The following is a 72,089-nucleotide window of genomic DNA, read 5'->3' on the forward strand; positions in this document are numbered from 1 at the left end:
ATACACACACACACACACACACACACACACTCTATACAAACAAAGCATACACAAGAGGTGGAGAGATGGTCTAGCTGGGATGCCACTCCAGGAGTATGAGTTGCCTTAGACACACATACATGTATTCTTTTTTATTGGTGCTATGCTGACCTTTGGGAAAATACATCTCTGTGTATATTTTTGTCACTTTTTAATTTCTGTGCTATTTAATCAAATGTCATTTGATATGAAATTAGTGTATCATCTGGTTGATATGATAACATAAATACATTGGTGGGGGCTTGCAAGCTTTGGTTTTGATCAAATGCTGACCTACAATGTACTTCTAATTTGATTAACTTTCAGAGGACTCACATATAAGGGGTGGGAGTGGGTGCTATACTAGTGCTATTTAGATGGTTTCTAAATCTGGAGAAAGATTATTAGCTACCCAATTCCTTTTATAAGGTAAATATGATTTTGATCTGGGAAAAGATGTCTGAGAAAGATTGTAGGCCAGTGCCATAAATGTATATCAATCTATAGGGTACCACCCTCAACTTTGAAACTCATTGATATCTCAGTTCAACGTGGACCATTATGGGTAATCATAAATGTGCAAATGTGCCTTGAATCACCATCCATTAAATTCTCAAGGAACAGGTAAGTCAGGAACTTTAAATCAAGGAGCAATTACTGCCTTATAATATAGTTTAAGATCTGGTACTACTAACCGTCCTTCCTTTACATATTTTTTATAAGTTCCTTTGATATTCTTGACCTTTTGTTCCTCCAAATGAATTTTATCATTTTTTCTAACTCAGTAAAAAAAGTTGGTAGTTTAATTAGCTTAGGTAAAGTTGTTATTTTATTATATTGACTCTGCCTCCCCATGAACAATCAATATTTCTCCCATTATTTAAATCTGACTTTATTGGTATAAATTTTTTTAAATAATTTGTTCATATAGTTCCTGGGTTTGTTTTGGCAGGTGTATTCCTAGGTATTTGATACTGTATGGAGTTATTTTAAATGGGATACCTCTTACTATCTCTTCTTGCAGGTTTTTGTTTGTGATATGTAGGAATGCTGATGATTTATGTGGATTTACTTTATATCCTGCTACTTTTATTGTTTCAACTAATGTTTTAGTTGAGTCTTTGGGATTTTCCAAGAGTTATTATTAAATAAGTACCAAAACTATCTGGTACTGGCTAAGAATTAGAAACGTAGATCAGTGGAATAGAGTAGACATGCAATTTACAGTAGCAAATGACTATAGTAACCTTGTGTTTGACAAGTATAAAGACATAAGTTTAAGAGATAATTCATTATTTGGTAAAAAAAAAATCTTGGGAAAACTGGAAAGCAGTCTGGTAGCAATTGGATGTAGACCAATGTTTTACACCATTTACCAAGATAAGGTCAAAATGGATTCATGACCTAGACATCAAGAGAGATATAAAGAAAATTTGAAGAACATGCAACATATTATGTATCAGACTAACGGATAAGTGAACATTTATGAATGAACAAGAGATAAAGAGCAATGCAAGGTGTAAAATGGATAATTTTGACTACATCAAATTAAAAAGGTTTTGTACAAATAAAACAAATGTAGTCAAGATCAGAAGGAAAGCAGAAAATTGGGGAAATTTTTATAGACAGTTTCTCAGATAAAGGCCTCACATCTCAAATATATAAAGAATTTTATCAAATCTATTAGAATGCAAGTCATTCCTCAATTGATAAATGGTCAAAGGATATAACAGGGAGTTTTCTGATGAAGAAATCAAAATGATTTGTAGTCAAATAAAAATACTCTGAATCATTATTGATTAGAGGAATACAAATTAAAACAGTCTTGAGATATCATTTCATACCTATCATATTGGCTAAAATGATTGAAGGGGAAAGTGACAAATGTTGGAGGAGATGTGGGAAAATTGGGACACTAGTTTGCTGTTGATTGAACTGTGAACTGATCCAACCATTTTGGAGATCAATCTGGAATTATGCCCAAAGAGTTATTAAACTGCCTATAACCTTTGGCCCAACAATACTACCAGGTCTGTTTCCAGATTAGGGAAAAGGGAAAAGAATCTACATGTTCTAAAATATTTATAGCCACTCTCTTTATAGTGGCAAAGAACTGGAAATTGCAGGGATGCCTGTCAATTGAGGAATGGCTGAACATTCCTGATGGAATACTATTGTGATATAAGAATTAATGAGCTCAATGATCTTAGAAAAACATGGATATACTTGCACAAAATAATGAAGAGTGAAATGATCAGAACCAAGAGAACGCTGTATACAGTAACAGCAACATTGTTTTAAGAATGACTTTGAGTGAATAAATAATTTTGATTATTATAAATGCCCAAATTAACTACAAAGGACCTATGAAGGAAGATGCTATCTGCATCCAGAGAAAGAACTGATAAATAAGAAGTATGTATAGAATTGTTTTACAAAAATATACGTGTTTGTGTCTAATGGTAGCCATCTCTATGGTGGTGGTGAGGTGGGAGGGAAGAAGAAAAAAAAGGAAAAAAAGTTACATTATAACGTTTATATATAAATATATTTTAAGATTTAATATAAATATATAAATATGATAAATAAATAAAGAAAAATATGCAGAATATAAACATATAAATACATTTCATAATTTTATATAAATTTAAGTACATTTATATGTAAAATAAGTTTATATATAATTTATATTTATATATTTATAAATAGAAATACATTTATTTATAAAAAGTTTAAATAAATTTACACATTAAAAAAATTTATATAAATATATATTTAAAAGGAGTAGCAACTTGTACGTAATAGATTTGCAGTTTCATGTGCAATCATCTTTTTTCCCCCCTATTCTGCTATGTTATGGAAATGTTTATTTTATTTCTTAAGTTCAGAATAAAATACCTTTTAAAAACTACTTTTTTTCCAATTTAAAAAAAAACAATGCACTGAATTGAGATAGAATAACAAGGCAAATAATAAAGGGGATAAAAATCAAACCTTGGAAACATTTTCAGCCTTTCTATGCGAAACAGAGACAGACTTCTCTGATTGTAGGGGAGAAAACAGTACTTTGGTAACTCACACTTCAGAATAGGACAGAAACGATGCCAGCGTTATGATTACATCTCCCAGCAAACAAATATTAATTCTTACTTCTTGGCTCTGCCTCTCACAGTTCCTTTCTCTCCTGGAGTTCCCCTTGTTGCTCCTGTTCCAGTTTACCTCTGTAGCTGTCATCTGAAGCTGCAGTTTTTCTCCCTTGAGTATAGAGTTATCACCGTTCCATGAGACTGCCCTGCAGGTCAGGGCAGATGGGGATGGTGATAATTGGTGAGGAAGAGAATATGGCTACCTGAACTCAATCAGGCAGCCAGTAGGTCAATATACATTTATTAAGTGCAGTCTCTGAGCCAGGTACTGAGCTAAGCACTGGGGATACAAAGAAAATCAAAGGATAGTTCCTGCCCCTCAGAAATGATTAGATTAATTTGTATTTTGCTTCTGTTTTCTCTGCTAAGGAAATAATCTTGGAATGCATAGATGTGGATGGGAATGGGGACTTGACCCGTGATTTCATGGACATAGGGAGCTTCATTGTTGAGGGATTTGTTCTACAAACAGGCCAGTACCTTTTCTGCAACTTGCAGAGAGGTTAAATGATTTGCCCAGGGTCAAAGAGACAAAAATAGACCAAAACTAACTAATAGGAAGTTGATTTCTTTCTTTTTTCAATATAAAAAATTTTTATTATGAACTGAATATCAACAAATACGAACATTTCAATATACAAAAAGAACAAACGGGAGAATTATTTATAAAACTGTAAACAGTTACACGGTTCGTTTTCTTAAAAGTACCTATTAAATTTAGCACAATAGTAACAAAACCACCCTGTTTGGGTACCCTTTTGAACTTCCTTTTGTTTTCTTCTGTGTACTTTTTAAAAAAGACATTTTGTTGATATCCTTTGTTCTTCTACATCACCAAAAATGCCCCCAGGATCCCTTCCCTTTCCTTTCCAGGGTGTCATCTTATATAACAAATAAGAGTTTTTAAAGAAAAAATGAAGCAAAAAATGAGCAAAACTGATCAATACATTGGAAAAGTATGAAAGTATGGACGATGTACTACATCCATGGACCTCCCATCTCTGCAAACAGATGGGCTGAGGGTGTCTTTGCATATCTCTCCTTTCTAGCTGTTATTTGTTCTTTGTAATGTTGAAACATTCATTTTTGATTTTTTTTTGAGGTTATCATTTTCTACTTACATTGTTGTAGTCAATGTGTTTGTTCTTTTCTTTACTCCATTTATTTGACTCTCCATCAGTTCATTTGGATATTTCCACGCTTCTTTGATTTCATCACATTCATTATTTCTTACAGCATAGTAATATTCCATTACATTTATGTATCACAATTAGTTGAACCATCCCCAAATTGATAGGCATTTGTTTTATTTACAATTCCTTGCTATAAAAAAATTGCTGCTATAAATATTTTGGTATAAATGGGGACTTTCTTTTTCTTATCAATGTCCTCCTAATATATAGGATATAGGACTAATAGTGCAATCTCTGAGTCAAAGGGTATGACAGTTTAGTCACTTGATTTGTATAATTCCAAATAGTTTCTCCAAATGGTTATACTGAGTCAAAGTTCAACCAACAATGTGCTGATGTGTCCATCTCCCTATAAGCCTTCCAACATAGTTTTTTAAAAAATATATTTATTTATTTATAGTTTTCAACATTCACTTTTATAAGATTTTGAATTCTAAATTTTCCCCCTTCCCTCTCCTTTCCCCTCCCTGAGATGGCATGCAATCTGATATAGGCTGCACATATAATGTCATATTAAACATATTTCTACATTAGTCATATTCAACATAGATTATTCCCATCTTTTGTCATCTTTGCCAATTTGCAGCATGTGAGGTAAAACCCCAGAGTTGTTTTGGTTTACATTTCTCTTATTACTAGCGATTTGTAACATTCTTTCATGTGGTTAATAATTTGTAATTTATTTTTCAGAGTTGATGGCTGTAATACTTTAGAACTTAATCAAAATTTCCTCTTAAACTATGATGTCTTTAGAATCCAACCAAAAAGAGGAAGTTATTGCTATTACAAATTTTGCTTCAAATCTTACTTCCTCTTTTGAGGATTTATTTTCTTATTTGAAAATTTTATCAAAAGTTAGTGCATACAATTTTAAGGAAACAATTTCAAGGCTTTGCTGTCAACTTCCTTCTCTATATAAGGTGCCACAGGGATTTCCCCACCTACAGGAGAGATTGGTCTGCTAGCACAGGGTTTCTTTTAGATGACAGAAGTAATTCTCCTTCCTCTGCTCTAATACTTCCTTGGGGGTCCCTGTCCAAGAAATCATGTGGTTCTGTTGAGTCTCTTGGCCCTTGCTTTCTACTGTGACTTAGATTGGCCAAATAGTTGCAGCTGCCTTTGGGAGCCTAGTCATAGACCTGGTCCTTGACTTATGAGTCTAAATAAAGTCCAGGTGGCCTTAACAGGGAGTTCCTCCTAGTGGTCCACAGCATTCTACTTGATAGCTCTTTCTATCAAGACTGCTATTCCAGCACCATGCTCAAGACAAGCTTGTCAGGGAGGAGCTGCTACCAGTCATAGTGCCAAGATGGGCTGCCAGCTTATTCTTAAGTAAGGGATTCATAGTGTTGATGTAGGGAACATTATTTTACCTTTGACAAAAAAACCTCCCCTCCACAGGCTGACCCCATGCCTAGACTGAGCTCTCTCATCAGCTCTTCCCCCCACCTCCCTAGAACTCCTCCTCTGAGGCACAATTCAAATGCTATCTCCTATATGATGCCATTTCTGACCATTCTATTCCTCTTGCCCCAGAAATGACCTTGTTTCCACTGTGTACATGTTTTGTACTTAGGGCATAGGTTGTGTTCAGGGATCCTCTGGTGTGAAGGCTGAGAAGCCTTTTTTAGGGCTGCTTTCCACCTTTGGTGTCTACCTGATCCACCTAACTCTCACTAGTGGCTCCAAGAAGCTGTAGTATACATAGCAGCCACATCCTGGTAAACCTTTTTGGCACTTGGACCAAACCAAATTGAGGGTAACTGAGATATCACAAACCCATTAGTGAGTTGGGGAGGTGTCTACCCCAAGCATGTGAAGACTTCCTCTGGTGGAATGAGTGGATGAGAACAATTTGTTCCAACAGCCATGAAGGTGGCTGAAGCAGGCACTGTGGAGCAATCAGAGCTTGGTTAGACATTGAAGACACCAAGGTAATCGCCTGCATCCTCAGCCATCACCAGTCATCTTGACTCTGTCCTGCCACTGGACTGTGATGACTCTGCAAGAGAGAGTGAGTCCAACAACAGCATGCAGTTCTGCCTTACTTAAATCCAATTCATACACAAGTCAAAAGATATCGCCTATACCATTTTACCATTTTTACCTATCTCAAAGTCCTGTAGTGACAAGCAAGTGATGAAGCAAAAGGTGCAGATACACTGGGAGCTATAGTCATAACCCTGAACACAGGTGGTCCAGGCCATAGGGTTCTTCTCACTGGAAGCTGCAGTGGGATTTGTCAGCCTTCTGGGTGTCTGAGCAGCTGAGCAATCTTTTTTTTTTTTGGCAATTGGGGTTAAGTGACTTGCCCAGGGTCACACAGCTAGTAAGTGTTAAGTGTTTGGTCTGAGGCTGGATTTGAACTCAGGTCCTCCTGACTTCAGGGCTGGGGCTCTATCCACTGCATCACCTAGTTGCCCCTTGAGCAGTCTTTTAAAGACTTTGCTGCTCACCTCTGGGCGTAAGGAAGGTGCTAGAAAAAATGCCCTAAAAATTGTCTGCTTTACCCAAGCCTGGCTTATTTACCACAGCAGATGAGGATCCCACCCTACAGTTGAAACACAAAAAAAGTGTGCAAAAACTTCTACAAAGATTTTCCACTCACCATCAATACATGGAATGTGTGCACACTTATGAACAACATGAAATCCAGTAGATTTGAAAGATGAACAGCTCTTATTGTGAGAGAACTCAGCAGGTAATGCATCCAAATAGCAGCCTTGAGTGAAACAAAGCTGGCAAATGAAGGCCAGCTTATCTAATTTGGAAGTGGATACATGCTTTTCTGGAGTGACCACAGTAAAGGGTAGTGCCTTGAAGCTGGAGTAAGTTTTACAATCAAAACTAATCTAGTCAACAAGCTTGTATGCCTATCAAAAGGAATGATAGGCTTATTACAATGTGATTGCCATTTACAGGAAAGCACCACACCACCATTATCAGTGCCTATGCTCCCACCATGATGAACCCTGATGAGGTCAAAGAAAAATTTTATGAAGATCTGGAGACTTTCATCTTCAATGTGCCGAGGATAAGCTTATAATTCTAGATGACTTTAATATTAGAGTAGACATAGACTATCAGACATGGTAGGGAGTCCTTGGGAAGAATGAAGTCAGAAACAGTAACAGCAATGGTCACATTACTGAAAACTTGTGCATATCATGACCTTCTCATCACCAACATTATTTTCTATTTATCTAAATTCAATAAAACTTTGTGGATGCATTCTCACAGCAAACATTGGCATTTAATAAACCAACTCATTATAAGGAGAAGAGACAGACAGGATGTGAGAGTGACAAAGGTAATGTGTGGCACAGAGTGCTGGACTGATCATAGACTTATCTTCTCCAAGCTAAATATTTGCCTTCAACAAGAGTGATGGGCCCAAGGCAAGATGACTACCAGAAGACTTAATGTAAATGGATTAGAATGCTTCTCTGAGTGGGAACAGTTCATTGATAACTTGGAGGGAAACTTGAGCCAACACATGGTTGGCAACAGTAAAGTAGAAAAGGAGTGTGTAGCTTTCAGAGATTTCGTGTATAGCACTGCATTTACTCATCTGGGTCAGAATACTTGCAAACATCAAGACTGGTTTGACAAAAATGATGGGGAAATTCAGAAGCTGCCAAATGAAAAACAAGAACTCCACAGGGTTTACTAGCAGGATAGTCTACCCATCTCTAAGAAAGCAGCATTTAACTCCATCAAGAGTAAAGTACAAGCAAAGCTTAGAAAAATACAGGATTCTTGGCTCAGTAAGAAGGCAGATGAAATTCAGTTTCATGCTGGTAGTAACAATCCAAAGCACTTTCATGATGCCCTGAAGGCTATTTATGGGCCAAAGACCTATAGTGCATCTCAACTCGTCAGTGGTGAGGGAGCCACATTGATTAGTGACAAGGATACAATCCTGAAGAGATGGGCTGAATGCTTCCAAAGTGTTATCAATAAACCATCATCAATCAATGCTGAATCTATTGACAATTTAGCTGAGGTTGAAGTCAATCCCTCTCTAGCAAAATTTCCAACTGAAGAAGAGCTTTTGAATACCATAAGGTTCCTTTCCTATGGCAAAGCACCTGGGGCTAATTCTGTTCCAACTGGGGGCTCCATAGCTCATATAAAAGCTGACTGAAATTTTCTGGGTTATATGGCAAGAGGATGTTATCTCCCAGGAGCTTAAGGATGCTCCATTGTCCATCTCTATAAAGTAAAGGAAATAGATTGTCCTGTGACAAATACAGGGGGTCTCTCAGTCATTGTTGGCAAAATTGTTGGCAGACTCTCCTTAATAGGCTGATCCTTCACCTGGAAGATGGTCATCTACCTGAGAGCCACTGTGGCTTTAGAAAGGGCCAAGGAACAGTTGATATGGTGTTTATTGCCCAAAAACTCCAGGAGAAATGCCAGGAACAGAACAGAAGTCTGTATACAACATTCATTGATTTGACCAAGGTCTTTGATACTGTCAGTTGTAAGGGCTTATGGAAAATTATGTCAAAATTTGGTTGCCTGGAGAAATTTACCAGTATTCTAAGTCAATTTCATGATGGCATGCTTGCCTGGGTTCTAGATAATGGACGATGCTCTTGAGCTTTCCCAGTCACCAATGGAGTGAAGCAGGGCTGCATGCTTGCTCCATGCTTTTTAGCATGATGCTTTCAGCAATGTTGTCAGATGCTTTCAATAAGGACAAACATGGCATCAAGGTCAGCTACTGTACTGTTGGTAAATTATTTAACTCGAAAGGCTATAAGCCAAGACTAAAGTGGAGGGAGAGTTGGTGCATGATTTTTTTTGTTCACAGATGATTATGCACTCAGTGCAACTTCTGAAGCTGAGATGCAACAAAGTATGGATCGATTCTCCACTGCTTGTGCTAATTTTGACCTAACAACTAGCACCAAGAAAACAGAGTCTCCACCAGCCAGCACCACACATTCATACATGTAACCACTGGGTAGAGTAAATGGAGAACTTTTGAATGCTGTGGATAAGTTCATTTACCTTGGCAGTATACTTTCCAGTGATGTACATATTGATAATGAGGTTGATGCATATGTTGCCAGAGCTAGCTCAGTGTTTGGGAGGCTCCGAAGGAAAAGTGTGGGAGAAAAGAGGTATTAGACTGACCACCAAACTGAAGGTCTACAGAGCCATTGTGCTGACTTCATTATTCTGTGAATGTGAAACTGGACAGTATACCAGTGCCATGCCAGGAAACTGAATCGCTTCCATTTAAATTGTCTTAGGAAGATTCTGAAGATCACCTGGCAGGATAAGGAACCTGACACCGAGGTCCTCTCTTGAGCTGAAATGCCAAGCACTCAAGTCTACTGCAGAGAACACAACTCTGATGGGCTGGCCGTGTTGTCCAAATGCCAAGTATTCACTTGCCTAAAAGACTTTTATGGAAAACTCATGCAAGGAAGACACTCACATGGTAGCCAGAAGAAGTGATACAAAGACACTCTAAAGGGCTCTCTGAAGAACTTTGGAATTGATTATGTGACATGGGAGACACTGCACAGGACTGCCCAGCATAGCATGCCCTCATCAGAGAAGGTGCTGTGCTCTATGAGCAAAACAGAATGGAAGTAGCTCAAAAGAAACATGAGATGCACAAATTTAGAGACATCTCCACCCCAAATGTTTATGTGGACTATTTGTGCCTGACCTGTGGTAGGGCCTTCCAAGCTTGGATTGGTCTGATCACCACAGTCAGACACACTGTAACCTGACTCTAACATAGAGATGTCAACAACCAACCATTTTGTACATGTGTATATGTATATGTATGTATGTATGTATGTATGTATGTATGTATGTATGTGTTTCCCCTGTTAGAATATTATTTATATGAGGGCAGAACTGGTTTCAGTTTTGTCCTTATATCACTCCCCACCACATGCCTGGTACATAGTAGGTGCTTAATAAATGCTTGTTGATTAAAGTCAGTGATACTTTTAAACCAGTTTGTATTTTATTGATCATACCAGCAGCTATATACATTTAAAAAAAAACAGAGCACAGGTATGCAAGAAATATGATTTATTCAGTCCCCAGAAGATATGTTTGCTTATTTATTATATCATGTCATTTAATGAGAGGAGGGCAGCATTTCTGCTAGAGAGATGAAGTGAATGGCCAGATAAACTTAGATCCCATGCCTGTCATTGCTCCCCATAGCAAAGAACTGTTACAATCTCTTACCCTTGTCTCTCTACCCTGAGGCCACCCAAAGTAGCTGGAGGCCATTCAGAGGGCTTCTTGGCCAGGTAGCTCTCAGCCCATGGCTATTAGGCAGGATAGGTCCTAGGAAAGATGCTTGCCCCTAAGCTGTGGGCCTGCTGTCACAGCCACATTTCAAACATTTGCTTTCAGGACCCCTGGGAGAGGTCTTATTGATCCACCCACTCCTCCCACCCAGCTCCTTTATCCCTGAATTATGCAAGAGTCAAGCTTTTGCTCTGTCCTGTCCTCAAACAGAGGCCCTCAACAAGAAGCCAAGCCCTTGATTCTCTTGGGAGAAACAAGAGGGACTTTTTTTTGGGGGGGGTGAGGTATGGGTCAGACGAGACAGCCTCTGAGGTTACTTTCGGTTATTCTGATTCTGTGATTAAACTCTAATGCTTGATTTCTTCGTACCCAGCATTGTCCATGGTAATGGTCAATTTGCCTATAAACTTATAGGCAAATTGCCCATAAATACTGATTTACCTGGATTTATTTTCTTTGTATGCCAGTCCCTACGTTATGCTGATGGGCGCCTATCTCACCTACTTCCCACCTCTCCTTTCTCCCTCCTTCCGCCCTCCACCTCTCAAAGTTCACTCTGTGAAGAACAGGCCTTTTGGAACTTTCCTTTGACCCCCTGAAAGAAAGATGGTCCCTCATTCAAAGCCACATGTGCATGGTAGTCAGTATCATAGTCGTCAGTATCACGGTTGGTATCATAGACAGTGGCAGCAGCATCAATGGCTGCCTGTAGGTTTCGGGCTGCCCGGAGCCCAGATTTGATTGCTGTATCTATCCAGGCATGAGGCTGGCAAGTGTGCTCACCAGCAAAGTAGATGTTGCCCTCGGGCTGGAAGAGTCTTTCTGAATAGTCAACAAACTGGTAAGGGGTGAACTCTGCGAATGCACCTAGGGAGAACGGATCCAGGGACCAATGTTTCACCACGGATGTCTGACATAGTCTCTGTAGCTCCTCCTTGGGCCTCTGGTGGATGATTGCCAAGTCACCCAGCACCATGTCCACCACCTTGTCATGTTTAAGGCCCAGGAAAAAAGTGGAGTCATCACCCACGGTATAGGAGGCCAAAAGGACACCTACATTGCTCATGTAATTATGGCTGGGGTAGTAGATAAATCTCGTGGGCAGGTCTGTGATGGATGCCCCACCTTTGATGCCATCCTGTTCCCAGAAGCGTTCCTTGCAGGCCAGGACCACTTTGGTGGCACTGGAATAGTGAATGGAGCGGAGGGCATCTTGCTTGGCCTGGGAGAGTGGCGGCTGAAACTGGATGAGGCGTGTGGCCTTGGCAGATGATGAGATTATGGCGAAGTCACCTGTGATGACAGACTGGCCTGAGTCGAGGCTTCCACTCTGGTAGGTAATCTTGATCTGAGGCCCAGCTGTCTCTACCTTCCTCACTGTGGCCCCCAATAAGACAGTGTTAGGCTTCAAGGTGTGGTACAGGGCCTCGGGGAGCTGATCAAAGCCACCAGTGATTTCATCAAAGCTGTCCCAAGAAGAAAAGGAGAAGAAAGCAGCGTAGTGAGATTCTCAGCCCTCTAGAGAGAAAAAGGACGTGGCCACCTATGGGGTATTACCCAATTTGCCTTTCATAGAGCCTAAAATGCTACCATCATCAGTATGTTTCTTGGTGTGAAGCATTTCTCTAGGCAGGTTTGACTTTTAAAATGTAAATACTCCCAAGGAAGGGAAAATCTGTTTAACTAATTAAGTAGGTGTTCTTAACCTGGGGTCCACACACTTTATATAAAAACATTTTGATAGCCGTATTTCAATATAATTGATTTCCTTTGCAATCCTATGTCTTTCATGCAAAAAAAAATATTGTTCTGAGAAGGGATCCATAAGCCTCACTAGACTGCCACATGATGTAGAAAAGGCCAAGGACCCCTAGATTAGAGGCTTTCCTGTGACAGGAGAGGAGGTAGTCAGCTCTGGCACTGGCGAGGTGGGTGGGGGTGGGAAGAACTGAAAGGAGAACCTTGCTCATTTCCCTGCCCTAATTCTGCAATATTGGACAGAGTACTGACTCTGGAGCCAAAGGTTTATGTTCAAATCCCAGCTCTGCTAACTGCAATCCATGTGACCTTGGGAAGGTTACTTGACCGCTGGGCCCCAATTTCTTCGTCTAAAAGATTGGGAGGTTTGACTCTTGGTGTCTGAGGTCCCTTCAGTTCTAGATCTTATGAACCTAGTATCTCTGACCTCAGAAGTCTTAAAGGCAAGCCAGTGTGGAAAAGCTCTGTGACAATTTTTATATATATATATATATATATATATATAGTATATGCACATATATTTTATATATATACATATCCCTCCTTTTTGCTATCACTATAGTTAAAATGGGCCCACATCACCATCTGCCTGAACTGTATCAATAGCTTCTTAAATTTGTTCCATTGTCTAGTCTTTCCAGCTAAGTGGCACAGTGGATAGAGTGCTGAGCCTGGAGTTGGGAAGACTCCTCTTCATGAGTTCAAGTCCAGCCTCAGATACATACTAGCTATGTGACCCTGGGTAAGTCACTTCACCCTGTCTGCCTCAGTTTCCTCACCTGTAAAATGAGCAGGAGAAGGAAATGGTAAACCCCCTCAATATCTCTGCCAAAAAAACCCCAAATGGGGTCATGAAGAGTTGGATACAACTGAACAACAACAACTACTCCCCTTTCTCTCTGCAGGCCATTTTTCATACCACTGACGGAATAGATTTTTTTGTGTGTGTGCCTAGACATGGACATGCCATTCTTCTGTTTATTTCAGGGCTCCCAACTATCAGTGCTTATCTTGGCATTCAAGGCTGGCCACAACCTGGCACCATTTTAATTGTCAGGTCCTCTAGCCACACATCAGCCATCTTCTTATAGAAGGGGGAGTGATTGCCCACCATGTAGGAGGCCATCAGGACACACTCCTGGTACTTTCCAGACTTATCTCAGTGCTTTACAGCTAATCTATTCCCCTCCTCCTTTACATACATATTTCATGCTCTACATAAACAGGACAACTCTCTGCTTTCAAATATGCCCTCCTCTTTTCTACTACATTTTTGCTCTGCTGTCCCCGTGCCTGGAATTTTCTCCCTCTCTTCCCTTCTCCTATTTATTCCTTAAATTAAAATGCCACCTCCTCCATGAAGCTTCCCACGTTTCCCCCATTCTATAATGACCTCTCCTCCTGGGACGTCCTATTCTGCTTTGTTTAAACTTCTCTGATGCCCTTATGCATAATTTTCTATTATTGCTGGTGCCCCCCTCAAGATCCCTCAGCTCCTTTGAAGGATCTGTACTGGATAGAGGGGAGAGAAAGCTTCCTGTTCTCTACTGCCAGGATTGCTATGAGAACCAAGTGGGATAATACTTATAAAGCACTTAGGGCAGTTCAGGTGCATAGTAGGCATTTCCAGGCTGGGGAGCTCCTGCTATTGCAGCAATGGTGCCCCACCCCTCACTTTTCCACATGGGCTTTATGTTCATGTTCTGCTCACCCAGATGAATTGGAGAAGATGATGTCACTCCTTAGGGACTCCAAGAGAGACTTGTAGTAGCCTGCATCTTCATTTAAGATAGCCCAATCATCCGGACAGCTTCCCGGCTCAGCTTCCCTTCCTTTAGCAGGTAGGCCTAGGCAAGAAACACAGTGGGTAGAGGGGATCCAGGGGGTGGGAGAAAGGAGGCACAGGAAGGGAAGGGATGTGGAAACAGGGCAGAACCAGGTGGCGAATTCTCCATCCCTTCTCCCATTTCCCACAACTCTTACCTTGGTGGAGAAGGAATCATATATAGATAACAGGTGGCTGCAGTTGGTAAGCTTCAGTTTTTCTACCACCTAGAGGGAAGGGGTGTCATGGGTTAATGAGAGAGCAGCCAAGGTACCTGGGGTTTATTGTTACCATTGACCTGAATACCTCCCCTCTGCACTCGTCTTCCTGAAGAGGAGAGGGCACGGCAGGGTTGGATGGGGAGAAGGAGGTGGCAGATGGAGGAAATAGTCTGAAGGCCTGAATTAGGGTCAAGGAAGAGGAGAAGGGATGGGACAGGGTTGGACCAGTTCTATCAATACTTCGTGACAGAGAGTGAGGTGGTCACAATTCTGGGGTATACCAATTTGCTATATGACCTGAAATTTTAGCCAAAGTCTTCCTTAAGGGCCTTCTGGAAACACATGCCCTTTGGCTTGAGCCACTTATTCTTTGAGAGGGAACTGTCACAGGAAAAGATCAGGAGCTCTGGAGTGGAGATACTGATAAGGCATAGGACAAAAATGCCCCCAGGTACCCAGCTATCCCTCTATCCTATCCTGGAGATGAAGCCTGATGGGAAAACAGGAATAAGCAGAGGCTCCAGAGACCCAAGCTAGGTCTGCTTGATCAGACTCAGAGGGTAGCAGACTAAAGATTCTTCAGGGAGCTAGCATCTGATTGGCAAGGTGTGGGGGTTAGGAGGTAGCTAAATGAGTAGTCTGTTGGTCACCTTAGCTATCGCCTCTTTGAAGAGTTCACTGGGCATCTTGCCTGCCTCCTCAGGTCTCACACGGTAGCCCAGGATGTTGGGATTGTTCAACACATCTGAGGTCCTATGCCGGCGGCCATTGACATAAAACCAGGTGTTGTTACTAGACTGGACAAATGGGTTCAGTTTCAGACCCAGCTTCTCCACGTAGAATCGGACCAGTCTGGAACACAGAAAGAAGAGAGCCCCAGTAGGAACACCAGGCCTGGTCACCTCCTGTGGCTCAGCCATGGTAGAGATTTCCCCAGAAAGGAATTCCAAATCTACCACTCCTTCTCCCCACCTACTTCCCAGGGTTGTTGTGAGGATCAAATGAGATAATATTTGTAAAGTGCTTACTTAGCGCAAGCACCTGGAACAAAGCAAGTACTGTATAAATACTTATTCCCTTCTTTAATTGATAATTAGAAATTCTGAGGCCATTCAGAGGAATGAGGCCTTTTGATTGGAGTGAAAACAATGTGGTTCTAAATCATTTCTTTTCTCTTCTAACTGCCTGCTTTAAGGAAATGCACCATACACACATAGCTTTTTTGAGGTGGAAAGGGCCTTAGATATCACCTAGTCCAGCCCTTTTCATTGTACAGAGGAGGGAACTGAGGCCTAGAAAAAAGAAAGGTTGGCTCAAGGCCACACAACAAGCTAGTGGCAGAATTGGGACTTTGAATCCATGTCTCCTGTCTGTCCAGAGCTCTTTCCCTCTCCCTGGGTTACATATTGACAAATTTGCATTTGATTGGAATGGATTCACTGGGTGGGTAGAGTGGGGAAGACAAGAGGAGGCAAAGGGAAGTGGAGTAGGAAGCTGTGGTCTCTATTAGTTTATAGTTTGAGCAAAGAGGGAAAATAAAATACTTGGGGTTAGTTATATTAGAGAAGTGGGGTCAGAGATCATAGGACAATAACAGTAATAATAGGCAGCCATATGGCACTTTTAAGGTTTGCTAAGCGTCTTGCAAATATTATCTCTTTGGGTCATAGATTTAGAACTGGAAGAGATGGAAATTAGAGGCAGTTGAGTGCAACCCCTTCATGTTACAAATGAAGAAAACCTTAAGAAGAAGCAGATTTCCAACTCAGCTCATCTAATTATAACTCTCCATTATACTCTGTAGGTAGTAACTCTCCTTGGTCCTGAAAACTTCTGGACTGGATTTGTGCCCAGCCTTTTCCACTAATTTCCTGGGTAAACTTTAGCAAGTCACCTCCCTTCCAGAAATCTCAGTATCCTTACCTATAAAATGAGGGCAGAGTAGATCGGGCTGAATTAGCTCTAAACTTCTCCCTTCCAGCTCTAATGTTCAAGGATTCCAAGCATAACTCACATTTATGTATCACTTGGCAGTTTACCAAGGATTTTCCCCACAACACTCCTGTGAGATAGGTGGGATATTTTAATGAGGCAGGAAAGAAGGAAACAAGCATTCACTACGGACCTACTATGTGCCAGGCACTGTGCTAAATGTTTTATAAATATCATCTCATTGAATCCTTGCAACTACCCTGGGAGGTAGCTACTATTATTATTATTATTATTATTATTATTATTATTATTCCCATTTTATGGTTGAATAAACTGAGAGAGAGTGACTTGCCAAGGGTCACACAGGTAATAAGTGTCTGAGGCCAGAGTTGAACAAAAGTCTTCCTGTTGTTTCTAGAGCCAAGACTATCTACTGTGCCCCTAGCTGCCTAATGATCAGAATAACAGCTCAGAGAGGCCAAGTAACTTGTTCAAAGTCACACAGTGAGTAAAGTGGTTAAGTTGGGACTAGAACCCAGATCTGATTCTTTTCCCACTATACCAAGCTACTCACTAGAGTGAGTTTTCCTTTCTTGGTGCGGGTTTACAATCTGAAATCTCCTTCCGCTGCTTTCTCCACCAGCTTTCTATATCACCGCCATTCTGGTGGCTGCCCTCACTTCCTCTCTCTGACCTTTCTTCTCATCCCTCCTCCTTCTCCCTTCTTTCTCTTCTATTCCTCCTCCTTCATCCAGGACTGCCAGGTTTTCTCTGTCCTTCAGATGCCTTGCTCTACTCAAATTACTTCCAGATAAAATTTGGACTACCTGGTATAGCTTTGCCTTCTGGCCAGATCCTAGTGGCAACCCTGTGCAAGCAGGGAGAGCCTTGGTCTGGGATGAAGGAGACCACGGTATTTTGCAATGTCTCTGCATTAAATTAGCTGCGGGACTTTGGGTATCTTGACACCTCTGAACTTGTCTCTTCCTTCAACAAATAGGGATCATAATCTCTGTTTCACCTGTTTCCCAAGGGATATTTGATAGGACTCTGGAAAGTTCATTACTGAGGGCAACTGCCCAAGTTAGACTCTATCATTTCAGTTAGATTCAGTCCCTTCCCTAGTCCCTTGCCCTGGGTCTCACCTGTGGTTGGCTGGCAACCTCATAGCACCTAGTTCAATGTACCAGTTCTTCTCTGGGCTCCGGAACGTTACCACTCTTCCCCCAATTTTGTGCCTGGCTTCCAACACTGTCACCTAGGTTCAAGAAGAGTGCCTCATTAAGCCAAGACTTGACTTTGCCCACTGCATACCCTCTTATCCTTCCATTCTCCCTAGCTTGAATTGAAGGTAGTCACTCATGACTGAACAACAATGGTTCAGGGAGGGAGGAAGTCTTCTGTGTCCTGTAGTCCTCTTTGAAAGTACATAAGAGTAGAAAGAGAAAGCCCAGGGTGAGGGGTTATTTCCTTTGGCCCCCATTCCCTTAATGTCAGCATGAAATAATCTAATAAATTATCAGACAAACATTTATTAAGTGCCTACTATATGTGTTAATCACTGGAGAGAGAAGTACAAAAAAGTGAGATATTCTCTGCCCTTAAAGAATGTACATTCTACTAGAAAGATAGAACGTGGTGAGGTACGGTACAGGAGAAAGCATTATCCTGGGAATCAAGGACCTACGGCTCAAGTCCTGATTCTGCACTGATTTAGGCAAATTCTTTTCCCTTTAGGGGTATCAGTTTCCCCATGTTGGAAGGCAGGAAGATCCTGACCTTGCAAGATGGGACTGAAGATGAGAAGACTGACTAAGGAAAGACCTAAACAAACTTTGCTTTGCTAGCAGTAGTGTGGAGACCTCAAGGTGGTCATTGGTTGGGGGGGAAGGGAATGGTTGGTTTGTGGCAGGGGTAGGGAACCTGTGGCCTTCTAAATCCTTAGGTATGGCCTTTTGACTGATTTTTGATTCATTAAAAAGGCCATGGTGGGGGGGGGGTGGTTTGGGGCAAGGATTGGGGGAAGTCTCAGGGGATAGTGAGGAATGATCTGTGTTGGGAATTAAGGGAGAAAGTAGCTTCAAAACCTTTCCTTATAAGAAGTGGTCCCAGTCTTCATGTCTTTCTACTTACATCTTGCTCCTCTCCGCCTGTACAAATCCTACCTACCAACCACCTTCTCCAGGAAGTCTTCCTTGACCACTAAAGCCAAGCCACTGTGCTCCTCTGAACATAAGCTCAGAGTTGGAAGGGACCTCAGAGGCCATCCAGTCTAACCCCTGCCCAGGCCCTTACTGTCTGATAGTAATTCATATGTGCCCAAGAATTTACAGTTTACAAAGCATTTTCAAATCTACTACAGTGAGAGTGTTCAAGGGAGGCTGGGTAGAAAGTTTACCAAAAAAAAAAAAAAAGGAAGCTGGAGCCTTGTCTGTCTCCTGAGACTATGAGCTCCCTGAAGGTAGAACAGAGGTCTGCTCCTTTGCTTTCTCCCCCAGATCACGCTCCATGAAGAGAGGGTCTGGGTTTGCTTCTTGCTCTGTTTTCCTCAGACTGTTTCCTGAGAGCAGGGCCCATGTCTCCTCTGATTTTGTTCCTCTCACACAGGTGGGGATGCTCAGTCTCAGAGAGGTTAAGTGTCTTCCCTAAGGTCACACAGCTAGAGCTGGAAACAAAAACCCAGGTTTTTAAACTCCTTGACACTGGGCCTATGTTGGTTCTCTTCTCTTGTGAGCCCTGCCTCCACTGTGACTGTGCGTATGGGATTGGGGCAGGATGGGGGAGGGGGGCAGAGAGCTAGAGGCAGAGACAGACAGAGAAATGGAGAGAGAGAAAGAAATAGAGACACAAAAAGATGAAAAGAGAAGGAGCAAATCCAGGCCCTGATCTGGAGAGAAAATGGAAGAATACAAAGGGCATGCCTTTGGAGAGTAAGGGGAAGATCCTGGTCTTGCCCTCAGGGAGCTTACAGTTTGGAAGATGGAGCTAGACAAGGAAGAGTCTCTGTCCCTGCTCCCAAGCTAGGATTCCATTCTTTTTTTGGTTGTCATATCACATCATTGGAGCTCACCATTTGAGGGAGCCAGGGACCCATCCTTGGGAGGCTCCCAGTCTGGCCCAGAGTTTGTGATTAATAAATGTTTGTGGATTGATTGACTGATTCCTTACCTTGTGTCCAGCATCCTGAAGGGTCTTGGCTGCTATCAATCCTGACATCCCAGCTCCCACCACCAGGACGTGCCCCTTAAAGGCAGAGGTCCCAAGCCCCTCCTGGGCAGTTTTCAGAATAGCTTCATACTCAGGGTCCTGGAAGCACTTGGCAAGGAGGTCAGAGTAGCCATGGCAACTAGGAGTGGCCAGAAGGAAGGCCAAGGTCAGCACACCTGTGGACAAAGGGTTCATGTCCTGAAGATGGGGGGATGGAGAAAGAGGGCACTGGCCGGAGCCAGGGCATTCCCTTCCCCCAACTTAGCTTGCCCTGGGCTAAGCCTCTCATCCTTTTCATTGAGGTCAAAGTGAAAAGGAAAGAATTCTTGACTTTGAGCCAAGATTGGATTTGAATACTGCCTTTAAATCTCAGTTTCTCCATCTATAGAACGGGGATTACAATAACTGAAACTGATAAAGAGCTTTAAGGTTTGCAAATCCTTTTATATGTTATTGAATTTGATCCTGTGAGGTATGAGGTATTATTATCCCCATTTTACAGAAGAGCAAACTGGAGCTAAGAGAAGCTAAGTGCTTGGTCCAGAGTCACGCAGCCAATAAGTGTCTAAGGTAGGATTTGAACTCAGGTGTCCATGATTCTGAATCCTGCCCTCAGCATTACGCTACCCAGCTGTCTTAATGCACTAACACTTTGCAGACTCCTGGTATAGTGCCTTAAAGTTTATAAAGTGTTTCCTCATTTCAGACTCACAGCAACCCTTTGAAATAGGAGCTATTATTATCCCCATTTTAGGGATGAGGAAACCAAAGCTTAGAACAGTTAAGTGACTTGCTCAGGGTTCACATAGACCATATGTGTCAAGGGGAGGATTTGAACTCATCCCTCTGGCTCTTGGACCTACACTCTATCCACTGCCTCACAAGGCTTAATCTCTACTTCACAGGACTATTATGGGGACCAGATCATTGAATATCAGTGTCAACTATCATAATTAATTCAAGTCAACAAAGCCTATCATAAGTCCAGAGCATCCTTATCCAAATGCTCCCTACCTCTACCATGTCCCTTGGGCCCTTGTATGAGTGTGTCTACATGTGTATGATTGTGAGTATGCATCTGGATATATTACGGTAAGTGTCCCACAGAAAGACATGCCCATTCATGACATACCCAGTTTGAGTCACAGAGACTTATATGAATGGAGACACCTACAGATCAGTTTTGGCAGACATCCACTCAGACACACAAGGAAACAGATGCACAGAGATTTACTTATATACTCATATATGTGGAGACACATGGAAACCTCCCATATAAGTAGATACACAGACACACCTGTGTACAGATATATCCACATATACTCAGACATTTTTACACAGTCCCAGGTGCAGAAACAAACAAACAGCAGCCCAGATCCAACTTAGAAGTACAAATAGGAAAAAATAAGTATGCAAACATTACATAAAAGCAAACACTTCCTTTTATGCCCACAGCGGTGCCCTCTTCCTATGCCCCATCTGATTTGCTTGATTACTCACACCACCTGAATGTGATGGGAATTCCTTCTGCTGAGCTGGAGGAACCCCAGGTCCTACTATCTGCCCTGCCTGCTTCTATGTCCTCCAGACCCTGGGCACTGCCTCCTGATCAACTGATGCAACCTGAGGATCCTGGGGCCTTGCCAGCCACTCCAAGGACTTTGGGGTCTTTCTCTGAACCCAGAGAGTGACTTCCATGACAGCAAGCATCATCTTGTTTCATTTTGTTTTGTTTTCCTATTCTTATCGAACACAGTGCATGGCACATAATCAGTGCTTCCTAAATGTATGTGAATGAATGAACACATTCATTCATATGCTCCTATGAATATACATGTATAATGAATATATATACATATATATACATTATACATATATGTATATATATGTGTGTGTGTATATATATATATATATATATATATTCATTCATTTAGACACACTCACATAGATACCTAGACAGTACAACAGACGTAGACAGGCACAAATACATTCCCAAGACACTTGCAAAGCGGATGTCAGGAGCACAGGGAAATCTAGCTCTCAACGATGGTCACATTCCTGGACACCCTCTTACAAAGCTTGGGGTTTTTTGGAAGGGGCACCTCTTGGTCCTCACAAATCTCTGATGAAATCAGCAAACTATTTTTCCTCAGGCTGCTAGAGAGCAGCCTGGGCAATATAGTTTTTGCTATTCTCCAGGGCATGGCTGGGTTCCGGTCTTGGCTCTGAGTTGGGCTCACTGCTCTGTACTGTCAGCCTCAGTTTTCCCAGTTCTGAAATGGATGAAGGAATGCAGATCTGTATTGCTACTCCCTTTTTCTCTGTCCAGTTAATAAGTAACATCTAATAAGTCACAGGCAGCTTTTACAAGGTGACAATTAACTAGGGATCCTTAAGTCTAATGCAGAGGGAGACTGCAACATAGAGGTTCTCCAGGGTTAGCTAGCTTACTAGGGAGGGAGCAAGGAAGGAGAGCTGGCTTCCAGCCCTGGACATTAGATAATTTACATTACCAATGTTTCACCAATGTTTCATTTGGTTCACAGAGGTGAAACTGAGGCTTGTAGCATTAAAGGGAATGAATTCTTACGGGCTACCCACTGAGGTAGGGGCAGGAAACTGAAGTATCAAGTCTTCTGGTCCAGATAGAGATACCCCAAAGCAGGAAACTAAGAAAAGGGGGTCTTGCATCTTTGGGGAAATCCAGCCCCAAATTCTTATTAACAGACCTCCAGAGGGCAGAATATTAGAGCTGGATACCTTAGAGCTTAGAAAGTCTGACTCTTCTACTTCTATAGTTAGGGCAACTGAGGCCCAGAGGGTGGAATAGTCTTGTCCACTATCAGAGTGGGTCAGCAACAAAGCCAGAACTAGATCCCAGGGCTCAGCCCAGGTCTTATTCCATTCTACCACACCATCTTCTTTATCCTCCGTTGCTTCTTCTTCAATACTCTGACCTTATCCTTAAGTTCTATCTCCATGACCTCTATGTCCCACCAAGAACCACCCCACTCCACCATTTCCTGTGACCTTGTCTCTAGCTCCCCCAGCCAGGAACCCTAAGTTCCCTTTTTCATTCCTTATGGCCCACTCTCCTTGATTCCATTTTCTATAGCTCTATCATTATCCCCTTATGACCCTCCAACACAAATCCAGCCCCTAGCCCAAATTTCTGTGTCCTCTTGATCTATTCATTCCCTTGGTGCCCGATGTCCTGATCCATCCCCTTATTCCCCTTATCTCTGTCCTCAGCCCCTGGTAATCCCATTCTTTGCCAATACCCCCTCCCCAGTTACCCATTCTCTGCAATGCCATCTGAACCATCACTCACCCCACATCTCCATGACACCATAGGTATGCCAGGATGTGAGCTTTGCTGGCCTGTTCTTATGGAGATTCAGTCCCACCTCAGCCCTCCCTCCCCTTCCCACCCATCAGTGTCTCAGCCAACCCAGCCCTCAGGTCTTGCTTACCAAGGAGCCCCAGTGCTCCATTGGTCCCAGACAAGCAGCTCCACCCTCTTTCTAGCCCCCAAGGCTCTGTTTATGGGTGTGGTTGCCCCAGCTGATTCATTTACATCTCAAGCTTCCTCTTCCAGGCCACCTAGGAAAATGCCTGACTGGCATTGTGAAGTGTTTCTTTGTCCTCTTCTTCCTTCTAGGCCTTGGACTGACTATCCTGTAGATGACTCCAAGAGCCTGTGGGGCATGAAATAGGGCACCCAGAGCCTATTCCTAGAAGATGCTGAAGTAGCTAAGAGCCCTAGATCCAATGGTCTTGAACAAAGCCAGGGTAAACACCTCAGCCAGGGGCTCTCTGTCCTTATGGATTGTCATTGCTCCCTTCAGCTTAATCTACCTGTCTTACCTGGCATTCATAGCTCTGTTCAGAATGGTTATTGGTTTTTTGCGTGAGATCTCTCTTTTCCTCTCAGTTGATTTTGGGATCCTTCTCCCAGCACTGACATAGCCCACATGCTCTTCCTCCATTTTGCACCAGCTGAGAGTAGGCAGATAACAGGCTTTTTTCCCTTTCCTCCTTAATCCTAAGGGATCCCCTGTGGCATTCACACTTGTAGGTTACCTGGGCATAGGGCCACCCCAGCCCTGAGCCAAAGACCAGTCCTTCTTTATCTGGGCCCCAAGTGAGGCCTGAGGACAGGGAACTAGCGGAGTTCTGAAAAAGGATATGGACATAGAGGTTGGCAGGGATGAGGAGATCAGGCACATAAGAAGGTAGCAGGAAGTGGAGAATGGGCAAAGAGGTAGCACAGGGCATACCGTGTAAGCAGGAGGTATAGGAGAAAGCAGATGCCAGGTAGGTTAAGAAGAGTGATTAGTCAACAGTTGTTGGGGTTCAGGTTCCAAGAACTTATACACCATTCCCTAGAGGTAGTAGGTACCCAGTACTCATTTGGGGGATGAATGACTCCATAAATGATGTCCCTCTTGTTGCCTCACCCACACCCAAAACAATGAATTTTCCTCCCTACTTAACTTCCTGTAAGAGTACAGCCAGTCACAAGAAGGGGCTTCCTGGGAGGGGTCAGTAATAGCTATTCTCACACTTCCCAGGAGTTGCTGCCACTATTGGATAGGTCTAATTGTTAGGAAGTCATTCCTTAGAATCTGCCACCCATGGGTTGAAGTGGGGCTTTCTAGGACCAAGCAGAACAAAATAATGTCACAGACCTCTTCCATTTGAAAGCCCTTGGGATAGGTAAATCAGAGGGTATCATTCTCTCTTAGAGTAGGGTAGAGAGGCCCAGATTGAAATTTGAAAGACATGGGTTCTAGTCCTAACTTTAGAATGTTGGAACTTTGAGAGTAGTGAACAAATCACTTCCTCTTTGTGTATACTCCATTATCAATGAGATTATTTCAGTCTTTATACTTGTATTCCCAGCACCTGGAAAAATGCCTGGCACACAGTAGGTGTTTAATAAATGCTTATTTATCCATTGGACCAGAGGCCAGTTAGTCCAACCTATACTTGAACAAAAATTTCCCCTACAACGTAGCCAACAAGTCATTCAGCCTCTGCTTGCAGAGCTCCAGCAATGGGAAATCCACTGCTTCTTCAAGCAGACCATTCTACTTTGGGATAGGTCTAATTGTGAGGAGGGTACATGGTATAGTGGATAGAATGTGGAACTTGGAACCAGGAGGACCTGGATTTAAATCCTGCCTTTGACACTTATTAGCTCCATGATCCTGGCCTTGGTCTCCCTGGTGCTTCACTTTCCTCATTTGTAAAATGAAGGCTTGGACTGAATGACCTCTTCCTGATATCAAGCCTAAAGTGTGCCTCTTTGACACTTCCACTCGTGCCTCTTAGTTTTGTCTTCTGGGGCCAAGCACAACAAGTCCAAACACTCTTCCACATAACTTTAAATACTTAGACATAGCTACTAGGTCCATTGTCTCCTCCTCTCTTGCCTCCCTAAAATCTTTGCTTCTCCAGGCTAAACATTACCAGCACCTTCAGTTTTTCCTCATATAGAATAACAGCATCTTAAGGTTCACAAAGCACTTTACAAGTATTATGTCACTTTATCCTCTGGGAAGCTACCATTATCCCCATTTTATAGATGAGGAAACTGAGGCTGAGAAAGGTTAAACAATTTGCCTAGGGTCAATTATGTCATTTTTATCCTCACATTCTGTGATCTGGGAAGGTTTCATTATCCTCATTTCATAGATGAGGAAACAGGTTGAGTGACTTGCCCAAGGTCACATAGCTAATAAGTGTTTGAAACAAGGTCTTCCTGACTCCAGGTCCAGTGTGTTTCTATTCACCAAGTCACCCAGGTATCTTCATGAGACTCATTGGACAATCTCCAGTTTATCAATGCCCTTCCAAAAATGTAGTGTCAAGAACACACTATTCTAGATGCAGTATGACTGTCAATCAGTCTGTTTAGGAATTACCTCTCTGGGTGCTTAGTCCCTCCTAATATAGCTTGAAGTCATGTTACCTGGTTTTGTTTTGTTTTGTTTCCTGCTATCATATCACACTGTTGATTCATACTGAGTTTGTAGTCTGCGAAACTTCTAGATCTTTTTAAAGAAAAGCCATTTCAAACACACCTCCCCCATCTTACACTTGGGAAGTTGATTATTTGAACCAAAATGTAAGAGAACACATAAATTTTAGCTTATTATCCCAAGATCTTTTTGCATCATGACTCTGTCCTCCAATGGGTCAACTATCTCCCCAAAATCTCCAGCTTTATGCTATCTATGAATTTCATAAAGATGTCATCTGTGCTTTCATCTAAATCACTGACTGAAATGTGAAACACTGAGGCAGTTTTCTTGAGATCTCCTCCCAAGATGACATTGAACCATTAATGACTACTGGTCTTTAGATCTGCCCATTCAACCAGTTTCAAAACCACTTTACCTGTTCTACTGCCTAGACCACATCTCTCCCTTCCCCCCTACCCCCCCTCAAGAATAGCCCAAGAGATTTTGTCAACTGTTTGGTTAAAATCTAAGTTACATCAATTCTTTGATCTAGTAACTGTTTCCTTTTCTAGATGTTCACTGAGCATCCCTTTAATAACACAATTGAGAATTTTGCCAGGAATCCAAGTCAAGCTTACTTCCTTCATTGATAAAGTGGGGCTGGGAAAGGGAGGTTGGGCTGGATGACGTCCAAAGATTTCTCATCAGTTCTAGCATTCCACGATTCTTTGAAGGACCATGGCTAATCCCTTCAGCCATTGTTTCCATGTTGTGGTTTCAGGGAAGGAAGGGAACAAGTAGCAAGTGCCTCTTAAGTGCCAGGCACTGTGTTAAACAATATCCCAGGAGGTAGGTACTGTGATTATCCCCATTTTACAGTTGAGAAAACTGAGGCAGACAGAGATTGTGATTTGCTCAGTGTCACCCAGCTTGGAAGTGTCCAATGTCAGATTTGAATTTAGGTTTTCCTGACTCTAAGTCAGTGTGCCACCCAGCTGCAAGGGACCTTATATATGGTATGTGATAAATGAATATTTGATGAGTTCTAGTACCATTTCCATCCTGATCTCCTTCCTTTTCTGTACTCTTGATCTTGTTGTTGTCTTCCCTAACAACATGGTGTCCAGACCTGGTCCTCATATTCTAGACAGAGGATTATTCGAGACAGTGCTCTTCTCACAATGAAGGCAAGGACTGAAAATTAGGTTTTTTGTTTGCTCTCTAACACTATAGACTCATATTGAGCTTACAGTCCATCAGAATATTATTTTTTTCCCACGTGAACTGTTGTCTAGCCACACTTCTGCCATTTTATTCTTGCACAATTATGTTTTTGAATTCTATTTTTTTAGGGTTCCATATTTTCCTCTTAAATTCTGCTGTGTTGATTTGGACTCTTTGTTTTAAGTGATGCTATCTACTATCCTGGGTATTTTTGTCATCTGTTATTCAAATTGCTTATTAGACAGTTAGAACAGGGGCAAGGACAAAGCCCTGGGAATGCCATTGTAGAATTTCATTTAATTTGACCACCCTTGGTAGGGATAATCCTGTATTTCTCTTCCCCTTTCTTGATTAAAATCCTTGAGAAAGCCATCTACACTTAGGACCTCTACTTCTGTTCCTTCTACTTGATTCTAAACCTTTTGTGATATACCATCCTACCTGATCATTTCAACTGAAACTGCTCTCTCTAAAGCTGCTGATGGCCTCATAAATGCCACATCTCATAGAATAGAAGATGGGATTGGCCAGGAGAGTCTAATCCTTACGAGCATGTGATGCATGGTCTTCCAATGCAACTCCCAAGCGGACTTAGAGCACGTGCAGGTACTGTTTCTGCTTACCATGTGAAGAAAAGCTTTTGAATAACTTCTGAGTCAAAAACAGTATTTTTACAAAAGGCTGTAACTGGATAACTCCAACTTCCTACTTTCTGGCTACATTGTGCTGAGGAATATTGTGAGACTCTGGGTGGGGAAAGAGGCCTCATGTCTTTAACTTCTCACCCAAGCTGCTGACACATGGTCATGTGTATGGTCTGTTGTTTCCTGCTCTTAAGTAGAATACTGGAGATTGAGTGGATTAGGCTACACCTTGTGAGATGTAATAGGTCAGGAGTTCAGTGAATGTGGCAGCCATACTTTCAAAAGCAATCAGTGGGACCTGGCCTAGCAGTGAATCTGGCCTAGCAGCCAACGCACTTTTATTCTGGAGTAATTTCATCCATTAGCTCAACACTTGGAAGTGAACTTAGAATTACTTAAAATTTGAGTCCAGTCTATTAGGGACCAGGTTGGTATAAGGGAGTGTGTCTCACTTTGGGGAAATAATTTGTACTTCCTGTTCTTGCTCCATGCAAGTTAAATGGTACAGTGGCTAGGGCATTGGGCCTGGAGTCAGGAAGACGTAAATTAAAATCCTTCCTCAGAAATTTATTAGCTGTGTAAAGCCTGGCAAAGCTGGGCAAGCCACTTAACCTGTCTCAGTTTCTTCAACTGTAAAATGAAGATAATAAAAGCTACCCAAAAGGTGTGAGAAGTGATTATTTTTTCTCTTGTATTTAATAACTAGTTACTGTATTAGGACCAAGATTTTTCCCCCTTTCTACTTCCTTATCCAGAATCAACCAGTGTGGGAAATCTTTCTAAAACACTTACTCAGCCAGGATGGCTAAGGTCTAATCAAAGACAGTGAAAGAAATTCTAAATTTGGACTAATGGGTGCATTCCTGCCCATTTTGTTTGCTCAGACAAGTCTGGGAAGCATTGATTCTCCCTTTCGTCAGATAGGTGATATAAAAATTGCTAAGTTTCTTTGACCAAGATTTGGCTGATCCAAGACCCTCATTATAATATAACCCACCCTCTCATTGCAATATTCATTGTCTTATTAATTGTTAACCAATCAGTGTTAATTGCCTCTTGCTCTTCCACGGGCATATAAACTAGAAGCCCATCACAAAGAGGGGTTTTTGGTCTAAGAGAGATGGGCAAATGACCATCCTTTTATTAATAAACATGCTGGCCTTATTAATAAAATGATTAAATTACCCAGAAATTATGTCTCTCAAAACTTGTTATATGTCACACAGGGTTGTAATAAAGATCAAATGAGGTTTGTAAAGCACTTAACACAGTGCCTGGAACATCGTGGTCACTTAATAAATGTCTGTTCTTTCCTCATATGTTTGGAGTAAATGTTCATTTATAAAAGTGAGATTTGGGATATAAGAATTGGCAGAGTTCATAAAGCCTTAAAAGTTTAAAAGACATTTCTGTCTTTTCTACATCTTCTTTCTTGAATTTTCTGCAGCCTTTGATGCTGTCAACCTCCATTTCCTTCTCGAGAGGGTCTCCTCCACGCTCTCTGGGACATTACTTTCTCTTGGTTCTCTTATCTGTTTTCCTCTCTGCCTCCTGGCTTCTCTGGCTTCCTTCAACTGTCAATTAAAATCCTATCTTTACAGGAAGCCTTCTCCCATTCCTCTTAATTCTAACACCTCCCCAATGTTGATTATTCCTTATTTATTCTCTGTCTGGTTTGTTTGTATGTATTTATTTGTATGTTATCTCCCTCATTAGATCATGAGCTCCTCAAGGCCAGGGTCTGTCTTTTGTCTTTCCTTGTACCCCCAGTACTTAGTACAATGCCTGGCATACAGCAGGCACTTAACAAATGTTTCCTCTCGGAGGAGACTCCTCTCAGCCTCCTTTGCTAGAACTTCATCTAGGTCCTTCCCAATGGTGGCTGTTCCTCAATCTTCTGTCTTGAACTCTCTTTCTCTTTCTCTTTCCCTTCTGTGTTATCTCATTTGGTGATTTCATCAACTCTCATGGGTTGAATTATTGCCTCTATGCAGATGATTCCCAGGTTTACATATCCAGCCCTTATTTCTCTCCTGAGCTCCAGTCTTGAATAACCAACTACCTTTTGGCCATCTTAAATTAGATGTCCTATGGGAATCTTAAAACTGAATGTGTCCGAAACAGAAATCATTATCTTTTACCTGAAGTGTCAAGGATACCACCATCTTCCCAGGTCTGCCAGGCTCATAACTTCTATGTTACCTTCAAATTCTCACTTGAACTCACTCTACATATCAGTCCATTACTAAACCTTGTCCTTTTTTAAACCTTCAAAACCTTATTTATATCTTGTACTCAGACAATCATTACCCCATTACAGATACTCATCACCTCTGGCCTAGACTACTGACTCAAGTATTTCCCCCACTCCAATCAATCCTCCACTCAGCTACTAAAATGATTTTCCTGAAGTACACATCAGACCATGTCACCTCCACATTCAATCTACTTTGGGGGCTCTCCATTACTTCCAGGATCAGATACAAAATCCTCTGTTTAGCTTTTAAAGCTCTTCATAACTTGACCCCTTCCTACCCTTCCAGTCTTACTTAACTTCATTCTTATCTATCATCCAACAACAGTAGTCTTTTTTGCTATTCCTCATACTTGACACTCCATCTCCTGACTCCTTGCCACTCTTTGCCCTGACTGTCCCCTATGCCTGGAATGCTCTCCCTCTTCACCTCTAACTCCTAGCTTCTTTGGTTCGTTTTGAGATTTGGCTCAAAATCCACCTTTTGCAAGAAGCCTTTTTGGTCTCCCTCCATCTCTCCCATTGCCCATATTGATAGTTCCTTCCCTCTGAGATTACCTTCTCTTTATACTGTATGTATCTTGTATGTACACTTATTTGCATGTTTTCTCCCCTATTAGAATATGTGCTCTTTGAGTACAGGAACCATAATTTTGCCTTTCTATGTCTTGTCAGTGCTTAGCACAGTGCCTAGTGGATAGCAAGTGTTTAATAAATGCTTATTGATTGACAAATTGGAAAATATTTGGTATGTCCTTTAGGTCTGCTTGCAACAGCTAGGATGAGATTCCCCTTCAGATCAGGAATGCCAAGTCTTTGACTCAATCTGGACCATTTTTGCATATGAATCATTTTTAAAAGATGATATTGCTGAAGCCTTCTTTTCTCCCAATGGCCTCATCCCTGAGTCACTCCTCAGAGCCAACAATGGTGATTGTCCCAGCTTACTGAATCCTAGTAGAGTTTCTGTATCCAAATGAGTAGATTTCTGGGAATATGATCAATCACTGTGATATTTTGAGCTTTTTTTGTAACCTCAATCTCAAACTGGGTCAGTATCATCTCCTTAGTTTCCCAAGGATCAGGCAGTGGGGTCTTCACTCTTACTCATTGCTCCTGGTACAGAATCAGACTGGCAACAACACCAGAGAAGACTATGGCCAGCTGCTTTTGGAGACAAGAACCAAAAATGGGTGTGGTCAGGTCATTAAAAAAAGGAGCCTATAAAGTAGGTCCACTTCCAGAAGCCAAGATGACAGTAAATCACCATAACTCTCCCATATTCATCTCCACACAACCATAAAATAGCACCTCAAAACAATTCCTGGAATAGCAAAACCAGCAAAAAGATGGGGTGAGATAGTCTTTTAGCCCAAGAAACTTAGAAGATTTGTAAGAAAGGTGTGTCTCACTCAGGTAAAAGTGGAACACAGCCCAGGACAGGAAGCATCCCAGAAAGCCAGCAGCAAGCCCCACTTCAGCAAACCAGCAGAAGATCCCAAGCCCCAGTGTGGTGGAGCAGGCAAATGCCAACACCAGGACCTGTCACATATAGCCAGCGGAATGGGCAGCCTCAGCATAGCCAGAGGAATGGGCAGACTTTAGCCCTGAGAACCTCCGCTTGCTTTAACATAGACTTTAGCAAACAGACTCCATTGACCAGCCCACCACATACTTCAGTATAGCCCCAGGGAAATGCGGAAGCATCCCACCAGCTTCAGCATATACCAGACACCAGCCCAAGGACACTGGTTCACCACCAGGTAAGCTGCCAGACCCCTATGGCCTCCAGCAGCACCAGCAGCCCCCTCCCCACCTCCTCATTGCAGCACCAGACACAAGAGTCCCCTGTGGACCTCAGGGCAGCATCAATGCAGACCCAGGTAAACAGCTCCTGGCACAAGAAGCTTGAGATAATGCCCCTTCCACCCTAGGAGCAGAGCTCAAATTAAAAAAAAAAAAAAAAGGAAAAAAGCCAAAAAAAAAAAAGAGCAAAAACAACAAAAAAAGAATCTGAGCACAGAAAGTTATCATGGTGACAGGGAAGATCAAGACACAAACTCAGAAGAGGACAACAATGTCAAAACATCTATGGGCAAAACCCCAAAGAAAAATGGAAAGTGGTCTCAAGCCCAGGCAGAGGTCATGGAAGAGGTCAAATTGGGAGAAATGAGAGTGATACAAGAGAATTATGGGGGAAAAAAGAGTCAACAGCTTGGAAAAATAAAATAACTGCTTAAAAAGTAGAATTGGCCAAATAGAAAAGGAAGTACAAAAGCTAACTGTGGAAAACAACTCCTTAAAAGGTAGAATTGGGTGAATGGAAGCTAATGACTCTATGAGATACCAAGAATCAATCAAACAAATTCAAAAGAATGAAAAAATAGAAGAAAATGTAAAATACCTCATTGGAAAAACAACTGACCTGGAAAATAGATCCAGGAGAGACAATGTCAGAAACACGGGACTACTTGAAAGCCATAGTCAAAAGGAGGGTTTGGACAGTCTCTTTCAAGAAATTATCTAGGAAAACTGCCCTAATATCCTGGAACAGAGGGCAAAATAGGCAAAATATTCATGAAAGAATTCACCAATCACCTCAGGAAGGAAATTTCAAAATGAAAATTCCAAGGGACATTGTAGCCAAATTACAAAACTATCAGGTCAAGAAAAAAATACTGCAATTAGAGGGGCCAGAACAAACAATTCAAATAGCTAAGAGCCACAATCAGGATTGCACAGGACTTAGTAGCTGCAACATTAAAGGATTGGAGGTCATGGAACATGATGTTCTGGAAGGCAAAGGAGCTAGAACTACAATCAAGAATCATCTGCTTCAAAGGGAAAAAAATGGTCATTCATTAAATAGAAGGATTTCAAGCTTTCATAAGGAGAAGACCAGGATTGAACAAAAAAAAATTTTTGATCTCCAATATCAAGAACCAAGAGAAGCCTAAAAAGGGAAAAGGAAACATAAGTGATTCAATGGAGCTGAACTGTTTACATCTCTACATGGGGAGATGATACTTGTAATGCTTAAAAATTTTACCACTGATAGTATAGCCCGAAGGAATATACTTAGAGAGTACCGGTGTAAGGTGAATTTGAAGGAATGACATACAAAAAAAATTAAGGAACGAGAAAGAGGAGTACACTGGATGCAGAAGGAAGGGAAAGGTAAAATGGGGTAAATTCTTTCGTATGAAAAAGTGCAAAAAACCTATTACAGTGGAGGGACAGATGGGAGGGTGGGTGATGGGCATTGTTTGAACTTTATTCTCATCAGTATTGGCTCAAAGAGGGAATAATATACACAGCTGATCAAAGAAATCTATCTTACCCAACAGGAAAGTAGGAGGAGAGGAGATTAAGTAAAGAGCAGGACAGGGAGAGGAGGGAAACTGCCAGAAGAAGGGGCAGACAGGAGGAGGCAGTAGAGAGAAGTAAAACGCTAGTGAGGAAGGAAAGGGTGAAAGGAGAGAGAGAGGACAAACAGGAGGAAAAATAAGATGGAGGGGAATACACAGTAATCATAACTGTGAATGTGAATGGGATGAACTCTCCCATAAAATGGAAGCAGATAGAAGAGTGGCTAAAAAAACCAGAATCCTACAGTATATGAAGCAGAGAGATACACACACACATAGTAAAGGTAAGGGGCTGGAACAGAATCTATTGTGCTTCAGCTGAAGTAAAACAAGTCAGGGGTAGCAATCCTGATCTCAGACAAAGCAAAAGCAAAAATAGACCTAATTAAAAGAGATAAACAAGGAAACTACATCTTGCTAAAAGGTACCATAGACAACGAATATCAATACTAAACATATATGCACCAAGTGGCATAGCATCCAAATTCTTGAAGGAGAAGTTAAGTGGCTTACAGGTTCATGACCAAACAAGAAATAAAAAGCATTATGAAATGTAGAATAGATAATTTTGATTATATTAAATTAAAAAGCTTTTGTACAAACAAAACCAATGTAACCAAGATTAGAAAGAAAGCAGAAAGCTGGGAAACAATCTTTACAGCAAATGTCTCTGATAAAGGCCTCATTTCTCAAATGTATAGAGAACTGAGTTAAATTTATTTTGACCAATTGATAACTGGTCAAATGATATGAACAGGCAGTTTTCAGATGAAGAAATCAAAACTATCTATAAGCATATGAAGAAGTGCTCTAAATGACTTTTGATTGGAGAAATGCACATTCAAACAACTCTGCAATGCAATTAAATGCAAAAAAAACCAATTAAAATAGCTCACACTATCAGATTGGCTAATATAACAAATGATAAATGTTGGGGAGGATGTGGGAAAATTGGGACACTAATGCACTATTGGTGGAGCTGTAAACTGATCCAACTGTTCTGGAGAGCAATTTGGAGCTATACCCAAAGGGCAATCAAACTGTGCAAACCCTTTGATCCAGCAGTACTGCTACTAGGTCTGCATCCCAAAGAGATCATAAAAAAGAGAAAAGGACCTACATGAGCAAAAGTATTTATAGCATCCTTTTTCGTGGTGGGAAAATACTGGAAATTGAGGGGATGCCTATCAATTGGGGAATGATTGAACAAGTTATGGCATATGAATATAATGGAATACTATTGTACAATAAGAAATGATGAACAGGCAGATTTCAGAATAACCTGGAAAGACTTGTACGAACTGATGCAAAGTGAAATGAGCAGAACCAGGAAAACAGTATCAGCAACATTGTGCATTGATCACCTATGAATAACTGAGCTCTTCTCAGCAACACAATGATCCAAGACAAGGAAAATGCTATTCACATTCAGATAAAGAACTAATGGACTCTGAATGCAAATCAAAGCATACTTTTTTACTTTATTCTTTTTTCCCACTTTTGTTCTGTTTCTTCTTTCACAACTGCAACTAATATGGAAACATGTTTTACATGATAGCACACGAATAACCTATATCAAATTGTCTACCATTTTTGGAAGAGGGGAGGGAGGGAGAGAGGAAGAAAAATTTGGAACTCAAAATCTTGTAAAATGAATGCTAAAAATTGTGTTGACATGTAATGGAGGAAAAATAAAAAAGGGAAGAAAATTTTAAAGCAGCCAAGGAGGAGAGAGAAGATCAGGGTTAGTGCTGAAGAATCTGTTCCTATCTTTCTTCACCTTAAGTTTGTTCTTTTGAACTCTTCCTGTTTTTCCTTACTAATTTGAAAACAGTAAAACCTCTTAAAGCAAGAAACAGATTGATTTAGTGGATAAAAGCAGAAAGATCTGAGTGCAAGCCTCACCTCTGACATATACTGACTGCATGACCCTGGTCACTTAACTCTTAAGGTCTCAGGAAACTCTTTAGAACCATAGCTGCAGAGAAAGTGAAACTATGTATTCATCGAGGAAGTCCTTCCCCAGAAGCTCCCTACAGATCTAGACATTAAAAGCTCTTCATAACAAAGCTTCCTCTACCTTTCCAGTTTTCTTACATTTTACATCACTCCACACACTCTTCTACTCAGTAATACTGTCCTGTTCTCCTTGCTGTTCCTTGAACAATCTCCCAGCTCTAGGCATTTTTCACTGACTTCCCCATGTCTTGGAATGCTCTCCTTCCTCATCTCTGCCTCTTGGATTTCCTGCCTTCCTCTAAGTTCCAGCTAAAATCCCACCTTTTACAGGAAGCCTTTCCTGGTCCCTCTTAATTCTAGTGCCTTCACTCTGTTAACTATTTCCTGGTATGCTGTATTTAGCTTGTTTGTAGATATTTATTTGCCTGTTGTTTGCCCCACTAGATTGTGAGCTCTTAGAGGACACTAAAGACTGTCATTTGCCTATCTTTGTATTTCCAGCACTTAGCACAATGCCTGGCACATAGTAGTTACATAATAAATGCTTATTGACCCTACTGACTCTGACTGACAGAAGAAGAAAGAAGACCTTGAACTTCTTAAAAACCTAAAAGAATAGCTTTGTGTTGATTTATAGATGCAGGACAGGGAAGAGGTGTCAACCAGTGACTTTCCCCAGGTTAGAACCTTGCTGGAGGAAGCTAAGGCCAAGAGAGGAGAGAGGAAAGGTGGCAGAAAGGTTTCTTTAGGAGGAGCCAGGAGCCATTCTGTGGGCTTTGAAGGATGGAAGGAAAGGGGTTAGGGCAGAGAAGATACTGCAGACTTAGGGGATCCATAGGTCCAGCACTTTCTTAAACCCAGTCCTAATAAGGTGTAGTAAAATTCAGCATGAAAGAAAGATACTGCTTTTCCTGTTTGCTGCCTCAAGAGACCTGAGGTCTAATCTGAATCCTGCCACTAAATAGCTGTGTGATTTTAGACAAGTCCTTTCATCTCATTGGACTTTAATTTCCTCCTCCGTATAATGAGGGTATTAGACTAGTCAATTTCTAAGGTCTCTTCCAGCACTATTATTCTATATGTAGTTCTGCTATTCTGTGACAGGCATCCAATTTACTCATAGTACTAACTGGTTTAGATATAGTTCTTGATTGACCGGAATAATTGGGCTGACTATAACATGATGAAATTTAATAGGGATCAATATAAACGCTGACACTTGGGTCCAAAAAATCAGCTGCAGAAGTACATGATGGATTATAGAAGGAATGGTTCAACAACATAATCACTTCAATTTCCAATTCTTTGCCACCACAGAGAGCCGCTATAAATATTTTTGTACATGTGGGTCCTTTCCCCCCTTTTTATGATCTCTTTGAAATGTAGACCTAGAAGTAGTATTGCTGGGTCAAAGGGTATGCACAATTTTAAAGTCCTTTGGGCATAGTTCCAAATTGCTCTCCAAAATGGTCATTCCACAACTCCACCAACAATGCATTAGTGTTCCAATTTTCCAACATTTTCTTCAACGTTTATCATTGTCTTGTTTTGCCATGTTAGCCAGTCTGATAGATGTGATATGGTATCTCAGAGTCATTTTGATTTGCATTTCTCTAATCAATAGTGATTTAGAACATTTTTTTATATGACTATAGATAGCTTCAGTTTCTTCCTGTGAAAATTGCCTGTTCATATCTTTTGACCATTTATCAATTGGGGAATGACTTGTATTCTTATAAATTTGACTCCATTCTCTATATATTTTAGAAATGAGGACTTTATCAGAGACACTTGATGTAAAAATTATTTCCCAGTTTTCTACTTTTCTCCTAATCTTGGTGCATTGGCTTTATGCAAAAACTTTTCAATTTAATGTAATCAAAATCATCCATTTTGCATTTCATAATGTTCTCTGTCTCTTGTTTGATCATAAATTCTTCCCTTCTCCATAGATCTGAAAGGTAAACTACTCCTTGCTCTTCTAGTTTGCTTATAGTATCAGTCTTTATATCTAAATCCTGTACACATTTATCTTGGTATAGAGTGTAAGATGTTGGTCTATGCCCAGCTTTTGCCATACATTTTTCCAGCTTTCCCAGCAGCTTTTGTCAAATAGTGAGTTCTAATCCAAAAAGCTGGAGTCTTTGGATTTATCAAATGAAGGGATGCCCATCAATTGGGGAATGGCTGAACAAGTTGTGTTATGAACATAATGGAATACTATTGTGCTATAAGAAATGATGAGCAGGCAGACTTCAAAAAAACCTGGAAAGACTCGTATGGACTGATGCTGAGTGAAGTGAGCAGAACCAGGAGAACACTGAACACAGTTACAACCGTATTGTGTGATGACTGACTTTGATAGACTTAGTTCTTCACAGCAATGCAAGAATCTAAGACAACTCCAAAAGACTCACGATGGAAATTGCTATTTACAGCCAGAGAAAGAACTATGGAATCTGAATGCAGATGGAAGCATACTATTTCTCTTCTTTTCCTTAGTTGCTTTGTTTTATTTCTTCATTCTTGTGGTTCCTCCCATTAGTTCTAACTGTTCTTTACATCATGACCATTGGGAAAATATGCTTAATATGAATATATATGTAGAATATATAAGTAGATTGCATGCTGCCATCTTGGGGGGGGGAGAAAATTTAAAACTCAAAATCTTATGGAAGTGAATGTTGAAAATTAAAAATTAAAAAAAAACCACATTATCAAATGACAGTCAGTCCCCCCTAAAGTTAATATTACAGTATCTCAGGCTTCATTAACAGAAGTATTGTGTTCAGCCCCCAGTGTATCTGGCCCTTATCAGATCACAACAATGCCATCACCATCATCAAGCTGTCTTGTATATTGTGATTTAAAGCTTTCAGAAGGCTTTGTATACATCACCATATACTTAAAAAAAGAAAAATAAGCTATACTTGATAAAGCTCTAAAATTTTCATGTACAATTCCCCCCACCTTCTACTATATGTGGAATCGCACATTTTATCATTTTATTTGGTTTTATTAAGTTTAGGATTTTAAAACACACCCACATATCCATACACAAGGTATGGACTGTCCCTTATCCAATTTGGGAGCAGAGCAGGGAGGAATTACAAAAAGTTCCTCCTTACCTGGAAAGCACCCCCTTCACCTCATCTCTTCTCAAAACCTTCTTTTCTTTCAAGGCTCAGTCACCCCCTCTTGTGAAGCCTCCCTAGGATCCCCTATTCCTAGTTCTCACTCGCCTCAAATTGCATTGCATTTACGTTATTCCTTATGGCACACGGCATTGGGGGGGAGGGGTTTGGAATTAGGGACTCAAACTAGTGAGAGACCTGGGCTCAAATCCCACTTCTGATGACTGCGAGTTGCCTGCACATCACCTAATCTCTCTGTGCCTTGGTTTCTTTAATAGGCAGGATTAGTACCTACCTCTAAGGGTTATTATGAGGCTCAAATAAGACAATCAAGATAAAAAGACTTTGCAAACCTTAGAGTACTACCCAGCACTAACTGTTAGAGAGCTTTCCCAATTGCTGCTGGGCCCATAGGGCTAGGAAGTCATAGCTTCCTACTTTATGCTAAGGGCCTCCCTTCTCAGCTCTGGACCCAAGCCTGTGTGACTGGGCTCATCCAACAGGGTGTGACCACTTAAAAGACACACACACACACACACACACTTTGCCCCTTCCCCCACTCCAGCCCCAGCCCCAGGGGAAATTACTTGTAACATCTTCCTCCAGACACATAAGTCCAAACCTGCCTCTCCACTATTTCTTTTTCTTTTCTTTTTTTTTTTTGGCTAGGCAGTGGGGTTAAGTGACTTGCCCAGGGTCACACAGCTAGTAAGTATTATGGGTCTGAGGTCAGAACTCAGGTCCTCCTGAATCCAGGGCCAGTGCTCTATCCACTGTGCCACCGAGCTGCCCCACCTCTCCACTATTTCTACCCATTGTTTTTAGTCCTGCCCCCTGGATCGAGCAGCACAAAATGAATCCCTCTTTGATGGGAAAGCCCTCTGAGTACAGCTACCCCCACTCTTTGTCTTTTCTAGGCTAAACATTGCTAGTTCCTTCAACCACAATTTCTAGGTTCCTCACCATTCTAACCTTCCTCCTCTGGACACCTCACAGTTTGTCCTTCCTAAAATACAGCTCCCAGAACTGAAAACAGCTCCAATGTAGTGGCTAGAGCACTGACTTTCTCCTCAAGAAAACCTGGGGGCAGCTGGTGATGCAGCAGATAGAGCTCATGGTTTGGAGTTGGGAAGACCTAAGTTCAAATCCTTTCTCAGACACTTACTAGCTGTGAGATCTTGGGCAAGTCACTGAACCTCTTCCTGCCTCAGTCTCCTTAACTGTAAAATGGGGATAATAATAGCACTTGGCTCCCAAGGTTATTGTGAAGATCAAATAAGACGATATTTGTAAAGTACTTAGTATGGAACCTGGTACATGCTGTTCAGTTGTGTCTGACTCTTCTTGATCCCATTTAGAATTTTATTGGCAAAGATACTGGAGTGGTTTACCATTTTCTTCTCCAGCTCATTTTACAGATGAAGAAACTGAGGCAAATAGGGTTAAGTGACTTGCCCAGGGTCACACAGCTAATAAGTGTCTGAGGCCAGATGTGAACTCAAGAAGAGATGCGTCTTCCAGACTCCAGGCCCCTAGCACTCTATCCACGGACACTTAGTAGTAACTGAACTGAGGGTTCAGAAGTAAATATCAACAGCAGACATCAACATTTGAATAAGGACCAGAACAAAAAAACAATCTGAGAGTATAGGCATACCTTGTGTAGACCCTCTCCCAAACCATTTTGAACCCCAACACCTGAGAAAGGCCTAAAATCTGGATTGGCCAAATCAGGAGAGACATTTCGACCCACCCTGCACTTAATCTACCACAATGCTTTTCATGTACTGGACGTACATTGCGTTGCTCTCTGAGTGAACCCAGAATGCCCCTTCCTGTGTTGCCAGCTGAAGCTGAGCTAGAGCATTCTTCTGTTTATGATCACTAAGGCTCCTTGACCCAGACGCTACCTTGAATAATGGGACTTTTCTTATCTTAGTGTTTTATGGACATACACTATGTTATATCATGTTAATGGCAAAAGAAACACAGATATCCTGGATCGATAATTTCAGTTGACACTTTGACATTTTCCTATCTTATTGTATTTATAATCTATTCACTTAAGAAATTCCTTTCTCAGCTATCTTTACATGTAAATATAAAAAATAAGATACTATTTACAAAAAAAAGAACAATGCCAATACCACTTCCTGTACAAGGCATTCCCTGATTCCCACAATTACCACTCCATCTCTTGAAATGATTTTGTATTCTCTTTTATATGCTTTTAAATTTAATATGGATATACAAGATGTCAAATAAATGTTTGAATGGATGAATGAATAAATATTGTAGCTCTCCAGCAGAAAGTAACCTCCTTGGGTGCAGGAACATAGTAGGTTCTTAATAAATGTTTTTTGAGTTAGGTAAAATGGAAAAAAAAGGAAATTCCTTTCTCATATCATAGTTAAACATTTAAAGACCATAATTTTGTCTGACATAGGCATCCTTAGTCAGGAAGGAGGGAGGGGTGAGAGGGAATTGCTCTGAACGTATAGAAATCCTCTTTTTCCATCTTTGGGTTCATTTACACAATGAGCTCTCATGTGTATCTCTATATGCATGTTCCACAAGCTTTGAGAGAAATAAACACTCATATTCAGACTAATTTTGTTTGTCTTCCTAAGAACGAACTCAGTAATGGTTGACATTTGTTTTATTGTCCTTTGCAGATAGTGCATTTTTTTGTGAACTGAAGGTTTGTGGCAACCCTGCATGGAGCAAGTCTATTGGTGCATCTTTCTTTCTTTCTTTCTTTCTTTCTTTCTTTCTTTCTTTCTTTCTTTCTTTCTTTCTTTCTTTCTTTCTTTCTTTCTTTCTTTCTTTCTTTCTTTCTTTCTTTCTTTCTTTCTTTCTTCTTTCTTCCTTCCTTCTTCCTTTCCTTCCTTCCTTCCTTCCTTCCTTCCTTCCTTCCTTCCTTCCTTTCTTTCTTTCTTTCTTTCTTTCTTTCTTTCTTTCTTTCTTCTTTCTTCTTTCTGTCTTCTGTCTTTCTGTCTTTCTGTCTTTCTGTCTTTCTGTCTTTCTTTCTTTCTTTCTTTCTGTCTTTTTCTTTCTGTCTTTCTAGTAAGTGTCAAGTATCTGATCTGAGGACAAATTTGAACTCAGGTCTTCCTGACTCTAGGGCCAGTGCTTTATCCACTGCGCCACCTAGCTGCCCCTATTGGTGCCATTTTTCCAATGACATGGTGCTCACATTGTGTCTCTGTGTCACACTTTGTTGATTCTCACAATATTTCAAACTCTTTCCCTTATTATTATATCTGTTATGATGATCTGTGATCAGTGATCTTTGGTGCTACTGTTGTTAACTGTTTTGGACCTGGCTCATATAAGACAGTGAACTTAATTGATAAATGTTGTGTGTTCTGACTGCTCTACCAATCTGCCATTCTTGTCTCCTTGGGCCTCCCTATTCCCTGAGATACAATATTGAAATTAGACCAATTAATAGCCCTACAATGGTCTCTAAGTGTTCAAAGTGAAAGGAAGAGTGGATGGATGCAACAAACTTCATTGTTGTCTTATTTTAAGAAATTGCCACAGCCACCTCAGCCTTCAGCAACCACCACCCTGATCAGTCAGCACTCATCTACATCAAGGCCAAGCCCTCTACCAGCAAAGAAATTGAAGGTTCAGATGATGGTTAGCATTTTTTAGAAATTAAATAATTTTAAATTAAGGTATGTACATTTTTTAAAGGCATAATACTATTGCACACTTAATAGGCTACAGCATAGTGTAAACATAACTTTTATACGCAGCAAAAAACTAAAAAAATTTGTGTGACTCTTTATTGTGATATTTACTTTATGGTGGTGGTCTGGAACCTCACCTACAACACCTCAGGTATGCTTGTACTGGCAGGTGTGTGAGAGAAAGTGGAGGAGATGCCAAGCCAAGAAATGAGCTCCAGGGTTAGGTTGTAGTGGGTTTATTATCTTCTGAAGTGTATTTAAAGGAGAATCCCCATCACATGCAGGAAATAAATAAAAACAAAACCAAACCCAGTATGGGATGGTGGAAACAGGATTGACTTTGGGATCTGGGGACCTGGATTCAAATCCTGCTTGTCACTTACTACCTGTTTGACCTTAGGCAAGTTACCCCTCTGGGGGCCTGATTTTCTTCACCTGTAAAATGAGGGAAGTGAACTAGATGGTCTCCCCCAGTTCCAAATCTATGATCGTGGTTCCATAAGGTTCCTGACAGAGATGCTGACTCAGTGACCATGGCCCAATCAAAGTGCTATCAGATGAGGTACAGATATAATAGTGGTACTTCTGGATCAAAGGATATACACAGCTTTATAGCCCTTTGGGTATAGTTCCAAATTGTTCTCCAGAATTGTTGGACCAGCTGGCATCTCCACCAACAGCATAGTGCATTAAATGTCCCAATTTTTCTATATCCCTTCCCATATATGTCATTTTCCTTTTCTGTCATGATAGCCAATCTGGTGGGTGTGAGATGGTACCTCAGAGTTGTTTCAACTTGCATTTCTCTAATCAATAGTGATTTAGGGCATTTTTCATGTGATTACTGATTTTTTCTTCTGAAAACTTCCTGTATATATCTTTTGACCACTTATTAATTGGGGAATGGCTTGTATTTTTATAAATTGGACTCAGTTCTCTATACACTTGAGAAATGAAGCTTTTATCAAGGAAACTTGTTGTAATCCCCCCTCCTCCCCCAGTTTCCTGTTTTCCTTCTAATTTTGGCTATATTGGTTTTGTGCAAAACCATTTTAATTTCATGTAATCAAAGTTATCTGTTTTACTACCTGTGATCCTCTCTATCTCTTGTTTGGTCAAAAGCTCTTCTACCTAGCCATAGGTCTAACAGGTATATTTTTCCATGCTCCCCTAATTTGCTTTTGATAACACCCTTTATGTCTAAATCATATATCCATTTTAATATATTTTTGACATATTTAATGTTGATATATTTGATATTTTATCTTGATATATGGTGTAAAATACATGTCTATACCTAGTTTCTGCCAAATTGCCTTCCAGTTTTTCCAGCAATTTTTGTCAAATAGTGAGTTCTTGTCCCAAAAGTTTGGCTCTTTGGGTTTAACAAACATTAGATTACTATGGTCATTTACTACCGTGTATTATGTACCCAATCTATTCCACCAATCCATCACTCTGTTTCCTAGCCAGTGCCATATGGTTTTCAGGATTACTGCTTTGTAATATAGTTTGAAATCTGGTACTGCTTGACTGCCTTTACATTTTTTTTTCATTGATTCCCTTGATATTCTTGACCTTTTGTTTTTCCAGATGAATTTGGTTATAATTTTTTCTACCTCTATAAAATAATTTTTTGATAGTTTGATTGGCGTGGCATTGAATAAGTAAATTAACTTAGGTAGAATTATCATTTTTTATTGTATAGGCTTGTCCTGCCTATGAGCAAGTAATATTTCTCCAGTTATTTAGACCTGTCTTTATTTGTGTGAATAGCGTTTTGTAATTGTGCTCATATAGTACCTGGATTTGTTTCAGCAGGTAGACTTCCAGATATTTTATATTGTCTACAGTTATTTTAAATAGAATTTCTTTCCTATCTCTTGCTGAGTTTTGTTGGTACTATATAGAAATGCTGATGATTTATGCGGGTTTATTTTGTATCCTACAACTTTGCTAGAGTTGTTAATTTTTTCAACTAGTTCTTTAGTTGATTCTCTAAAGTTCTCTAAGTATGTCATCACATCATTAGCAAAGAGTGATAGTTTTGTTTCCTCATTTCTATTTTAATTCCTCTTATTTTTTTTTCTTGTCTCTTTGCTGTGGCTAGCACTTCTAACACAATCTTGAACAATAGTGATGATAATGGACATCCTTGTTTCACCCCTGATATTACTGGGGTGGCTTCAAGTTTATCTCCATTACTTATAATACTTGCTCTTGATTTTAGATAAATACTACTTATCATTTTAAGAAAAGCTCCATTGATTCTTGTGCTTTCTAGGATACTTAACAAGAACAGGTGGTGTATTTTTTCAAAAGCCTTTTCTGCATCTATTGATATAATCCTTCAGGGTTTTTTTTTTGTTATTGATATGGTAAATTATGCTGATAGTTTTCCTAATATTCCTGGTATGTTCCCTGCATTCTGGTAAAAATCCTGGGTCACAGTGTATGATTTTTGTGATATATTGCTGTAATTTCCCTGCTAATATTTATTTAAAATTTTACATCAATGTTTGTTAAGGAAATTGGTTTGAAGTTTTCTTACTCTGTTTTTGCTTTTCCTAGGTATCAAAACCACATTTTGTCATAAAAAGAATATGGTAAGACTCCTTCTTTGACTATTTTTACAAATATTTTACATGGTATTGGAATTAATTATTCTTTAAATGTTTGGTAGAATTTACTTGTGAATCCATCTGGTCCTGGTAATTTTTTCTTAGGGAGCTCATTTATGGCTTGTTCAATTTCTTTTTCTAAGATAGGGCTTTTTAAATATTCTGTTTCCCCTTCTAGGTAATTTATACTTTTATAAATATTAATCTATTTCACTTAGATTATCAGTTTTACTGGCATATAATTGGGCAAAATCATTCTTAAAATTATTTTAATTTCATCTTCATTGGTGATGCATTTGCCCTTTTCATTTTTGATACTGGTAATCTGATTTTCTTTCTTTTTTAATCAAAGTAACCAATGGTTTATCTATTTTATTGATTTTTTTCTCCATAAAACAAGTTGTTTTATTTATTACTTTAATGGTTTCCTTACTTTCAGTTTTATTAATCTCTCCTTTGATTTTCAGGATTTCCATTTTGGCATTTAATGGGGAATTTTTAATTTGTTTTTTTTTTCTAGTTTTTTTTAGTTGCATACTCAAATTCATTAGTCTGCTTTTTATTTTATTTATGTGTTTAGAGACATAAATATTCCCATAACTACTGCTTTGGCTACATCCTATAAATTTGGTATGTTGTCTCATTGTTGTCATTCTCTTTAATGAAATTATTAATTGTTTCTATAATTTCTTCTTTGACCCTTTCATCCTTTAGGATTAGATTATTTAGTTTCCAATTAATTTTTACCTAGGCCCTTTGTTGAATGTAATTTTCATTGCATTATGGTAAAAAAAGAAAAGAGTTCATTTACTATTTCTGCTTTCCTATGTTTGTTTGTGAGGTTTTTACATGCTAGTGCATGATTGATTTTTGTGAAGGCATCATGTACAGATATAATCCTTTTTTCCCATTCAGTTTTCTCCAGAAGTCTATCCTATCTAACTTTTCTAAAATTTTATTCATCTCCTTAACTTCTTTATTGTTTATTTTTTGGTTACAGTTATCTAGAAGGAAAGTTGAGGTTCCCCACTAGTATAGGTTTACTGTTTAGTTCCTCCTACAATTCATTTAACTTTTCCCTTATTAATATGGATGCTTTGCCACTTGCTACATATATGCTTAGTATTGACATTACTTTATTGTCTATAGCACCTTTTAGGAAGATGTAGTTTCCTTGCTTATCTCTTTTAATTAGGTCTGTTTTTGCTTTTGCTTTGTCTGAGATCGTGATTGCTACCCCTGCCTTTTCTACTTCAGCTGAAGCATAATAGATTCTGCTCTAGACTCATATTTTAACTCTGTATGTGTCTCTCCATTTCAAGTGTGTTTCTTGTAAACAACATTTTGTTGGATCCTGGTTTCTAATACATTCTGCTATCCACTTCTGTTTTATAAGTGAATTCATCCCATTCACATTCACAGTTATGATTGCTAACTGTATCTTTCCTTCCATCCTATTTTCTTCTGTTTATTCTTTTCTCTCTTTTCATCCTATTCCTCCTCTACAGTCTGTTTTGCTTCTAACTACTACCTTACTTTATCCACCCTCCCTTTTATCATACACCTTTATCTTATCACCTTCCCCTTATACTTCTCTATTGGGTAAGATAGATTTCTATACTTAATTGAGAGAGAGGGAGGTAGAAAAAGAGAGAGAGAGAGAGAGAGAGAGAGAGAGAGAGAGAGAGAGAGAGAGAGAGAGAGAGAGAGAGAGAGAGAGAGAGAGAGAATCACCTCTTTGGACAAATTCTGATGACAGTGAGGTTCAAGTGTTGCCCACTGCTCACCATTTTCCCCTCCACTGTAAAAAGCTCTTCCTTACATGCCTTTTTTATGTAAGATAAATTTCCCTTCTCTCCTCCCCAATCTTCCAGGACATCCCTCTTTTCCCCCTTTAACTTTTTAAGTATCATTTCAACATAATCAACTCACTCCCATTCCCTCTCTCTTTGTAGAATCCTTCTAACTGCCCCAATAATGATAAATTTCTTAGAAGTCACATTTATCATTTTCTCATATAGAATTTAATCTCAGTGAGTCCCTTACAATTTATCTTTCATGATTTCCTTTTCTTTAGTCTTGTGTTTGAATGTCAACTTTTCTGTTCAGCTCTGTTTATTTCATCAGGACTGCTTGAAAGTGCTCAATTTCATGAAATGTCCATTTCCCCCCTTAGACTCAGTTTTGCTGGATAGGTTATTCTTGGTTGTAATCCTAGCTCCTATGCCTTATGGAATGTCATATTCTAAGCCCTCTGACCCCTCAAGTTATGTGTGATCCTGACTATGTCCTGACAGTGTTAGAATAGTTGCTTTCTGCTGCTTGAAGTATTTTCTCTTTGACTTGGGAGCTCTGAGCTTTGACTATAATATTTTTGGAAGTTTTCATTTTGGGATCTCTTTCAGGTGGTGATCAATGGATTCTTCCAATTTTTATTTTATTCTCTGATTCTAGGATAATTAATTTTCCTTTACAATTTCTTAATATATGTTGTTCAGGCTCTTTCTTTAATCATAGCTTTTAAATGATCTCTCCTTGGTTGTCAGTTGTTTTTCTGATGATATATTTCACATTTTCTTCTGTTGACTTTGTTTTATTGTTTCTTGGTATCTCATGAAGTCATTAGCATCAACTGACCAATTCAATTTTTTTTGGGGGGGATCAAGGCAATTGGGGTTAAGTAACTTGCCCAGGGTCACACACCTAGTAAGTGTCAAGTGTCTGGTCTGAGACCGGATTTGAACTCAGGTCCTCCTGACTCCAGGGCCAGTGCTCTGTCCCACTTAGCTAACCTCCAATTCACATTTTTAAGCAATTATTTTTTTCAGTTAACTTGTACCTCTTTTTCCTCTTGATCAATTCTATTTTATAAGCTATTATTTTCTTTAGTATTTTTGTGACCTTTTACCAAGCTATTGTCTTTTCATAATTTTCTTATTTCACTCTTATTTCTTTACCTAATTTTTCCTCTACCATTTTTTCTATTTTAAAAATATTTTTTAGCTCTTTTAGGAATTCTTGTTGGGGTTGTAGCCAATTCACTTTTTTTTTCTCCTTTGAGGTTTTGCTTATAGCAGTTTTGACTTCATTGTTTTCTTCTGAGCTGATCTTCCTTGTCTCTATAGTAGTTTTTATGGTCAGGTTCTTTTTTTGTTGTTCACTCATTTTTCTAGCCTATTTCTTGACTTTGAATGTATGTTAAATTTGGGCTCTGTTCCGGGCATGGAAAGGCTAGGGATACTATCCCAATCTTCAGGCTTTTTTGCTCTGCTGTTTTCAGAACTTGTTCTGGGAGTTCAGAAGTTTTTGGTGCTTTCAATCTTGTGTGGTCACCATTCTCCTGGTCTGCTCTCTTGTACTTATGCAGAAAGAGCCTCTGATCTGTTGGGGTTGCAATTGTAGCTGCTTCTCAAGGCTCCTGACCCTTTGCTTATTAGGACACCTGTTCCCTTTTAACCAAAAGTGCCCCTCTCTGCCCTTGAAGTGTGACCCAGAAATAGGTATAGAAAATGGAGCTGCCAAGCCTATCATAATCTCTGGCTCTAAATCTACGATCTTATGACTTTTACAGAGTGACCTTCTTGGGACAGATGCTTAACTTTAAGTGTTTAGAACTCTCCATGTTGCTCCCCTGAGCTTTATACCCCACCCCATTCCATTTGAAGTGACAGGGGGAAGAGGAAGGAGCCACTTCCATGATGTTACTGGTGAAGATGAGTGCAATAGGTCATCCAGCATCCTCCAGTACATGTTTTTTTGTGTGTCTGAAATAGAAACCATGACAGAGCTCATGGATCAGCCATTTTTTTTCTCGACAATGTCTGACTTTTCACCACAGCTGCCTCCTCTCTGGGGATTGGGGTAAGCAATGGGATGTACCAGCAATCAGACCATGGCTGTGGCTTGATCTGTGCCTCACCTCATGCTTCCTCATGCCAAGTTCTGAATCTCAGGGCTCTGCCTTTGGTCACTTCATGCTCCCTACTCTTTCATCTCACAGAAATTCCCCTGACTCTGCTTGGAATGCTACTGACTCTGATTCTCAAACTGCCAATTAACAGACACCAGTCTTGAAATCACTTACTCAACCTAAAAATTTCAGACACTTACTTCCCCTTGCAATCACCCCTACATGACAGGAAAACAGGTAGAACATTGTCTGCTATGGGACACACCTATGTTTCCCTTCTCTGGCTCCTCACAGGTTGCACTGAACTGGGTAGGTCCTCGTCTCAAACTCCTGACACCAGCAAGTTCAGGAGACTGTTTGATCAAGGAAGTAGAGAGAACCTTACTCTGTTTTTTAACTTCTTCAGTTCCCAAATGTCAACTTCAAATTGTAGGCTGCCAGACTCATAATCAATAATGTTGAGGGTCTGATTACGTTAAAGGGGAAATCATAGCCTTTAATATGATCTTGGGCTGGGGTTCCTATAACCTTTTTTGTGTGTCAAGGACTGATCTCGTAGTCTAGTGAAGCCTGTGGATCCCTTCTCAGCATAATGGCTTTAAATGCATGAAATAAAATACATAAGATTACAAAGGAAGCCAATTACATTAAAATTCAGCTATCAAAATATTAAATTCACAAACCACAGGTTCAGAAATCCTGCTAGGAAGTTCAATTCTGGAGTAAAGATTAGGTGATCATTAAATAACAATACTAGTTGCCTAAAAAGATATAGGAACTCCCTTGATTTATGCAAGGCAGTATTCTTTAGTGAATGATCACCGATTCAGAAACGTAATAGACTTTAGAGGTTATCTAATCACAGATGGCAAAACTGAGGCCCAGAAAAGTGAAGTGTCTTGTCCAAAGTCACATAGGGAGTGGGCAGTAGAGAAAGACTTGGAACTGGGTTCTCTGACTGTAAACCCAGAACTCATATTCCCTGGGTATGGAGATTCCTTTGTTTCGGTGTTTTCCTCTTTGGTTCCTTTCAGGTCTCTTCAAGTTAGTTGAAGGAAGCTTTGAGAATATAATATTCATACTATCCAATTGGTCCTAGGCATCTCTGTCACTGGATATAGTCAAGCAACTCCATTAAACACATATCTATTAGGCTTTTAATCTGTATAAAGTACAATAAGAGGGGCAGATGGTAACACAATAGATAGAGTGTCAGATCTGTATCAGGAAGACTCATTTTTGTGAGTTCAAATCTAGCCATGGACACTTACTAGCTGGGTGACCCTGGGCAAGTCATTTAACCATGTTTGCCTCAGTTTCTTCTTCTGTAAAATGAGCTGGAGAAGGAAATGGCAAACCACTCCAGTAACTTTGCCAAGAAAACCTAAAAGTGGGGTCATGAAGGGTAGGGCACAACTGAAACAACTCAACAACAACAACAATAGTAAGTACTGGAGGTAGAATGATACAACCAAAACAGCTCCTGCCTTCAAGGGGGTTATAGTCTGCTGGGGGGAGGAGGGGAGCTGTAAAACTAAGTAAGAAGATGGAAAAATCAGAATAATTTCAAAAGGTAGAGAGTAGCAGTAACAGAGGCTATTAGGAGAGGCTTCATGCAGGAAGTAGCACTTGGTTTATGCTTTGAAGGAAATTAAGATTTCTTCATGGCCAAACTGAAAAGGAAGGGAATCACTTAAAAGAATGTCATATATGAGGAATAGCTAGAAGGTTAGCTTGACTAAAACAAAGAATGCACAAGACTGAATAAATGTTTATTGAATTAAATTGAATTGAAATAAGATTGGGAGGGTAGGTGGGAGACAGAATTTAGAGGGCTTTGAATTGCCAGGCTGAGGCTTTTTTGTGGTTTATCCTAGAGGCCTCTGATGCTTATCAAATGTATGACCTTGGGCAAGATATCTCACCTCTCTGGGCCTCAGTTTCCTAATCTATTAAATAAGGAGTTTGGATTACATAGACTTTACCTTATTTTTCAGTTCTAGCTCTAAGATTAAGGAGTCATTGAAGATTTTTGAAGAGTGGGGTGACATAGTCATGTCTATGTCTTAGGATGATCAATTTGGCAGCTAAATGGAGGATGGACTGGCAGGATTAGAGACTGTAGGCAGGGAGATGGGCGAGGAGCCTGGTGCAATAATCTAGGCAACAAGTGATGTAAAAGCCTACAATAGCATAGAGATTGTATGAGTAGAAAGAAGGTTACAGATGTGAAAGATACTGTAGAAACAGAATGGATCAAACTTAGAAACTGGTTGGATGTGGGGACTGAGGGAGCAGGAAGGGGCAAGGCTGACTTCAAGGTTAAACCTGTTTGATTGAAAGGATAGTGGTGGTATCAACAAAAAAGGAGGAACCTGGAAGGATGAATGGAATTGGGAGGAAATAGAATGCATTCCACTTTGGACATATCGAGTCTGAGATGCCCTTAAACAGAGATGTAACTAGGAATTCTGATAGCTGGTGCAGATTCTGGTGAATTAGAGATGGGGTAGGGTCCTGAGGCATGACAACTTTTATGCATATCAGGCAAAGATTGGAGAACAGAGGTCATGGGATTTGATCAGGGTGAGGAAACAGAAGACCAGAGTGTTAAAAAGGTGAAGGAATTGAATGGAGAAGAAGACTATAAGACAAATATTAAGCATATTGGGGAGGAGGGAGAGTGACTTGAAAGTCCACAGGTGACTACAGCCAGAATCTGGACAGATTGGAATAAACTTTAATGGAGGAAAAGTAGTTGACCTGTGATGATAGTAGAGAGAGGGTCTGAAAGCAGCAGGGAGTGGGGGGGGTGAAGAGTATGCCAACTCTTGGTTCCATTTGTCAGGGGGCATGAGGGAAGGAACATGCCAGCTTTGGAGAAAATGTCAAAAGGTGTGATGTCTTTGGGGAAAAGCTAGGTTTCCATGAAACCATAAGATGGAAAGAATCTGAGAGGAAGAAATCTGGCATCATACAACCATAGATTTAGAGGTGGAAGGGACCGTGGAGGTCATGGTCCCTTCTTATTTTATGGATAAGCAAGCTGAGAGGCAGAGAGATGAAGCAACTTGCCCACAGTCAGACAGGCAGTAAGTGGTAGAATCAGGACTCAAACTCTTTCCTTTGACTGCAAATTCAGTGAGTTTTCATTCTTCCCCTTCCTTCCTTCTCCCACCAGGAGGGAGTGAGAGAGAGGGCTGGTGACTTCACACAGCCCTCCCTCACTTAAATGCAATTCTCTTGCAAGTCAAGATACCACCTTCCTGATGTCATGGTCTTCTTCAAGAACGAAGGACGAACAACAACAACAACATTTATTAGGCACCTGTCATATAAAGACCTTGAAAGACCAAGGTCAATGCTAGACCTTGGGGGAAATACAAAAAGAAAAAGTAATAACCCCTGCCTTCCTGGAACGTACAATCTAGCACTGGGGGTAAGACATGTAGAAAAAAATATACACCGTTAGAGTGTACCATAGTGCAGAGTAAGACAGATATAAAATGCTGTTTAGAGGAAAAAAAGATCACTTTCTATTTCAGGATTATGCAAGGATTCCTAGGTGAGGGTTATCTTGATGATAAAAATCCTCAACTATACCTAAACTTGAAGTCAGGAGACTTGGGCTTGAATACCACCTCTGCCATGTGTGACTCTCTCTGTGACCTTGAACAGCTCATTTCACCTCTTTGGGCCAAAGTCTCCACAAAATAAGGAGGTTGAGCTTGATGTCCTTGGAAATTCCTTCCAGTTCTGAATCTCTGATCCTATGAGTTATAAAGGCATCAGAGAGATTGTGTCGCTGAGGGACAGAACGATTGTATTCATACATTTTTGGGAATGCCATTGGATTGGCTCTCAGTGGGGTAGGCTTAAATAGAAAGCCAGGCCAGTTGAAATTGTTGGTTGCTGAGAATAGTACCAAGCAAGGTTTTGCTTGAGAGACTGGAGTTAGGAGTCATATCTTGAAAAATTTGGTCTGATCATGACACTCCCCTTCCCCCAAACCTTGAGTGGTGACCAATCCAATCCAACACGCATTTTTGTAAGATTTGGAGCTCCAGATTTTTCTCTTTCCCTTCCTTTCCTCCCCACTGCTTAAGACAGCAAGCAATCTAATACAGATTATACATGTGCCATCATGTTAAACATATTTCTACATTAGTCTACCCAATCCAATCCAATAAACATCTATTAAGCATCTACTATGTGTTGGTCACTGTGCTAAGCCTCATTGCTGCTAGGATCAAATACAAATCACTCAGCCTGGGATTTAAAGACCTCCAAAATCTGGCCCTTAACTACCTTTTAGGCTTAGTTTTTATCACTCTCATTTACAAACTCTACACTTCATCCAATTAGTTGCTCCATAGACTCTTTACTCCATCTAGAACTTTTATATATTCATGTAAATCAGTCCTCAAGCCTGGGATGCACTCCATCCTCCCATCTAGGAATTTCCATGGTCAGTCAGTCAACAAGCATTTATTAAATATCTACTATGTGTCAGTCTCTGTGCTAAGTGATGAGGATACAAAAAAGGTAAAAGATGCACCACTCCCTATGAGAAACCTTCCATCATTCTCCCAGTTGTTAGCAATCTCTCAGTCATAAAATTTACCTTACACTATTCTCATATGTATATGTTTACACCCAGGTTAAGCTGGTAAGGTGAACTCCTTAAGGGCCAGGTACTATTTCCTTTATGGTCTGGTATTCCCAGAACACCCCCCCCCCGCAACACACAACACACACCACTTCATTGTGAAAGGAACTTGGAAACTGAGTTTCAGAGAGGGATCATGATTTTCTTAGGGCCACCTAGGTAAAGTAGGTAGCAAAAGTGGGATGACGCTCACACTGGCTCCCAGGATTCAGGAAACTCTTTTGTCGGTGGGTAGAGCCTGGCTTGGATGTGTTTAGCCAGATTGTGTATTTAGCTGGCTTTCTAATTTTGAGGGTTTGATGGAGCTGTGTCTAGCATTCTCCCTGGGCCTTGGTTGTCATGGTGGGCTGTGGATTTTGTCAGTTGGAGAGGAGGAGCTTCTTCCTCTCTTCAACATGCCATCCTGCTCACCAGCTCCCCGTGATGGGTTGTCTTCCCCCATTAGACTCTATGCCTTTGGAAAGCAAGCATTATCTTGCTTACACTCAAATCCCTAGTGCTTAGCACAGTGCCTGGCACATGGTAAGTACTCAATAAATGCTCTATCCATCCATTCATCCATCTATCAATCATCTATCAATATCTATCTGTATTTATCCATCTATCATCTTCCTCTCTCCCTCCCTTCCTCTGTTTCTGTCTCTGTCTCTCTGTCTGTCTCTCTTTCCATTCCTGGAGTGGTTTAGTAGTTTCTGCCCTGAGTCCATGTTGGGAGTGACAATAAGACCAGGAAGAATTTCCTCTGCTTTTGCAATAAGGGAGAATTTGGAGAATCTGAAGAAAGATGATGTGTTTGTCATCCTGGGACAACACCATCCAAGGATGAATCCCTATGGACAAAGACAACCTACCTGAATTCCCAATGATTAATATACTTCCACTCTGTCATACCCATCTCACACTAGTGATTCCGAAACCCTTTGGTTTACCAATGTTCAGACTCAGTTCTCCATTGCCCTCTGACAATCCCTTACTTCCAGCCCTCTCAAGCCAACCCCCCACTGCCCAATCTCCCATTCTAAAGCTATCCAACCCTTTCACTGTACTTTCTGGAAATGTTCCATAGATAATAAATTATATTTTATTTTAAAGTTTTTCCTTTCTTACTCTATTTTTTGGGCTCAGAAAGACCTAGCTCCCTCTTGACAAAACTTCTTGCTACTCTTTCTAGAACTAGTTGAAAGTTCATTCATACCTCATTGACTTACTAGTTGAGGTTGGGGATTGGAATACTTGCTTCTGTTACCACTTCCATGATTTCTCTCTCTAACATCATCATTCAGTAATCTCTTTTCCTCTGTGAGTCATTCATTTTTATCACTCAGTCAAGGTTCTGGTAGCTATTATCTACAGACCTCCAAGACCTCTCCTTCCTTCCTCAATTAGTTTAGTGCCTGGCCTACAGCCTTTCTCTCCTTCCCGATCCTGACCTCAAATATATTCCCTTCAACATATATATTCCTTTAAATGCCCTAAGCTGTATGTCCTTAATTTACTCATTTCCCATGACCAAGTTCCCCTGCCCAACCCTACCCCAGCTACATCTTGCCTTTACAACAAGTATGCTAATACCTGATCACAATTTATCGTTTCTTCTCTCTCTTTGCTTTCCAACCCCAAAACCTATTCTTTGTCCTCACTTTGACTTCTAATCCACCCTTCAGTTCTTTTCTAGGTCATCTCCCCAACACTGGCCACACTCTCCTCCTTTCCTCATTTTGACCCCTTGATCCCGTGAACCAATTCAACTTTACACTGTCCTCTTCTCTGGAGTCTCTTACCCCTTTACCTTATTGAAGATCTTGCCCTTCCAAACTCAACCTTAGATTACTCCTCCTATCTACTGCCATTGCCCCACTCACATGCTGGAGTGAGCAAATGAGGCTTGAGAATCTTGCCTCATATTTCAGTTATTATTGAAATAATTTCCAGAGAACTCTCCCCTCTCCCTTCTTCCTCATATCACATCACTCATGTGTTCTGCTACTATCTCCTCCTTCACTCTTTTTTCACATAAAAAGGTGATCCTTCTCTTTGCCAAAGCAAATGCATCTACATGAAAAAGTGTTTCAATTCCATCCCATGTTCTCCAACCTATTGACAATTCTATCATCCTCACTCTCTTAAGCCTAAATCCCTCCCTGTTCATTGGTTACTTCTCTACTATCAACTCCTACATCTCTCCTATCCTCAAAAAAATCTTCACTTGATCTATCCATCTTTGTCCATATCTCACTTCCCTTTTGTGAGAGAAGGCTACTTCTTTTTAAAATTAATTTATTTTTAGTTTTCAACATTCAGTTCCACAAGATTTTGAGTTCCAAATTTTCTCCCCATCTCTCCCCTCCCCCCACTCCAAGATGAGAAGGCCACTTCTTGAGAAGGCTATGTACAAAAGATACTTTCCTCTCATTCTTTTCCCTTTGTCTCATTCTCTTCTTAACTCTTTGAAGTCTGGTTTCTGACATCATTATCAAACTGAAATTGTTCACTCTAGAGTTACACGTGATCTCTTAATTGCCAAAAACAAATGCCTTTTCTCAATCCTCATCTCTCTCAACCTCTTGGTAGTCTTTGACATTGTTGATCCTCTCCTCCACCTTCTCTTCTTCCTGGGCTCTTTCTTGGTTCTCCTCTTACCTTCTGATTGCTCCTTTTCCATGTCCATTGCTGCATCTTCATTCAAGTTATGCCTGCTAACTGGATGTCCCCCAGGGCTCTGTCCTGGGCTCTCTTCTCCCAGTACACTACTGCATTTGTTGAGCTCATCATATCCAATGGTTTCAATGATCATTTTATGCTGATGATTCTCAAATCTATTTGTCTCTCCTCCTCCAATCTTGCCTCTCCAACTGGCTATTAAACATTTCACACCAGATGTCCTGTAGGCATTTGAAACCCCTATGTCCAAAAATGAATTCATTATCTTTCCCCCCAAACTCTCTCTTCATATCATCTTTATTGTTGTCAAGGGTACCACCATCCTCCTAGTCTTGGAATCTTGGCTTCACCCCCTAGATCCAATCAGTGCTCAAGTCTTATCATTTATACATATGGAGCATCTCTCTTATTTCTCTCCTTCTCTTCTTTGACACTGCAACCACAATGGTGGTGGCCTTCATTACCTCACACGTGAACTATTGTAATAGCCTTCTGGTTTTTCTCTCTGCCTCAAGTCTCTCCTCACTCCAATATGTCCTCGACTCAGTTGTCAAATTGATCTTGCTGAAATTCAGGTCTCACCACATCATGAGCATGTTATTCAAGCAATTCCAGTGGCTCCCAATGAACTCGATGATCAAACATAAAATCTTCTGTTTGGCTTTTAAAGCCCCTCATATCCTTTCCCTTCCTACCTTTCCAGTCTTCTTATATCTTTTTCCCTTCCATATACTCTGCCATTCAATGACGCTGGCCTTCTTGCTGTTCCTCTCAGGAGACACTACATTTCCCTACCCCAAGCATTTTCACTGACTGTGCACCATATGCCTAGGACTATTTTCTCTTCATGTCCACATCCTAGTTTCTGTGGCTTCCTTCACATTTCAGCTTAAGTCCTACTTTCTTTTTATTTTTCAGCGAAAGACAAGGTTTATTAGAACATCCATCATATTGGGCAGACACTTAAGGAGTCTGAACATTAGTAAGCTATTGGCTAGATTTTAAGAATCTGAGCCATGGCTAGATTATAAGAATCCCAGCCTTAGTCCTACTTTCTGCTAGAAGACTTTTTCAATCATCCCTTAACCTTGGTGACTTCCCCATTAGATTATCTTCAATTTATCTCACTAAACCTTGTTTGTACATGGCTGTTTGCACGTTGCCTCTCCCATTAGACTATGGGTTCTTTGACTACAGGGACTGGATTTTGCCTTTCTTTTGAGCTGGTGATCCAGCTTTTAGCACAATGTCTGACACACAGCTTAATATATGCTAGCTGACCAAATGACTGACTGACTGACTAACTGGAACAGGGATGCCATTAATTTAAGTAAAGGTCCCTCTTGGATCTTACCCCAAATAGTCTTAGAGAATGATTGCAGGGAATCTGAGAGGTTTTGTTTTTTACTGGCTTAGGTTGATGGTCTACCAGTCAGATCTATGGGCAGGGGATTGGTGTGGGGGGCAGATTTTCACTATGGGCCATTTCTGAAGTATGACTTCTAATCCACTTAGAATTTCATGCTGAAAGGAATCTTTGAATCAACTTTTCTCTTATGACGAATTCAGAGAAACATAGGAAGGCAAGTGATGCATAAAGCAGAACCATGAAAATAATATAAACAATGACTATGACAATAAAAAGACTAATACAAGGAAACTGCATGTAACGTAATAATAATGACTGAGCTTGTCTCTCAAGAAGGCATTAAGAGATGCATTTCCTTTATTTTCTTGGAAGGATGAGTGTGGAACATTTCATGTAATGTCAGGTAGCTTTGCTTAACTGGTTTTTGTCCTTACTGGAATAAGGTTTGGGACCAGAAGTACATATCTAGAAGTGTGTGTGTGTGTGTGTGTGTGTGTGTGTGTGTGTGTGTGTGTGTGTATGTATATGTATTTGTGTATATATGTGTGTATATATATATATATATGTACATACATATAGATGCATAATATATAATGACCAAAAGACATCAATAAATCTTGAATAATAATAATAATAATAAAAGTTCATCTTGCTTCATTTACAAATGGAGAAACTGAGGCCTAGAAAATGGAAATTATTTGCCCCAGGTCACACAGTAGATTGGTGGCAGAGTTGGGACAAAAGTCTAGATCACTCCTGACTTGCAGGTTCAGGACTTCCTCCGCACATTTTTTCTCCATGATCCTCCAAGTCTTTCCTGTTGATTCTCAAACAGAGCTAGTTGAAGGCTTGAAGGTGTCAAGAAATAATATAAATCAGATATCTGATGTGTTCCACCCTCTGACGTCCACATTCAGCACCCGGAGTGTTCTGGATATGACTAAGCAGATCTGTGCCCATAATTCTCTGAGCTGGCATTGGGGTTAGGCCTTTTTTGGGGGAGGGGAGGGAAGGAGCCTTATTGAGAAATTCTGAGGGAATTAAAAGCTGTGCTTTTCTTTGTGGGTCTGTCTGTCTTCCCATAGGAGACAGCCCTGTAGGCAGAAAAGGCCCAAACTATTAAATACAAACATTCATGTCTGCATGGTTTTTTCTACTTGTCCAGCCCTTAACTCTCTCCTTCCCTCCAATCTGGAATCTCAAGGGAACTACTTTCCAACCCATGATCTCATTTAATTCTCACAGTCACCTCTATGATAAAAGTTTTAGAAATATTATTATATCCATCTTATAGGTTAGGGAATTGAGACTCAAGAGAAGTAAAGAAATAACCATTTGCTCATGGTCATGAAGGTTGTAAGTATGGGAATGAGAATTTAAACCGAACTCTGACTGACTTCCATTTTAGTGTTCTTTCCCACCATTTTGTACTGACTCAATTTCTATTGAGAGTCTGAGCTCTCTTTAGAGATGCTGGGACTTCTGAGAACAAACAGGAAAAGAAGGAATCTGGATTCTTTGGAATGGGACACAGGCTGCCTCATGCTGACCACTTTATGCCAACACTTCCTGTTTCTTATTTTAAGAATAAAATAAATTTATTTTGCCCCTTCATTTCCCTGTCATGTCCTCTGTGTGGCTTTTCTCTCCAATGATGTAAGTTGTAACATCTCTGTGACTTTTAATTTTTGTGACTATCAAAATCCATGAAAAATTCCATCCCCTTGTTTCTCCTCCATCTCTGCTGACAAGCCTCTCCAAATACTTTGGCTGGTCCTTGGACAATGGACATAGAGACTGGGCTGGTGGCATCTGCCAGCATAGCCTTCAAGAAACCAGGCTCGTGACTATGCCACACTTGCAGCAATAAAACCAAGAAAGACGCAGTTTGTGATACTTTGAGGGACCTGTGTTCTCACTTACTCAAGTAACTAAAAGTATGGGTACTTCCTCTGGCAACCTGGCTTGAAACCCATCCATACTTCCTCCTTTTGTACAGCCCTGGTCTTTTGAAGACTATCCAATATTCCCACTGAAATATATCTTGATATTGTGTGGATGCCTGGAACATACTGAAGGAACATGTCAACCATTCTTGGCTGGAGCCTCACATTTGGCACAGAACTGATGCATCTTCTCCACTGGCCTCTTTGATCTGCTTCCAGAAAGACATTCCATCTCTAGATTCTAGGGCATTCTCATTGGCTGTCCTCTATACCTAGAATGTTCTCCCTCCTCATCTCTGCCTCCTGGCTTCCTTGGCTTCCTTCAAGTCCCAGCTAAAATCCTGCCTTCTACAGGAAACCTTTCCTGATTTTCCCTTTGTTGATTATTTCCAATTTATCCTGAATATAGCTTTTTTCCTATAGTTGTTTACTTGTTGCCTCCCCTATTAGACTGTGAGGTCCCTGAGAGCAGGAATTGTCTTTTGCCTTTCTTTGTATCCCTTGTGCTAAACACAGTGCCTGGTATATAGCAGGTGCTTAAAAATGTCTATCTACTGACTGTTCATATACATCTCTGGGATGGATCCATTGAAAGACCTGGGTATATTTAGCCTGGAGAAGAGAAGACATAAAGAGAGCCTTGCCTTGCTTCCTACCTCTGAGGCTTCCTTGAGTGTCCTTGGGCAAATCACTTCATCATCTTCCTCACCTTGATAATGAGGGAGTTCAAGAGAACAATTTACAAGAAACAATTTTCAAAAGGACACTACAAAAACAGCATTGTAAAAATGAACAGTTTTGAAAAACTTGAGAACCCTGATCTGTGCAGTGACGCACCATGATTCCATAAGACCAAAGATGAAGCATGCTGTCCTGCTCCCAACGTAGAGGTGAAGAATTCAGGGTGCACGTGGACGCCCACTTCTGGGCACGGCCAATGTGGGAATTTGTTTTGCATGCTCATCCATAGTTGTGACAAAGGTCTTTTTTCTCCTTCTTCTTGTTTCCAGGTGGGGTTGGGAAGAGTTAGAAAACGCAGCTATTCACTTGGGAAAGAAGAAAAATAAGTGTGGTTTTTTTTAATTGGAAAAAAATTTATAGACTTCAAAAAATAAAAGTACTAAAAGTTTAAAAAAAATGAGGAGCTTGTACTAGACAGATGGCCTCAGAGGTTAATCCCATATTATATTTATAAATTCTTTGCACTAACCATGTGTCTTTTCACTGCCCTAAGAGCTTAGTCTCTTCTGCCTCAGTTTCCTCAACTGTAAAATAGGAATAATAATAGTATAATAATAACAACAGCACCTACCCTACAGAGTTGTTGTGAGGATTAAACAATAACTCATATTTATATAGTGCCTTCTATATGCCAGGTACTGTGAAAAGCATGTTACAATTATCTCATTTGATTCTCATGACAACCTTTGGTGATTTTATTATCCCCATTTTACAGCTGAGGAAACTAAGACAAACAGAAGCTGAGTGACTTGCCCAGAGTCACACAGTTAAGTAAGTGTCTGAGGTCAGATTTGAACTCAGAACTTCCTGACTCCAGGCCCAGTGATCTATCCACTGTGTCACCTAAACGAAATATTTGTAAAGCGCTTAGTACAGTGACTGGTATGTAGTCAGCACCATATAAATGCTCACTTCCTTCCCTTTCTTCTTCCCTAAGATAGAAAATAGTAGGGGAAATGGTAAGATTCTGAGATAGGAAAAGGCTTTGATGAAAGCGAAGGATGGGCTTGATAGCCACACTAAAGAAGGGAGAAAGAATGCCTGGAAATGCAGCTGTCCACCCAGGAAAGGATTCATGACCTTGTGGAGGGTGCGGATGGAGATGGCTTCCAAAAAATGTGGACCTTTGTGAAGGGTTTCATTAGTATTTCAGCCAGAGTGTTTCACCCACAGTACAGCAGACAGGCCACACACCTTCAGTTTCTCTCTGGCCCTCAGATCTGAGGCCCAAAGGCTCAGCACTCTCTCTCTGGGAAGGGGTCATGGGATCAGAGATTTAGAGCTGGGAAGGGATCTTAAAGGCCACCTAGCCTACAAGCTTCGTTTTACAGATGAGGAAACAGGCCCAGAGAGATAAAGGGACTTGCTCAAAGTCACAGAGGTTATAAGTCACAGAAAGGAAGGGGAAGGAGACAAGAACTTATTAAGCACCTACTATGTGCCAGGCACTATACTAAGCACTTTACACATATTATCTCATTTGATCTTTACAACAACCCTGTGAAGTAGGTACTGTTATTACCTGCATTTTACAGTTGAGGAAACTGAGGCAGATAGTTTAAGTGAAGCCAGGTTCACTCAGCTAGTGTCTGTGGCTGAATTTGAACCCAGGTCTTCTTGATTCCAGGCCCAGTGTTCTATTCACTGTGCTGCCTAGTTGAGGGAGGATTTGAACCTCAGTTTTTAGAATCCTGATTCCTCGAGTCTTCCCCATTAGCCTTTCCTGTTGTCCTCAGGGAGGACTAGTTGGACCACTTGATGAAACCAAGTGAGCTTGTAAATTGGATGACATTTTTCTGTTGCTCTGAGGTCCTCATCCCAGGTCCAGAAAGTTCTGAATGTGAAGTAAAGTTGTTCTTACAGCTCTTTGAGGGCAGCCAAGGCTGGATGCCAAGGCAGGAAACCTTAAAGTAAGTTTTAGACTTGATACTCATTAGCTGAGTGACTATGAAAAAGTCACTTAATTTCTTTGGGCTTGAATTTCTTCTTCTGTAAAGGGAAACTAGCAGACATGACCTGCCTTACAGGGCTGCCAGGAGGAAAGTGCTCTTTCTTTATTCAACATTTTCTTGATGTCTTTTGTTTCTACATCATTTACATTCCCCAACACATCCTACCTCACTCACTTCCCAGAAAGCCATTCCTGATAACAATAAAATAATAGAAGAGAGAAAGAAAGTAATTCAGCAAAATTAACCCATACAACAATATAGTTATAACCAAGTTTGTTCTGCACCTGCCTCAGGAAAGAAGGAAGGGAGATGCCTGCTTATGGCTCTGGAGGGTGGGACAAGCTTGATCATTATAGTGATGTGGTGTTAGATTTCAATTTATTATTGTGCTTTCCATTTGCATTGTATGTATTGTTTACCTGGTTCTTCTTACTTCACTTTGTATCAATTCATATTAGTCTTTCCATGGGTAAAGTACCATATTTTATGAATAGGAACAGTTTGATCGCTTAAAGAGGCAGAAAAAATAACTTTCATTCAAGGATAAAGCTTGAAATCAACATATGAAGAAAGAGTTTTTAGATAAGATGTTGAGGAGAGACACAATTGTAAGAAGAACTAGACAGGGGACTGTCCTGTAGATGAATGTACTCAGAGGACGTATCTGAAGAAGAGAAATAACTAAGTTAACTATAGCAATAGGGCATGTAGTCCTCATTCTACCTTTGCTTGGGAAACTCACTTCACTTTTAGATACTAATTTAATTGTTAGGAAATTTTTCTTCTTTTTGAGCTGAAATCTGCTGTAACTTCCATCTCTAGAAGTTCTTCAAATACTTGAAAGACAGTGGTCATTCAAGAAGCACCTCTTACATGCCAGGTACTGCGTTAGGTGTTGGAGATTCAAAGACAAAAGGGAAAGCCACTGCTCTCGAGCTGCTTACAGTCTAGGCCCAAGACCCAAAATGTACATATGTCACAAACACACAAAAATATACAAGTATATACACATTTATACCTACATAGATACTTATATATAGTTTATATACACATATAAGTATATACATTTACACATGGATATACATGGATATAAAGTATATATAAGTATATATAAGTATAAATGTATACACTTATATGTATAAAAACTATATATAAGTACATACAAGAATTATAGAGAGAAGAGAAAATAAGACAATAATAGTGGAGGACCTCAATCTACCCTTTTCGGATCTAGATAAATCTAGCAAAAAGGTAAATAAGAAAGAAAATAACTTTGGAAAAATTAAAGATCTCTAGCAGTTATTGAATGGGAATAGGAAAGTGTTTACTGAATTGTCTAGAAAGGAAAAGACAGAAAAGAAACTACTAGAAACTATTTTGCCTCATTTTATGTTAACAAAACCAATAATTTAGATGAAATGGATGAAGAATACTTATAAAAATATAGATTAATAAATTAGCAGATGAAATAGGCTACTTAAATAATTAAATACTAGAAAAAGAAATTAAATCATCATAAATGAACTCCCAAAGCAAAAAACTCAAAGATCAAATGGATTTACAAGTAAATTCTATCAAACACTCAAAGAACAATTAATTCTAATATTACATAAGCCATTTGCAAAAATCAGAAAAGAAAGATACCATCTAAACTTTTTCTAAGATACAAATATGGTCTTCATATCTAAACCAGAAAGAGTCAAGGAGCAAAGGAAAAAAAATATACACTTTTTTTTACTAGATAAACATTGACACAAAAATACTAAATAAAATATTAGCAAATAGGCTACAACAACATATTAAGAAGTTTATACACTATGACCAGGATGGATTTATACCAGGAATGCAAAGCTGGCTCAGTATGAGGAAAACTATAAGCACAAAGACCATATTAATAATAAACTTAATGTAAACTACATGATTACATCAGTAGATGCCCAAAAGACTTTTGGCAAAATCTAAATAACTGTTTTCCATTAAAAACACAGGAAAGCATAGGAATAAATGGACTTTTCCTTAACAGAGTAAGTAGTATTTTTTAAAAACCCCAAATTAGATATTATTTATAATTGAGAAAAAGTAAAGGCCTTTCCAATAAGATCCTCCTGATTGGTCAGTTTCTCCTTGAATTTCCATTTTAAGGAGGCATACAGGCCTGCCATGTTCACTCCATTTTTCTCTGGATCTGCTCCCAACTCTCTGGACTTCTTTCCCCAGAACACCCCCATGTGGGTACTCACCATTCTTTTTTTTGTTTTGTTCTCCCTCTCCATCAGAATGTAAGCTCTTAAAGTCAAGGACTGCCTTTATTTTTGCTTATATTTATATTTCCTGTGCTTGGTACAGTGCTTGGCACATTTTAAGTACTTAATAAATGCTTATTGACTGACTCACAAACGTGGATTAGAGAGGATCACAGAAAAATGTACAATGTTGATTACATAAGAGTTTTTGCATAAACCAAACAAATACAGTTAAAATTAGAAAGGCAACAGGTGACTGGGAAAAAATTTTGCAGCAAGTTACTGTGACAAAGGTTTCATATCCAAGGTACATCAGGTGCTAATTCTAATTTATAAGAACAAAAGCTATCAGTTTGGAACTATGCCCAAAGGACTATAAAACTACACATTCCCTTTGGTCCAGTAATACCACTTCTAGGTCTGTATCCCAAAGAGATCATAAAAAAGGGAAAAGGATCCATATGTGCGAAAATATTTATAGCAGCTCTTTTTTTTTGGTGGTAAAGAATTGGAAATTGAGGGGATGCCCATCAATTAGGGAATGGCTGAACAAGTTGTGGTATATGAATGTAATGGAATATTATTGTTCTATAAGAAATGATGAGCAGGCAGATTTCAGAAAAACCTGGAAAGACTTACATGAACTGATGTTGAGAAGTGAGCAGAACCAGGAGACACTGTACATAGTAACACTGTGTGATGACCAACTTTGACAGACTTAGCTCTTCTCAGAACTCAGAATTTTAAAAAATGAATGTTTAAAATTATTTTTATGTGTAATTGGGGGGGATAAATACTCTTTTTAAAAAAAAGAACAAAGGCTATGCCCCAATAGATAAGTCATCAAATTATATAAATAGTTCTCAAAGGGAAGAAATCCAAGGTATCAACAACTGTACGAAAAAAATGTTCCAAATCACTATTAATTTGATAAAGGCAAATTAAAACAACTCTGAGGTTTTTCTTCACATCTATGAGATTGGCAAAGATGGCAATAAAAGGAAAATGCCAGTTGTTGAAAGGGCTGTGGAAAATGGAAATATTACTACATTCTTGGTAGAGCTGTGAAATTAGTCTAGCTGTTGTGGAAAGCAAGTTGGAACTACTCTCCCCACATCACTAAAATGTGCCTACCTTTGTACCTTATAATATTATGACTAGGCCTAAACCCCAAAAAGACCAAAGAAAGAAGAAAAGGATCTGTATGTTAAAAAAAAAAATTAATAGAACAGCTGTCTTTGTTATAGCAAAAAACTGTACTCATCAACTGGGCAATGGCTAGATAAATTACGATATATAGATGTAATGGAATATTATTATACCAAAAGAAATTATGAAAGCAATGGTTTCAGAGAAGCAAAAAGAATTACATAAACTGATGGGAAATGAATTGGTCAGAACCAGAACATTTTACAAAATAAACAACATTATAAAGAAAAACAAAGTTGAAAGGCTTAAGAACTTTGGTCAATGAAATGACCAACAGTGATTCCTGGGCACTGATGATGAAGCATGCTACCCATACTGCAGAGCAAGTAGTGATAGACTCAGAGTGCAAAATAAGACGTGTATTTTTTGATATGGCCTATGTAGGAATCTGTTCTGCTTGACTATGTATATCTGTTACAGGGGTCATCTTTGTCTTTAAAAAACTTTTTTTCAGGAGGAAAGGGAGAGATGGAAAGCAGAGGGGAGTTAGTCAGAAGGTTATTTTTTTTTAAAGGAAAAGACAGAATAAAGGGCTATTGAAGCATCTTTTAAATACACAGAAAGAAAAAGACAAAAAAGACAACTTCAAAAGATACTGTTGACCTTATTACATAGGGTATCCCAAAAGTCTTAGTGTAACTTTAAGTTTTAGTGACTATAGTAGCTAAGTAGTAACTAAGACTTTTGGGACACCCTGTATACTTCAAAGGAAAAGTAAGTTATGTATAAGAGAGATTCACAGTTTTATGTGCAACCCTTTTTTATTCTATTTTGTATATGCAAATGTTCAGTTTAATTGATATTTGTGAAGTTTGGATTAAAATTAAGCAAAAGAGATAGACGACTCCTTGAGAATAGACTGTTTCTTTTTTTTTTTTTTTGGGCTATGTATTCCAGTGCCTAGCACAGTGTAAGTACATAGTGCTAAATATGTGTTTGCTGATTGACTGACTGATTAATTGATTGATGGACTAGACTGAGGACACACAGAGATCTCTATCTGAAACAAAACAGTTCGAGGGTATTGAGTAATTGATTCTCAAAATAAAAATGATTGAAAAGATAGATGTTAATAACTGCTGACCTGAATGCCTAATTCTCTTCAATTGGTAACTTATTTTTTCTTAACTTCAGAATTCTTTTCCAATATAATCTCCCATTGAATTTCCTTCTGGATGAGGAAATTTGGGAGCAAAACTCAACAAATACATCAAAACTGTACATAGTCCTCACAGGAGTGTGTTTGAATGAACTCTAAGTAGCCTGTGAGAACTATTAAATTTTCAGTGTGAGCGTTTCCACGTTGGAAATCATCACAACTCAGGGCTTGAGGTATTGATTTGTTTATCACTTAGACGGAAGAAACTATTAGCAATACAAATAAAATTTAAAGTGTGTCATGCCTACATTCATACCCCCACCCTCTGAGAGTTTGGTTGTTAAATATTTACCAGCACATTCTTACCTTTCAACCAAGAAAAATAGTCTATTTTTTCCCTTTGTTTTCTGGTGAATTCAAGATCAATCAATGCATTTAATATGAGTTGGTAAAAATGTGTAAACACATTTTAGTATCTTTATTTACATTATTGAAGCAATTATGTATGTAAATGTATACTCAACTCTACATTCAGCATCAGTTCATACAAGTTTTCCCCTCTTTCTCTGCATTCCTCTTATTTCTGTTTTTTCTTACAGCAAAATAATATTCTGTTACATTCATAAGATCATAGATCTGGAACTGGAAGGGACCTCAGGAGCCATCTGGTCTAACCCCCTGATTTTACAGATGAGAAAACTGAGGCCTAGAGAGGGTAATTGGTTGACTTGTCCAGGGTAGTAAGTATCTGAGGCAGGATTTTTCATTTCCATGAAATCTTTATGAGACTAATTTACACATACATGAGGAGCATCATTGATGAGAAGGGAATAAGCAGAGTTTCATGCATGATGTTTTAAACCACAACATATCTTTATAATCACACAATTGATGGAAAGTTGTGAAGTACACATGATCCTAGTGCAGATTAGTTTTTGACTTGAAAAAGGCATTTGCTTTGGGAGAGCAAACTGCCTTCATAACAAGACACTCCAATCCATCCTTCACAGAGCTGACAAACTGATAGTCTTAAAACCCAGATCTGACCCACATCACTCCCCTGTTTGTGGAAGCTTCATTAGTGACCCATTCTTTCTAGAATAAAAGACATTCTTGTTTGTCATTTTACAGCCCTTCATAAGCTGTCTCGAATCTCTCTTTCAGAATGATTGAACTTTACTCCTGTTCATGCACTTTTGGTAATTTTGTAAAAGGTGAATTAGTGTGGAGAAGTCACAAGAGTGCTAGATTTGGATTTAAGTTCTCTCCATATGTAACCTAGACAAATGAAACCTGTAAAAAATCCCTGAACCTACTTTTATTTTTGATTTATTGATACATTTTTTCCTACAGTAGACACTTCTCAACAACAACCCAAATAAATTCCTTTACAAAGTGCATTCCTCACCATACTCACCAAACAGCTTAATGATTATTAACAAAATCACCTAAATATTTTTTTGGAGGCAGCTAGGTGACATAGAAGATAGAGCACTGGGTCTGGAGTCAGGATAGACTTGAGTTCGAAAGTGACCTCAGACACTTACTGGCTATATGATCCTAGGAAAGCCAATTAACTTCATTTATATAGTTTCTTCAACTGGAAAATGGGGATAATAATAGCACCCACCTCCCAGGGTTGTTGTGAGGATGAAATGAGATGATATTTGTAAAGGGCTTAGCACAGTGCCTGGCACGTAGTTGGCCACATGTTTATAAACGTTAGTTATCGTTATTATTATTACTATTCCTAACGTCCAGGTCTGACCCTGCCCAATGACCCTCAGCGGCTCCCAATTGCCAACAGCATAAAATACAAATTCCTTTGCTGACTCCAACGTACCTTTTTAGTCTTATTTCATATCATTTCTCTTCATGAATTCTATATTCTCCTCCAATAGGATGACTATAAACTCCCTGAGGGCCTAGACAATTGTCATTTTGTCATTATGGACCCAGTGCTTGGGTATCAAAATGCTTAATGAATCCTTATTCAATTAGAATACTGCCAATTCAACCTTACCTACCTCACCTACCCTCAAACCTTTGAGGTTTGCAAGACCTTTCTTTGCAATCTGTTTTTTGGCTTGATCTGGCCCCAGTAAGCTCGTTGAGGGCAGAACCATTTTCTCATTTTGTCTTTTGGTCCCCAGTACCCAGCACACTGCAAGTTAAGGATTGAGCTGTAATTTCCTCCTCCCCAGCAGGGGCCAAAGGACTGCAGAACAGGAAGACTACCTGGTCTAAGACTGGAGGAAGGGCAGTCTCTGGGTTCACAAGCTGGGACAAGCCCTGGGAAGGACAGAGATTGCCAACCCAGATCTCCCTGGGGGATTGGAACTATGTCCAGTGTCTGCTTCACACCAGGCTGGATGATGAAAGATGACTGGGGAGGCCTTGGGAGTTAAGTCAGTCACTTTCTGTTTACACAAGGGCCACAAATTTGCTCCCTGATCCCATCTATTTCTTTGTTCTTGCGTTTGGTTTGCTCTGAAATGTTTTTATTTTATTTTATTTTTTCTAGTTAAAAGTCCCTCTTGCAAAATTCCCACCTGGTTTCAGCTGAACCTCAGAAACAAGGGTTTTCTACTCTGTTCAGCCAAGACAGAGACAGCTAATGGGCTCTCAGAGAGTCAGAACTTGGAGAAGGCCCCAGGACCATGGGAGGATCCCATAGAACCGAGGGCCTTGAGGTTGAGTGCCCATCCCTGCTCTCCTGGTATTTCCCCTTCCATAGATGAGTCAGCTACTTGGCGCAGAGGATAGAAATTCCAGCCTTGGATTCAGGTCAGGAAGATGTGAGTTCAAATTTGGCCTGAGATACTTACTAGCTATGTGACTCTGGACTTAACCTCAGTTTCCTCCTCTGTAAAATGGCAATAAGAATAGCATCTACCTCTCAGGGTTGTCATGAGGATCAAATGAGATAGTAATCACAAAGTGCTTAGCACAGTGCCTGGCACACATATGAACCATATGGCACACATAGGTACCATATGAACATTGCTGTTATTATAATTCACTGGACAGTGTGATGGAAAGAACACTGCCTCCGAAGTCAGAGAACCTGGGTTCAGATCTCCTCCTCTGACATCTGTGAAATGCTGTGCAAACCAGAGGACCACCTTAGGTCTCAATTTACTTTCCTGTAAAATGATAGGGTTAGATTAGATGACCTCAAAGGTCCCTCTGAGTGTGAGATGTAGGATGCTACAGATGAAGGTTTCCTGTACTTCTTGGTTGTATGAATGAGTAAGTTCCTTCCCTTTCCTGAATTTCAGTTTCCCCTTAAGTAGAACGAAGCAATAATCCAGTAGCTAATCTACCTACTTCCCAGGGTTGTGATGAGAATGTTTGGTGACATACTCTAGAAATGAGTTATTTTACATTTCCTAGGATGTGCTCTTTCTTACCTCCCACGTAATGTCATAATTACAACCAGCTAACTTCATCCCTTCTTTTTTCTCCCTGTTTCACCTTCCTACTTCCTCTTATTCATATTTTGCCTCTCCCATGGCACAAGGATTTTCCTTTACAGGAAAGTGCCCTTCTCAACATTTCCTGACAATGACTTCATTTTCAAAGAACACACACACACACACACACACACACACACACCCCATTTATTGCAAAATTTTTAAAAAAGGAAAAGATCTGTTATACGGATAATGCCAAGGCACTTATTTGTCTTAGATGGTAGAGGTGAACAAACCTTTAACCCCGACCATTGACCAATCCCTAACCCTAGCCTCAGACTGATCTCCCCAATATTCTATTTTGCCCATCTTCACCAATAGACTCAACTCATTTCCCTTGATTAAGAACTTAGGGAAATCTTTTTTTTCCTTCCATGTATTTTCTTCATCCTATTTTCCTTCTGCCTCCATATACCTGCTTTTAGCCTTCCTCCATTTATTGACCCATTTCTCTTAAAGTTCTCTTACAGAGGCAGTGCAGAACAGTGGGAAAAAGTACTAGACTCAAACTAGAGTTCAAATCCTTCCTCTGAAACTTAAGAGTTATATATCTGGGAGTCCATCACACAGTCAAGACTTTATTAAATGTCTAATATATGCTAGGTGCTACAGGTACAAAGACAAAATAGTTCCTTCCCTCAAGGAGCTTATAGTGTGTGTGTGTGTGTGTGTGTGTGTGTGTGTGTGTGTGTGTGTGTGTGTAGGTGTAATGGGAGGTGCTAAGAGCTTCTGGGATCAGGAAAGACTTCATGTAGAAGGTCTTGCACTGAGTTTTGAAGGAAGGTAGGGGATTCGAAGAGGTAGAGGTGAGGCGGGGGGGCAGTGAGGAAAGGGAAGGAGAGGTGAGACGGAATGCTGTGTGTGAGGAATAGCAAGTGAAGCTCAAATGTAAATCAAATGAAGGGGACTAATGCAGAACGGGCAGCTAGGTAGCACGGTGAATAAAGTGCTGGGCCTGAAGTCGGGAAGACTCTTCTTCCTGAGTTCAAATCTGGCCTCAGACACTTACTAGCTGTGTGACCCTGGGCAAATCACTTAACCTTGTCTGCCTCAGTTTCCTCATCTGTAAAATGAGCTGGAGAAGGAAATGGCAAATCTCTCCAGTATCTTTGCCAAGAAAACCCTAAATGGGATCACAAAGAATCAAGCATGACTGAAATGACTGAACCACCACAATAATGCAGGATAAGTCTGGAAAGGTAGGCAGGAAGAAGATTTTGAAGGGCTTTCAATGCCAAATGGAGGCATTTGTATTTTCTTCAAAGGGTTACAGAAAGCCACTGGAGTTTTCTGGGCCAAATCTCTGCTTTAGGAAGATTTATTTGGGAATTATATGGAAGATGGATTGGAGAGGGGAGAGATGAAGGTGGAAGCACAACCAGATGATTACAGTAGTCTGCGATGCTGGTAAGAGATGGTGAGGGCCTGAGTAGGATACAGGAGAGGAGACAGAGACAGAGGTAAGAAATGCCCTAGAGTTGGAACTGAAGAATCTTTGATATGGGAGGGAAGGTTTCAGACAGAGTGAGGAGTCAAAACAGGTTCGAATGTTGTGAACGCGGGGATGAAGACAGACCCTAGTCAGAAAGTGGAGATAATAATACATGCAGCAGCCATCACAGAGGTTTGCTGTGTGGCTCTGATGAGTTAATCCAGTTTGCAGATGCCTTGCAAGCTTGGGCTGTTCTAACAATGCCAGTTGTGATTAATAGCTCATGCAAACCATGGGTGCGGCAGGGATGAAGATCATAAAAATGAATTTAGTTCAAGAATCTACTAAGCACATATGCATGACAAACACTGTTCAAGGGTCCTCGATACAGAGACAAAAATGAAACAGTCCCTGCTCTCATGGAGCTTACATTCTACTGGGGGAAAACAATATGTACCCAGATTAAAAAAAATACAAATTACATACAAAATCACTTTTGGACGGAGTAGAGGAAGGAGCACTAAAACAGAGGGGGAGAGAGGAGGCAGAGAAGGAAATTTCTAGTATTGTTGCTCTTGTTCAGTCATTTTTCAGTCATATTTGACTCTTTGTGACCCCATTTGGGGTTTTCTTGGCAAAGATACTGGAGTGGTTTGCCATTTTCTTCTCCAGCTCATTTTACAGATGAGGAAACTGAGGCAAACAGGGTTAAGTCACTTGCTCAGGGCCACACGCTAGTGTCTGAGGTCTGATTTGAACTCAGGTCTTCTTGACTCCAAGCTCAGCACTTAATCCTCTGGGCCACCTAGCTGCCCTAAGATCTAGTATAGAAGGTGGCAATTCAGCTGAACCTTGGATGGGGCTAAGAATTCCAAGAGGCAGAGGTGAGGAGGGACAGCATTTCATGCAAGTCCCTTCTG

The 72,089-nt window shown here is 40.1% G+C and overlaps 1 protein-coding gene across 1 annotated transcript; it reads right to left on the reverse strand.

The window, feature by feature from the left end:
- Nucleotides 1-10,370: 10,370 nt before the first annotated feature.
- LOC110205983 (L-amino-acid oxidase-like) lies at nt 10,371-19,786 on the reverse strand. Its single transcript, XM_020982989.2, is given in 7 exon segments — nt 10,371-12,114; nt 14,118-14,199; nt 14,202-14,253; nt 14,390-14,458; nt 15,103-15,304; nt 17,530-17,642; nt 19,553-19,786. Coding segments are annotated over 7 exon segments (1,674 nt in total). The 3' UTR covers nt 10,371-11,192.
- Nucleotides 19,787-72,089: the final 52,303 nt, after the last annotated feature.

This window comes from Phascolarctos cinereus, unplaced genomic scaffold (assembly GCF_003287225.1).
Source record: "Phascolarctos cinereus isolate Bilbo 61053 unplaced genomic scaffold, phaCin_HiC Scaffold_726;HRSCAF=1367, whole genome shotgun sequence".
Classification (NCBI taxonomy): Eukaryota; Metazoa; Chordata; class Mammalia; order Diprotodontia; family Phascolarctidae; genus Phascolarctos; species Phascolarctos cinereus.